We start from the raw sequence: 72,089 nt of genomic DNA on the forward strand, positions 1-72,089 counted from the left end.
TGTAATGTGCTGTAAGAAACGATGAGCAGGAAGAGTTCAGAGAAACCTGGAAGGACTTGCATGAACTGATGATGAGTGAGATGAGCAGAACCAGGAGAACATTGTACACATTATCATCAACATTATATGTTAATATGTGATAGACTAGATTCTTCTCACCAATCCAACGGTACAAGAAAGTTCCAAAGGACTCATGATGGAAAAGGCTCTCCAAATCCAGAAAAAAAAAAGGAACTGTGGAATATGGACTCTGATTGGATAATACTATTTCTTTTGTTTTTGGTGCTGTTGTTTTTCTTTTTTGAGGTTTTTCCTTTTTGCTCTGATTCTTCTTTTATAACATGACTAATACAGAAATATGCTTAATGTTATTATATATACATATCTATCTATCTATCTATCTATCTATCTATCTATCTATCTATCTAAAACCTATATCAGATTACCTGCTGTCTAGGGAAGGAGGGGAGGGAGGAGAGGGAGGGAGGAAAATTTGAAATTGGAAATCTTATCTAAACAAATGTTGAAAACTAAAATTAATTAATTAATTAAAAAATATATATGCCTAAGAGCCATTCTACAATGAAGTCAAACAATCTCAAAACAATTACAAGCTATTAATAACCATATGATAGGTTATTTCAAATTATAACAATAAGAAAAACAACTCTGAGATTTCACCTTATACCTAGAAAATTCACAAAGGTAACTAAAGATAGGAATAGTTAATGTTAGAGGAGCTGCAGAAAGATAGACATATCAACACACTATTGGTAGAGTTGAATTTGTCCAAACATTATGGAAAGCAATTTGGAATATATTAATAAACGTTTATACTTTGACCCAGTGAGGTCAAGACAGCAATAACATAAGTTTTAGGGGAAGCAAAGAATTGGAAACAAAGAAGATGCCTGTCAGTTGCAGAATGGTGAAACATACTGTGGCACATGAATGTAGTGGAATATTACTAATCCATAAGAAATGAAGAATATGAAAAATTCAGAGAAACATGAGAAGACTCTTATGAAATGAGGCAGAGTGAAGCAAGCAGAACCAGGAAAACAATAAATATGACTACAACAATGGAATTGGAAAAAACAACAACAAAAACCCAAACTGAAGATTGTGACCAAACTTGTCCCTGAAAAGAGAATAAGAAAATGTATTTGCCTCCCTTTCCAAAGGTGTAGGACTAATAGTGTGGAGCAATACATATACTATCAGACTTAGTTGATATGGTTAGTTTTCCTAAATTGCTTTGGCTTTTCCTTTCTTTGTTACAAGGGACGATTTTTTTGAATAGGGATGGAGGAAGGGATAGATTCAGAAATAAAGGTGATGTTAAAAAATATACCAGATATATATGTGTGTATATATATATGTATATGTATATGTATATAGATATATAGATATAACCTATATCAGATTACCTGCTGTCTAGGGGAGGGGGGAGGGAGGGGGAAAAATCTGAAATTGTAAAGCTAGTATAAACAAAAGTTGAGAACTATCTTTACATGTAATGGAAAAAATAAAATACCTTATATGTAAAAAAAATATATATATATACCAGTATAATTTTTAGAGAAATATACAATATAGCTGTGTGACCCTGGGAAAGTCACTTAATCCCCAAAACCCCCTCATAATATGGAAAATAACTAGGAGTATTCTATAAACACTGACTGTAATTATGCAAACATTTTATATATGTACACATATATAAACATATCCAATATAAGGATTTAAAATGATCATAGAGATGTTGATAATTTGCCAATAATTCCAGTATGTTTCATTTTTATTAAAGATTTATATTATATATATACAAAATATGGTTAAGAAGCAAATAAAATACAGTAGAACCCAGATAGCCTGATACAATGATACAATGTACTTTACTACACTGCCATTACTATTTTCTTTAAAACTAACAGAATGATGAGGGATCTGATTTAAAATTTTTCATAAAAGTTAACTTCAGGTCCTTTGGAGGAGAATTCCTCCAAATGTTATTTATATTTATTGGACACTTGTGTTACATAGCTTTCAAGGAATTGATGGTGATGTACTTCCCTGCCTTAGCAAGGCTGTAGTTAACCCTCCTTTCCCAGTCCCCCATGGATGTGATTCCAAGGTAGTAAACCCAAAAGGATTAGAAACATGGCTTAGAAGCATTTTCTGGGTGGGTTGTTGCAATATTAACATTAAAACATCTCTCCTATGTTTCTGGTGTGAAATATTTATGACAGTTCCTTTCTTTCACTTTTAATTTGCAAGAGCAAACAAAAATAGGAGAGAGAGTCTATGGGACCTTTTGTCCATCCAAGTGGTCTAAGAATGGAAATGTGGAGAACCACTATACTCTAACTATCCTTCCTCCCCCATTCTGGGTATAGAAGAAGTCCATTTCCCAGTCTTCCTTGGGAAAATAAGTCTTCACCATTCCCATTCCCCCATTCTCTTATACAAGTAAATCTAGTATCAAGCAGTTCATGTTTACTCTAATCCTAACTTTGATCCTATCCCTTTCAACCCTGTCTTTCCTAATATGCAATATTTCTGTTACTTTTCTAAAAGGAATCAATTTTTCATCAATCCTTCTAGTTGTTCATAAAAGATATATAGCAGTAAAATTTTCTGTGAGTTTATTTTACATACTGCTACTTCGTTCATTAATTTTTTGTTTTGGATCCCCTTTAATTTTTTGGCACATGATTATATTATCTGCAAAAAGTGGAATTTAATTTCTTCCTTTCCAATATTTCTTCCTTTAATTTCTTTTTCATGTTTTCTTTCAGTTGCTAAAATTTCTAAAACAGGTCAAATTCAAGTGGCAACAAATAGGCATCTTGGTTTTGGGACTGCTTTTTAAACTTTTGGTATTCTTCATTACAAATAATATTCAGCCTTGTTTTTCCTGACTGAAAAAAATAAACAAAAACCAAAACCTCTCAAACTCTTAATGTGGAAGCTTCCTTATCATCCAAGAACTCTCTTCCAGTCAGTTGAGGTAGCCAGAAGCAACTAACAAAAGGCCAACTGGCAAGAGAAGGTTCTTATATTTTCGACATCCAAGGAATGAGCCAAAAGGCCTCCTTTGTCTTTCTCTTGATGAAGTACAATGGTCCCCTCCAACTAAAAAACCAGAGAAGTCAGTGAGCTAATATAACTAAATTCTCCAACCCTGCTGAATCTGAAACTTGCTTCATTTTTTCATGTCTACAGGCTATATCTGCCTTTTAATTTTTTTAATTATCATTTTCAGGCAAAGAAGATAGCAAGAAAAATAGCAAGTAACTTTCCTGATAAGGATTTCTGCTTGCATAGGACCCTAGAGCTCTTTGCCAACTTCCTACTCATATCTGTTGCTTTGAGTAAAGTAAAGCAGAAGGCTACTTATACTACCCTTCAAGTTCAGTCCTAGGGGGGTTTTTCACCCTATAAATGATGTTATGAAGAGGAATCCCATCAAAGGGTTGGGCAGAAAAATAGCAGAGTAGCAGTTTACACTAGTGGAAAGTAATTTAATAAGTTTTAAGTGCTTACTATGCACCAGTCACTTTTCTAAGCAGTGGGGATACAAAGAAAGGGGGGGGGAAGCATACTTGTCCTCAAATAGGTTACATTCTAATAGGGGAAACAATATACAAATACAATATGTAACCTATTGTATGTAAATATGAAATATATACAACTTAAATGGAAATATATTTCAGAGGGTAGGTACTAGCCACTAGGGTGAGAGGGATATAGGGATATGCCCCTCTACTGAGAGGGAAAATGTGTCTCCCCCCTCCTCAGCCTAGTGATCTGATTTCAAGGTCTTAGAAGCCCCTCGAGCTTGAGCTTGAGCTCAAAAAGAACAGGAAGTTACTATCCCCCTGCTAAATATAGGCATATCAGCTTGAAAGTTGCTTCATAGGGTCTGCACAGAGACATTATGCAGACATGACAACATGACAAAATGTTTGCTGAAACAGGAAATTTTGCAAAATAACCTATGGCTGTACCCCTAAGGTCGGAGCACTCTGACCTAGGAGAAAGATTTATTGCTGAACATATAGTTTCAACCTAATTACTGTATTTTGCTTAAAATAGCTGTCTCTAAAGGGTATAAAAACTGCTTGGTTTTTTTTAATCTCTGTGTGTCACACCTCCTTGTTGCCCTAGTGAGTGTGGTGCACCTTTCTTTCTAAAGAAATAAAATCAGTGCTTTGATCTCCTTTCTCCCTGAGTCTCGATTGCACAGGTCGGTGGGTGTGTTTCCTATCCCACTCAAGGGCAACCAGGAAATAATTCCTGGAGAATATGGGTTTTTAGCTGAATCTTGAAAAAAGCTGGGGCAGCTAAGTGGTGGAGGACCTGAGTTCAAATTTGACCTCAGACACTTGACACTTACTAGCTGTGTGACCCTGGGCAAGTCACTTAACCTTCATTGTTCTGCCAAACAAAAAAAAAGCTAAAGAAATTAAGAGTTGGAGGTGGGGCCAGAGAGCATTCCAGGCATGGGGACCAGTCAGCACAAATGCCAGGAGTTGGGAGATGGAGTGATGTGTGTGAAGAGCAGCAAGTAATTGAAGTTTAATTGTAGAGTGTGTGGAGAGAAATCAAATATAAGACTGGAAAGGTAGGAATGGGATTAAATTGTTACAACTAAAATGCCAGAGGATTTTAATATTTTATCTTAGAGATAACAGGGAGCCAGCTAGTGAATAGAGGAAATGACAGTCAGACCTGCAGTGTTGGAAAATAACTTTGGCAGTTAAGTGGAGAATGGAATGAAGCAGAAAAACTTAAGCCTGGAAGACCAATTAGAAGGCTACTTCAAAAATATAGGAAAGAGGTGATAAAGGGCCTGTGCTAGGGTGGTTGGTGGCTGTAGAATGGAGAGACAGTGACATATACTAAAGACTTTACAGCAGTAGAATTTACAAGATTTGACAACAGACTGGATATATGAGGTGGGTGATCGAAAACCTAGGTGACTGGATGATGGTGTGGTCTCAACAACAAAATGGAAGTTCTGAAGAGAGAAGAGTATTGGTGGGGGAAATGAGTTCTGTTTTTGACACAGTGGATTTGTGATACCTATGGGACATCCAGTTCAAGATGACTGAAAAGCAGTGGAGGAGAGACTAGAACTCAGGAGAGAGATTAGAGCTGGATAGATAAATCTGGGAACCATCTGTATAGTGAAGATAGTTAATGCCATGAGAACTTCATCGGCTCACCAAGCAAGACAGTATAGAGAGAAAAGAGGGCCTAGGGCATAGGCTTGGGGGACACCCATAGTTAGTGGGTGCGACTAAGGATCCAGAAAAGGAGATGGAACAGCATTCAGATAGGTAGGAAGATAGTCAGGGGAGAGAGAAATATCAAGAAAACCTAGAGAACACTGTCTCAGAGGGTGACAGTCAAAGGCTACAGAGAAGTCAAGAAGTATGAGGATTGAGAAAAGGCCATTAAATGTAGCAATTATGAGATCACTGTGACTCTGAAGAGGGCAGTTTCAATTGAATAGAAACCCATCTTCCAGGTTATATGGGCAGTGAAATTGTGGATTGGACATTTTCTATGATACCCATGACCTCTCATCCCTCTCTAAAACAGAAATAATGAACCAAAGATAAAACAACTTCAGCTGTCTCCAGCTGTCCTGGACTATGGAGTCTAGGACTTCCAGAATCCAAAAGGTTAGAAACAAACAAACCCAGGAACTGATGCTTATTGACCTTAAGCTCACTAGCACCCCTTACACGGCTTCCCATGCTACCAGCATCAAGTCTGCCTAGTAAAACCCATCCCTCCAAACCCTTCTCTCCTGTCCCTCTTCCTCAGCTCCAGGTTATGGGAAGTTTGCTCAGGGCTCCACAACCATCTTGGTCACATTCCTTTCAGGAGCAAAAAAGCCTGTGGGGCTGCAACCTGGACGCACTAGCGTTGTTGAGTTCTGAACTACCTGGGCCTGGGTCAGAGAATTGAGGAACAGAGGGAGTGTGCCACCAGGGCACCGTGCAGAGCTCAGCACCCAGCTGGGGCTAGTTCTGACCGGCCAAAAGTCAGTTGGGGTAGACACCTAGGCTGGGGAACCCTGAATTGTCCAGTGTGGGAGGAGTCTGAGACGCTTTGAAATCTAGCCAATGAAAAAACATTACCCTGGGAGCCAAGAGAACTGAGTTTCAAACTAAGGTTGAGGCACTCACTGTGACCTCGGATAAATCATTTCATCTCTCGGGGGCCACCGTACCTTAGTTTCCTTTTCAAAATAAGGGAGTCTGATTTCGATCCTTCCGATCGATCGATCGATCGATCTAGATATAGCCGTAGATTTGGTGGCTGATTTCATTGCTATGGGCAGCACCCAGTGAGGAAGCCACCTCACCCCAAGTCTCAGGAATGCCTGGAGCAACTAGAGGTGAAGTGACTCGCCCAGGGTCACATAAGGGTCAGAGGAGGGACTTGAAGCCAGGCCTCCTGACTCGGAGGTCACCATGCTGCCTCTCCACTTTTTTTTTCCTTTCAATTTTTAAACTGCTCTGAAGAAGCTATGTAGCCCCCTCTCTAATGCCTCACAAACGGCCTAAGGGCGGCCGTCGCGTAGTCAGGCCATGAGAAATCTCAATGCAACCGGGGAGAGGCCAAGGCGTTCCTATCAACGGGCCTCTACCACCCGTCTGGTCACCTTTTCTAGAGTCTCCAGCTCCTGAACCTCACACTCTTCTTCCCCTTCATGGCTTCCTTCTTCTGGGATGTTCTCCATCCCCGGGGCCATCGCCGCCCCGCCGCCTCAGCCCTTTTCCCGTCTTCCCAGCCTCGGGGAAGAAGAGTTGGGAACAATTGATAGCGCAAATGGGATTGGCCGTGGTAGATGGTAGCATTATCCCGGGAATGAGATGGGGCGGAGGCAGGGAGGACGAGGGCTGACCCTTCCAGTCACAGTCCCTTCCTAGTCACCTGCCCCCAGGAGACCCAGCTTGGGACCAAGGCCAGAGGCGCCCCTCGCCCAAAGGCTCCGAGAAAGCGAGGCGCGGCCTTTTCCCCACATACTAGCTTCCCCATTGGCCTAGAGTCTATGGGGGGCGGGGTCACGTCGGGGGGGCGGGGGTCCCACGGATCGGCTGTCTCCCTGTCTGGCGGCGGGGCCAAGCGGAGCAAACGCAACGGCTTCTTCTGGACAGTTAAATTCATGGGCAGGGGAAGGAGAGGAGGACTTCCGGAAGAGACATCTCTCTCCCTCTCCCTCCATCTTTGCTTTTCCCCGCCCCTGCCCCCAGCCCCTCTGAATCTTTGAGGAAAAGGCTTCAGAGCCTGGAGGGAAATAGAGGTTATTTCCTTCCTAGCAGGGTTATCAAATGAAATAGACTCAAAAAAAACCCCCCACAAAACCAAACAACCAAACAAAAAACTAGTCCAAGATGTAAGGGACCCCAGAAGCCATGTACTCCAACTTCCCTCATTTTACAAATAAGGAAACTGAGGCCCAGGGAGGTTAAATGACATTCAGTGTTTTTTCTTTCATTGAACAGATTAGTTGGATTCAAATGTTGCTGGGTTGTTATCCTTATGTATCTGAGTTCATTAACATTTTTGAGAAAAGTCCTATAAAGATATTGGAACATCTGCATTGTACATATGGTGGAGGGCGAGGGGGGAGGATGAAATTATGTATTATTGAGGTTTGGGAAAACATCTGCACCCAAGACAAAATAATTTCTGAGACTAAGGAAACAAAATTGTGGGGGTATTTTTAAAGGCACCTCCACCTTTTAGAGATTTTCAACCAATAAAGGGAACACTAACTGATGTAGAAAATCACACGTAGCCTCTGACCTTCTCTGTCTCAAATAGACCCTGGCCTTGCTGTGTTCCAGCTACAACTGCAGGCCTGTAATCTCTGCCTTCTGACCTTGTCTGTCTCAGACAGTCTCTGGCCTTGAGGTACCCCAGCTGCAAGGACAGGCTTCCCTTAACCACTAATCTCATTCTTAGGTATTTCTGTAATGATGACTAAACCACTAGGCACCACTATGCATCCTTTATTCGGTGAATAACTGATCTCATCTTCGTTTGATAAACTTGCCACTATACCACAACTACTCTTTTTGTATATAACCAGGTGGGCTACAAGACTCAGAGCCCTCTCTTGGAAGCTTGAAACCCCCTCTTTGGGCCTGCATGTAATAAACTCTCTCTCTCTCCACCTCAAGTACCTGGCTGAGTATTTTCTGAGTCAATCGTGCCATAACATAACCAGAGAAATACATTTTTTCACAGGAACAAGCCTGACCTTTATTTAGGAGCTCCTGTGACACCCACCCCCCAAGACTTGCACACTTTCCCCTTTTCCATTCTGCTGGGTAAAGCACTGATTAGCTGTGTACTCTTAAGGCTTCAAAGAGAAACTAAGACGTTACATAAACCCAATCTATACCATAAAAAAGAAGCTGCTTCTAGACCAAGCAGTGCACTAACAAATTTATTTTCTTTTTATTCTTGCTACTCACTTCTTGAATGCCAAGTCTCAAAGGCCTCTATGTGGGGGAGATTCTCCCTTGGGCTTTCTGCCTAGGGAGGCAATATGGTGTTAGTAGTGGGATAATTGAAACTCCACAGAAAAGTGACTGAGTTCACTGCCACCCATGACAAGTAGAAAGTGTAAGATTTTAAAAACTCACCTCCTGTGGTGACTGGTTTACTGGTTTACTCACCCACTTCAAAGGGCAGGTAAAAATAATTTTCCCTTTAATTTTGTGTTTGAGAAGCCAGACTAAAACCAGTTTAACTTTTATTTGCATACTGCTTGGTCTCATATCTCTTTGACCCTGGGACAGGAAACTCTCAGCCTTAGAAACCATGGCCCAGGGCTGAATAAGCTACCTGGCCAGCTGGCCTACTACCCACTTCTTAATCTCAGGGATGGCAGACATCAAAGGCTAATCTCTCAGTGACTCTGACTGCTACCCAGTCTGGGATTAAAGCTTGCCCTGAACCTCAAGTCCTGGAGTCTTTCTTTTTCTTTTTGGACAAAATAAGCAGTATCTAATCAGACTTCTGTAGATTATGTGAATATGTTGATATGACTAGATGGTCAGTAAGCGGTGATTGAAAGTTGCAAGATTGGACTCAGAGATTAATTCTACTTTTGTTTCTTTTCTCAAGCTTGAAGGAAAAATGTGGAAAGACTTCACAGGGACTGAACTTCATTCTTAAGACAATTCACTATAGTTTGCCCTGGGGAATAGACCGAATCACTGGAAGCCAACTGAGGTCTAACCTGTTTTTAGAGACAAATAGGATAGCATAAGCAAAATTCCCAGAACTTCATTGGCAAAAATTATTTTAAAAAAATAATACTTTTCAAGCTGGCTAGGAAGATTTCCTGCAAGATTTTCCTTTAAAGCACTTGATTTTTTTTCTTTGAAGATTTCTTGAATTGAGGAAACTTCCACTACTGAAAAAAAGAGTTTAGAACCATGGTAAAAGATTTTTCTTCCCTTAGACCCTTAGAAGTCATCTACTTTACAGATGAAAAATTGAGACTATATATGTTAAATAAGTGGAAGAACCAGGATCTGAATCTGAGTCTTCTGATTCCAAATCTCTTCTACTATATCAAAGCATTTTTTTTTTTACACTGCAGCTCCCTTTTAGCCAAGAAGTTAGAGCACAGCTGAGAGGTATTCCTGCAGGATGGAATATAAATTACCAGTATATTCTTATCCAAGGATCTTTAGAGGCTGAGACTGACCTGGAAAAGACAATAACCTTCTCCCCTTGTCCTGAAGTAATAGGACATCTGAAATCTCAGGATAGGTAAGAAGGGGAAAGACACAAAAAGGGGTGGTCAAGGAGCCTAAAGTAAGTGTTCTTTCTGTTATTACCTCTGCCTGTGGCCTAACTTGGCAATAAGATGCTAGGAAAGAGAATTATATGGCAGAATTCTGTGGGTCACCCATAGGAGAAAGCCCCGATCGAGCTGTTCTTGTTTGCCTAGAAAGTCACTCTTCCTTTTCCCCTCTCAAAAGTTCATCTCTATTTAAAATCTGCTTTGTATTTCAGTCTACCTAGTCTTTAAAAGCAGCTGTTAAAATAAAACTAACTCAATACAGGTCTATAAGGAATTTATGTGCTTAAAAGCGGCAGAGTATGAGTATGAGGGGGAGAGAGAGAGCGAGAGAGAGAGAGAGAGAGAGAGAGAGAGAGAGAGAGAGAGAGAGCGAGAGAGAGAGAGAGAGAGAGCGAGAGAGAGAGAGAGAGAGAGAGAGAGAGAGAGAGAGAGAGAGAGAGAGAGAGATTGAGAGATTGAGAGATTGGTTCAGACTTTTTTGCATATATTGGTTAGTTTTGTGGAATTTTTTTCCCCATTTCTAAGGGATAGCCTTCTAAGACTGGGTGGAAGGAGAAATACAGTGGAAAATGTTGATATGCCAATTAAAATTTATGTTTAATAAAGCTATCTATATTTTATCTAAAACTAAGAAATTAAACTTTACTAATATTTAATATATGGATTGTTATTGGTGACCTTGTTCAGTCTATACAACATGTTCATATCGTATACAATATTCAAGGTATCCTGAGGAAACACAGAATGCCATAACATGGAGTTGATTCACACATTCACTTAACATTTGTCTTCAGCTCATTTCAGTGCATTATAGTTTATGTGTCCCCATTTAAGTGGATTACATTAATGGATTTTAACTTAACTAGCCCTTATAAAATATACAAATGGATTTTAAAAATTTCTGCAAAGATACCTTAGATTGACACTAAAACTAATAATGCAAGCTCAAATCAACACTAAAAAAATGGGAAATAGATCTTCAACCTAACATAAGCCACATTGTAGAGTAAAAAAAAGATAATCTAATCATATCTGATAATCTGATCAAAAATTCTAATTATTAAGGTTATTTTAAAAATGACCTTACATCCACTATCATTAATGATAAAGCGCACCCTAACTGCATTTTTGCCTTGAGATATTAGCTAATAATAGTATGAAACCATCACAATTAAAAAGACATTTAACAACTAAGTTTTTGTTAGCAACAAAATTGTGATGATGTCATCAGTAAAAACCTAGATATCTGCACACACACACAAAATTCGAAACAGAATTTTCTAACCTATTTAAATATCTTACAAATAAAGAATTTGAGTGGGTTTTGGACTCATTTGCCAAAAGCACAAAAATGAGACATCTGATTAGTTTGCAAGAACAAACTGATTAGATATCAGGGAAAGATAGAACCACATTTCAAACAAAAACTTTTGCATAATTGGTGGATGGGATTGAAAAGTATCATGATTTAGTACGCACAGTTAATGATATATTTCCTTCCCATTTGAATTTATGCTATCTTTGTGAGACTATTTTTTTACTATGACACGTTGTTAAAACAGTGTTGAAATACGCTGAACTTATAAATCAGGTCTTTGAATTTCCAATATTACAAAGTATTAAGTCAAGATTGTTTTAAAAACTGAAGCATATTCAATCACATTGCCCTCTCTAAATTATTGCTAATTCTAAAGATGGTGAAGTGTCAGTATGTGATGCAGGGTGTCTTCATTTGCATTGTTGACAACACACCCAAATTGTCTGTTACTGCATCATGTCCTTATTTATTTTCAGAAGATACTTGGGCTCAAGGGTATAGTCTAATGAGTTAGTTTAGATTATTATGAGAATTTATCAGAATTGCAGGAACTCTGTCCAATAGGCTTGGTCCTATCACAGAGAAAACTAAGGAACTCTCTCTTGCCATGATCAGCTTCTCCTCTTTCATATTGAACTAACAAATAAGTTTAGGTATGAATCACTGTAACTTCTTAGCAGTATTAAGCGACATAAAATACAGTTAATATTTAAGCAGTCCATGTGCTTTTCCACTTGTGTTTTGCTTTCTCCCTTAATTCTCTTCTCAGGTGCCCTAAACTTGGGTGAAATCCCTTCCTCAATGTCACTGGGACCTCCACATAAACAAAATTCTCTTGAATGCCTATGAACCCTCTAGTCTGAAGATTCTTATTCATTTCAAAAGGGATTTGTGATCCTAGGGAAATTATTAGTGTCTGTGTTACTAGTTGTAACACTAAACAAACTAACAGCATTGCTATTGGGCCCTGGGAGATACTTGTCCTCATCAAACAGACAACCTAATTCAGTCTTTGGGGGAACCAAACTCCAAAAGAGATAGTAAGGCTCTTCAACCTCCAACCCTGGAGCCCTGGGGAAAATTACTTAAAGCTTAAGTTGATTCATATCCAAGGTCTTCCCAAAATGAGGGAGTAGAAAGTGTGATGGAAAAAAAAAAGATTCCAAGAAAAACAGTTGCTTTAGTATATGAGTTTTAAAATTTGCAAAGCAAGGCAGAGCTGCAGAGAGAGTTGGTCTCTTGAGTACTAAGTCAATTAAATTTGAATAATAATTTGAAACTAATCTAATTTAAATCAAATCTAAAAGCAACAAAAACAAAGAAAATGCTTACTCTGTTTTTGATTTATTAAAATTTATACTACAATGTACAGTAAAATATGGGATTATAGAAAAACTCATGTAAGAAACATCTGTTTTAAAAAGATATAAATGAGGGGCAGTAGGTGGTGCAGTGGATAAAATACTGGCCCTGGATTCGGGAGGACCTGAGTTTCAAATCTGGCCTCAGACACTGACACTTACTAGCTGTGTGACCCTGGGCAAGTCACTTAACCCCTCATTGTCCTGCAAGGAAAAAAAAAGATATAAATGATATATGGTTAGTGCCAGTTAAGTATAGCTAATAAGACATCTGTACAAACAGGATATATATGTGGTACAGACAATTAACTGCAGCAAAGAAATATGTATTGGCACAGTTTTACATTGTAATGCTCAGCAAGCTATTGCTGTCCTGTAATTTCTTAACTTTGATTCATAGTTAATTCCCATTTCAAAAAGTATTCAATGTAAAATTAAATCAAGTATAGGACAACCATCTTCTCCACACAGATATGACATGAGACTAATAAAATTCACATTAAACAAAGACTTTGACAAGTAGCAGTAGCTTATAACTATTGTCATAATCAGAAAATTGAGACTTAAAACATCAAAACATGAAGGGTTTTATGAGATTTTTAATTGTCTTTTCCCCCTGTACTTCTCTCTCTATGTTGTCCAAATAATTCTCTCTAGGCCTATGTTCTTTAACACACCAGTCTGGGGCTTTCACTCATTTTCCTTTAGACGTTCATATTCTCTGAGAAGGATGTAGTTGCAGAACACTTTACTTGCTGCCCTGTTAGCTTTTACTGAGGAATCCAAGATCTCTGACCTCTCAAACTCATAAAGCTGCCTCATGGACATATCCATCTAGGATTGCTGTTCAGTCACATACTCAGGAAAGGAAGTGGGAACCAGGGCTCAGGACCAGGTTCACCTAGGCAGAACATGTGCCTACAGATGTGTGGTATCTGGGAAAAGGTACCCACCCCAAAGGAATCTTACATGCTGTACATTCTGAAGAGAAGAAAGACAAGAAAGAGGATCAAAACTGTCTTTCCTTTTTAAACTGATACTGGGCCCTGCCTCCTCAGCTTGCAGAAGGGGTAAGAGTAGGAGAGGAAAGACACAGATGTCATTCCTAAAGTCCAGTCCCTTCAACTTTGAGTTACATTGTCCCTGGAAGTTGTTAGGGTAGCTTTGAGCAATTCCATTGGCTGTCCCCATGCACTACAGGGGTTCTGCAAATTCTTTGTGACTCTAAATTCCTTTTTGTATTATTTCTTGCATTGTATTGTTCAAGTGTTTTGACTTGTGTTCTTCTGGAAGATTTATAATCATTAGATTGCTTCTATGCACCTTGTCTTGAAATCAAGATGTTTTATTTGGCTAGTGAATATATTTTCTTTTAAATTTTTGTTTTTTTGCTTCTTTTCTTCTAGGTTGTCCTTTATTTCTATATATTTGCATTTGATTGTTCTCTCTTTTATTTCTTTGGTGAGACTTGCCATTGCACATTCAAGTTTTTCTCTTTTATCAATTATTTTTGCTGTGCAGACCATGAATTCTGCTCTCATAATTCTTATTTCTGTTTTAAACCACTCTGGAACAGTGTATGTTCTCAAATTCTACAGGATACTCTGTCTCATCAAGTGCTGGATTGTTTGCCTTTATTTTGAGATGCCTTAACTCCCTTATTAGATCTGGAGGCCATATTTCCTTTTGCTCTTGATGTTGATTTGTCTGCTTACGTTCAAAGTCTTTGAGTTTTCTTCTCAGGATTAGATTTCAAAGTTCCTCAGCCTCGATGGTCTAAGTCTGTGCCCAAGGGACTTGGGGGGGGGGGGATAAAACTGGCCTCAACTAGATACTAGGCTCTTTCTCACAAGCTCAGTACAGTGGCACACTGCTGCCACCCCAGGTGTCCAAGAGCACCTGCTGGCATACACATTGTGTCCTGTTCTGTTCTCTCTGTTCCTCAGTTCTCTTGCCTGACAGTTTCCTGGTGCTACTGCAGTCAGGGGTGATTTTTGTTATTTGGATTTTGGGTCTCCAAATCTCTGAGAGAAGGCAGGAGCTGGGGTGTGGGATCGAGCTTTCTTTCAAGGTCAGACACATTTCCTGCCTCTTTCCCTCTGTTCCTCTAATCAGAAGAGATTTTTTTTGGTAGCACAGTGCTGAAGTTCTGGCCATCAAGCAAACTTTTACAGCCTGGAGTCAGCTCCATGGCAATGGCAAGAAGGAGGGGAATCTGAGGTATGGGTTTGGGCTTTGTTGTAAGTGCTGGAAGTCAGACAGGCTAGTGCAACCTTACAGCCAGTAACATGGTAGAGGATAGGTAAAGAACAGTATATGAGCTCAGAGCAGGCATCAGTTCATATAGTGGTATTGGTGTTGTTTTTAACCTTCTTTTGGGTTCTGAGTAGTACTGTGAGGACAGTTGAAGTTGCTTTATCTTTGGTGCACAATTTCTGTTCTGGAGAGGTTGGAGAGGTGTTGGGTATCAGAGAAAATATCTAGTCCTCCATAGTTTGTCATATGATCTATGCTTTCCCCCCAATTTCTTCTTAATTTTCCTGAGTCTCAGGAAAGGCTACATACTATTAATATTAGCAATTTTAGTAATATTAGCAATATAGTACCCCAAGGCTACACACCAACTATTTTTTCTAGGAACAGCAAAAAAGATTTTTTTGTAATTTTATTGACAACAAAATGAAAATTATTTAAATTATTATTTCATTTTATCACATCCTTTTTAAATTTCTACTTTTGTGTATGTTTTATATTATATAAAATAATTAAGTAGCACATGTGTATAATTTATAGGCATTTGGGGATGCATACTCAAAAAAATTTAGAAAGGGAAGCATAATCCCCAAATTTTGAATACCCTTGCTCTAGTGATCCTCACTCAGGGTAGCATTATACATTCAGATCACCATATAAGTGAAGCTCACTGGAATGTAGTAGAGGGGCATCTGAATTGTTTATGAGCTCTAGGATGAGTTGTTTGCATATTTATCACGTTAAAGGTTAATTTAAAAAATATATCCCTATATTTGATGTACTATCAACCTGGGTTTGTAACAGGGTAATAAGGGGATCTCTCAAATTGCTAGATTGAAGCATTTTTCCACAGAGCTGGATATGTACCATGGCCCCTTCCTAGGGGAGGACACATTAAGTTCCTTTCACTGGTCTCTAATGACTACACCTGTCTCTTGCCTGAGGCCCAGGAGAAGGGACTCTTGTCAAGAAACACCTGCCCATCTCCCTCCTTCATGACTTCCAATACTTTCTCTTCCTGGGACTTCCAACTAGCAGGGTTGGAGTGAAGGTGAGGAAGAGTGTGAAGTTGAAGGCATCTTTCCCACCTCATTCCATGGAAGCTATTGGAAAAACTGTCCAAAATGGAAAGAAAATTCATCATCCTGGGCCTCAGTCAGCCAATCATCAAGAAACAAATCTAGTCAATGGGGACCAATCAGAGAAGCTTCTAATGCCTTTCAAGCAAAGTTCCTATCCTCCAGCATCAGTCCAGCCTCATGTTGGAGTTGCCCCAGTCTAGGAAATCAGGGGTTCCTTGATCACCCATGCTTATCCTGAATGGGAACTGTGCACTGTTTTATGGAGGCGTAGAAATGTCCAGATCCCAGCTTGCCCATTTATGTAAAGCCAGGATAGAGGTAAAACTGCGAATTTTTATGTTCCAAGGTGAAGCCCTGGGTGGGTTCACAAACTATATGATTGTGAAACCTCCAAGATGGAACCAATCGGCTGGGAGCCCAGAATTTTTGACAGATATGTCATAGAGGAGATTGTGTTGTATGAGCTGCACCAAACTGTGGCTAATGGGACTCGCTTCAGTTGAGCCGTGGGGGAGGATCACCGAGATGAGGAGGCCTCCGGGTGTCCTAGAGGAGACAGACTAAGGTATTGTCCTTAGTGCTTTACTTCCGGAGTCGTGGTTGTCAGGGGTTTCAGAGGCTTGTGGTCTGTATCCTAGGGTCCCGCCCTCTCCAGTGCTGAATCTTCCCCAAACACCCCGGAAGCTCGCGGTGAGTGGGATGGGGTCCCTCTGGACCGTCCCAGGTCGGGGTGTGGAAGACACGCACCACCTTCCGTCCCTCCCTCTGCAGCCGGAAGCGCTGCTTTCTCGGAGAAGAGGCTGAGTGGGGCAAGGGCTTCGATGATGCCCGGGTGGGGCCGGGTGGGTGAGGGATCGTAAGCTCCTCTGGGGCTGAGGCGGACTATCTGTCCACGCCTCGCGTCCTTCGTGTAGCCTCGGTCCGGGCAGGTCCGGCTGCGGGCCCTGGGTCCCGGGTGGCTCCCCTTGATGTTGCGGAGCCTTGGAGGAAGCCTGTTGAAGGCGCTGGAGACCGGGGATTGCCAGTGACCCGCTGCTCCAAGCGCGCCCTGCGCTTTTCACTGGGGAAGCCCCTGCACTGTTTGGATGGGATGGAAACATTTTCTGCTTTTTGTACCTTTCGGTCTCATCGCCTGACTTTTCCCACCTCTTTACGGTGGGTTTAATTTGCATTGTAAACAGGGCTAATTTGAATCCAAGATTTTTCAAGCTAGTTTGAATGTAGTTTAATAAAGTCCTACCTCGGCTAAAGTTTTTATTGTGATGCCTCATTGTAGCTTGGAGGTGCCTGGGTCTGGGGAAAGGTAGGATGTGCCAGCAGAACACGAGCTCTTCAGGGTTCTTCCAGGATTTCCAGTGTGGGCAGGTAAAGTATTTGTGTATGAAGGACCAACCTAGCTAAGTGTGGAGAGGTTCCTGACCCAGAAGTTACAACGATAGAAACTCAAAAAGACCATTTCCTAAGATGGAGAGAGGTTTCCATCTCCATCAGTGGAAAAAAGACACACCAGTGACATCAAGTGTTCCAGAAGTATGAAGTAAGTATTCATAAAATCATAGAGTATAAGAGCTGGAAGGGAATTTAGACATTGTCTAGACTCTAGGCCAAATCCTTCATTTGACAGATGCAACAGGGCTAGAGAAGTGAAGTAAATGGTTTGCCCAAAGTGACAAAGTAAATTTATAGTACAAGTAAGAGTATAATCCTGGTCATTTCTCATTCGACTCCATCAAAGATTCTTTGTTTTATACATTTTTATCATAGTTTTTGTTTTATATTATATGCAGTTTCAAATATACTCCTCCCTGTTAGTAAACCTTTGCCTTGTAACAGCATTCAGCAAAACTAATACATCCAATCCATTTCAAAAGGTATTCATGCAGTGTAAAATGTAAATCAGGTATAGGATAATCATTTTCCTCCACATAAAATAGGTGTTTAACACAAGATATTTACAAATTTACCTTTAAAAAGCTAGTATATGCAATATTCCACACCCATAGTTCCCCCAACTCTAATAAAAGAAGGTAGATTTTTTTTTTCAACTCCTATCTGGTGCTAAGCTTGGTCACTATAATTATTTAGTGCTATGAAATACTTTCTTTTCCTCTGTTTTTCTATCCTGTAATAACTAATTAAGTTACCTCTGATCACAACCTGGTTTTCATAGCGAATGAAGTACTCCCTTTGCTACTATGCATGGATGCTTATTCTCCTTTCAGTCAGGTTAGAATTTAATAGTAAAGAAGATCCATAACCGAATGCATATTTGGCTCTGTTGTAGATCTACAAACCTACTCAAATGTTTGAATTTTTTCAATACCATATATATATATACATATATATGTACATATATATATATTCACCTACTAATGGATTAGGTGCTATAGGAGATAAAACAATAGATGATCATACTGGCTGGAGTTTATAGTCTAGTTGTGAGACAGTCACAGTAACTCACAATTGTGTGACATGTTAAAGTTTGGAAAGTGCTTTCTCCACAACAATCCTGTGAATAAGGTGGCAGATAAGGCATAAACACAGAAAAAACAAATGATAATACAGGTCTGAGATAAGGCATAAACACAGAAAAAAAATGATAATACAGGTCTGTATCTGAGTGATTATGAAATAGTAAGTTGTGGGAAATCAAATTAGGGCAATATCATTGTGGTCTGGAATAATTGGGGAAGTCTTCACCACCTCGTACCTGAAGATAAGCAAGATATGGTTGAGTAAAGGAGGGAAATAGAATGTTCAAAAGTGGAAAGATGCTTGAAAGTAGAAGAGGACCTTAGATATCATCTAGTCCTATCTTCTTATTTTACAGAGAAGGAAACTGAGACCCAGAAAGGTTAAGTAATTTGTCCAAGGTTACCAAGCCAGCTAAGGTAGCTAGTTAGTACAGTGGATATAGCACCCGCCCTGGAGGCCAGAGGACCTGAGTTCAAATCTGCCTCAGACATTTGATGCCTACTATTCTGTGTGACCCTGGGCAAGTCACTTAACCCCAGTTGCCTCAAGTTGTACTGTTGTATATGTTGTCACTGGATCCAGATGGCTGTGGAGGAGAGAGTGAGGCTGGTGACTTTGCATAGTCCTTCCTCATTTAAATCCAATTCATTGCAAATCATGATTTCACATCCTGGTATCATGTCCCTCTCGGAGAATGAAGGACAAACAACAAACTCAACCTGGGTTCAGGATTAGAGCCAGAGGCTGTTAAATTCTGTTTCAATGTTCTTTACACTGCCTTCTGCTGTTCAGGGCATATCAAGGACACCACCGTGCCTGGGCTGAGAATTCGAGTATGGAAGCAGGTGGAGAGCATCCCAGAAACAAAGATTGGTACCAGATTGTCAAGGACTTTGACTACCAAACTGTAGAGTTTTGATTTCATAATCATTAAACATTAAGAAGCTTTTGAAAGTTCTTGAGCTCAAATTTGAATTGATGAGAGTATTTTAGGTATCTGTTTTCTGTTATTTAGAGTACTCTGTTAGAGGTATGATGAATAGAAGGAGCTAAAATGTACATGTATTAAAATATATTTTCTTTTATAAAGAAATATTTATTGTGTATCTGGTGGTGTGAGGTACACCAGAGGCCAGGGATGTACATTTGCAATAGACCAAAAATAGTTGTGACTCAGGACTGCATATAGCTTTGGGACATACTGTGAGTTTGGAGGAAAAAAAATTAGAATGGTTTGAAAGTCTTAGATGACTGGTCTGCTAGAAAAGGTAATGCAAGAGAATCCAGTGGATATCTGGTCCAACTCACACCTGAAAGGAAAGGACTTTATAAGGGAAATCCACCACCTCTAAAGAGAACCCATTCTACCTCTGGACAGGTCAGATTGTTAGGAAGTTTTTTTTTTCCTTACATAAAGCCTAAATTTGCCTTTCTGCAACTTCTGCTGATTTATTCTGGTTCTGGCTACCAGGGCCAAACAGAAAAAGTTTAATCCTTCCTTCAAATGACAGCACTGTCATGTTCCTCCTGAGTCTTCTCTAAGCTAAGTAACTCCAGTTCTTTCAACCAAACTTTATATAACATGGCTCCAAGCCCCTTTCTCATCCTGCTTCCCTTCTTCTGGATAATTTTTAGCTTATTAATGCCTTTCTTAAACTGTGTTGTCTAGAACTGAATACAGTATGCCAGATGAAGTCTGACCAGGGCAGAATACAATAAGACTATTACTTTCTTATTCATGAAAGCAATGCCTCTTTATGCAACCCAAAGTCTCATTAGCTTTTTTGGTTCCCACCCCTGACTCAGTCCACAAGTATTTACTATGTGCCAGGCACTGTGCCAAGTGCTAGGGATAAAAAACAAATAGGGAGCTATTCATGCCCTTAGTGAACTTATATTCTAATGAGGAAGACAACATGAATACACACATATAATGAATATAAATTTTGTTTGTTTGTTTTTAATTTTTTTTAGTGAGGCAATTGGGGTTAAGTGACTTGCCCAGGGTCACACAGCTAGTTAAGTGTCTGAGGTCAGATTTGAACTCAGGTCCTCCTGAATCCAGGGCCGGTACTCTATCCACTGCGCCACCTAGCTGCCCCATGAATATAAAATTAATACAAAGTAGTTTTGGGAGGGGAGTGAACTAGTAACTGGTGGGAGGGTGGGTTAGGAAGGGCTTCATTATAGAAGGTAATGCTTAGGGACAGCGAGTACAAAGTTATGATGGTGGGAGACTGGAGTGTCACATGTACAGACCAGTATGGTTGGATCATAGAGTGTGAGGAGAGGAGCATTGTGTAAGAAGAGTGAAATATAGGAATGGGTCAGGTTGTGAAGAGCTTTAACTGTCAAACAGAGGAAGTTAAATTTGATTTTAGGAAAATTCTTTTGGATTGAAATGGAAAGAGGCTTGAGGAGATCTCAGATCTTTTCTAAACGAAATGGTGTCTAATCATGCCTCCTCCAACTAGTACTTTAGAAGTTAAATTTTTGTACCTATTTAACAGATTAGAGTTTGCCCAATATTTCAGCATATAAGATGTTTTTGCATCCAGACTCTTGTTATCCAGTATGCTAGCCACCCCTCCCAGGTTTGTTCATCTCCAGACTTGAGATGCATGGAAGTCATTGGTGAAAATGTTAAACAGCACAGGGGCCACAGGGATCCCTGAGGTACTCCACTAGAGACATCTTGCCATGTTGACATTTCACCATTAGAACAAGCTATTTCTCCTCTCTCAGCTTCAGATTCCTCATTTGTAAAATGGGGATAATAATAGTACCTACCATAGAGAGTTTGTGAGGATCAACTGGGATAATGTGGAAAGTGTTTTGCAAACTTTAAAGTCCTATATTAAAAAAAAAAGAAAACAAACAAAAACCCTGAAGATCTTGGCAATTGGTCCTATCATTTCCTAATAAAAGAGAGAGAGAAGAAATGGAAACAGTGTCAGATTTTGTATTCTTGAGCTCAAAGATCACTCCCGATAGCACCTGCAGCCATGAAATTAAAAGACTTTTCTCCTTGGAAGGAAGGTTATGGCAAATCTGGACACCATATTAAAAAGCAGAGACATCACTTTGTCAACAAAGGTCCATATATTCCAAGCTATGTTTTTTCCAGTATCAGTGTATGACTGTGAGAGTTGGATTATAAGGAAAGTTGAATTGTGGTGCTGGACAAGACTTTTGAGAGTTCCTTGGGCAGCGAGGTCAAGTCAGTCAATACTTAAAGAAATTCAGGCTATTCACTGGAAAGAAGGCCAAATACTGAAATTGAAGCTTAAATATTTTGGCTACATACTGAAAAGACAGGACTCATTGGAAAAGACTCTGATATTGGGAAAGATTAATGGCAAAAGGAAAAATTTACAGTAGAGGATGAGATGGGTAAATAGTATCATAGAAACAACAAACATGAACCTGTACAGACTTTGGGAGTGGATGATAGAAGGGCCTGGTCTGCTACGGTCAGTGGGGTCATGAAGGGTTGGACATGACTCAACAACAACAAATAAATGCTAGATGTTACTACTACTACTAATATGACTAGCACAACTACTAATTATAATAATAATATTCTAGCTAGCTATCTGCTTCTAAATTTGTAGAATTTTATTATCATCTAGTCCATATTTCTTCATCTTTTCTACAAAAAATGAGCTACTTTATCAAAATTTTTAAAAGGGAAAGAAAACAAATGAAAAGGGAACCTAGGATATTCTGATGGAGCTCCCAATCTTATATCAAGGAATCTGAATTCTCACTAAGTGAATCTGTATTGTCATTAAGTGAAAGACTGATAAGTTTCCTGTGCACATAATCCAAGGGATACCAGTTGAGTTGGCAGATCAGGTATCTGTGAGGGAAGTCCCTTTTCCTTGAAGCTAAAGAAAGGGAAGCTCACTTCTCTAGATAGTAAATAGATTAAAGCAAAGCTTCTTAAACTGTGGGTTGTGACCCCATGTAGGGTTGTATAACTGAATGGGGGGGGGGGTCTGCAAAAAAAATTGGCAGTAAATATTTCATTTGCATACTCATTATATACCCCCCTCTCTCTCTATATATATATACACACACCTCTCTCTCCATATATATATATATATATATATATATATATATATATATATATACACACATACCAGGGTCATGTAAAATTTTTCAGACAAAAAGGTGTCATGAGTGGAAAAAGTTTAAGAAAACTTGGGCTAAAGGGGGCCCTGGAGGTAGGATTAAGACAGCTTCCCCCAACAGATGTCAGGACTAGTTCCCTAGAAGAAGGGACTGTTGACCAGGAAAATAAGTAAACATATCATAAACAAAAGTGTCAGTTTAATACTATAAATCATAGGACCAACCTCTGTATTTTAAAGATAAAGAAACAAGCCTACTAGAGAGGTTACGTGATTTCTCCAGGGTCACACATGTAGTAAGCATGGAGTGGGATTTTAATCACACCCTGTAACTTTAGGTTAAGTACTTTTTCCACTGTTATGTTAGTTGAGTACCTCGAGACTGCATACTACTAACTTACTTCAAATGCATATAGTTTATACTCTCCAAATTCTCTTATACTATTAAAAATTGATTGTGGGGGCAGCTAGGTGGCGCAGTGGATAGAGCACCGGCCCTGGATTCAGGAGTACCTGAGTTCAAATTCGGCCTCAGACACTTAACACTTACTAGCTGTGTGACCCTGGGCAAGTCACTTAACCCCAATTACCTCACTAAAAAAAAAAAAAAAAAAGTAAAAAAAAAAAATTGATTGTGTACTGGACCTCTGAGCGTACTGTCCTGCAGTGATCATGGTGAAGATTGGTTATTCCCAAAGAAGAAAAATTGGGGCAAGATGTGGATTCTTTGGAGGAAAAATTCACCCCTTTCAGCTGGTGGAAGCATAAAAAATTCACCCTTTCAGCTGGTGGAAGCATAAAATTCACTGTCCTAGTTGTTATTTACCAATTCCCAGGATATTCACTCTCCTTTTTTCAGTAAGTTCAGCTCCTGGTTCATAGTTTCTTTCTCCATGCCAATTCCTTCTAGGGTATTTCAACATAAATATTAAATATTGATATTCTCTCAAATGCCTCAACTTTCTAATTCCTTAATGCACTTCATTCCCATGACCTACTTTTTCACTTCACTCCAGATTTCTACCCCAGTGTTGGTGAACCTTAGATCTTACCATCACACAGAAGTGTTTCTTTTTTATCAGTCAATAAATCCACAGATATTTTTTCTATGCCAAACACTGGGGATATGAGACAAAGAATTAAACTTTGTATTTCCAAGGAGCTTACATTATTACATGGTCTTGATCTCTGAAACGTATTATCTAGTCATAAAACTTTATGTAAATATGATGAACTGTTATCATGGATCATAATAATGGAGACATGAATACTTCTTATTAAAGCTTCTATTTTTCTCACAAAATTAATGTATCAAGTAAAACATTATAAAATACTTTGTAACCATTAAATGCTACATAAATATAAACTTGTTATACTTTTTTCAAGATAGCCTTAAAGGTTTTCTTATTTTATCATAGCCTCCTCTCTCTAATAATCAATGTAATGGAGAAGACAGCATTAAGATGTTCTTAATAGCAATAAATTATAATTAATAAGTCATTTTTATTGGCCTTTCTAGACTCTTTTGTATCCTTGAATGAATTTCCCTCCCCAGTAATAGCCAACATACTAAGAATGCTTTTGTCAAATGCAGTTTATTTATTGTCTCAGAGTTCTGTCCTGGGCCTACTTTTCCCTATATATTAGCTCATTTAACTGCACCACGAATGTCATGAGAATTTCATGAAGGGAAAAAGGACTTGCTGTAACCTGGAGTTATGATTATGTCCTGTGGTTACATGTTTTTTCCAGGAAAGAGTCCACTCTCCCTTGGAGAGATTGTGCCCCTGGTTTGGGGGATGTTACTCTAACTAGCCTTGCTATAGCTGCTTAGTCTTTTTAGAAGTTAATTAACTTTGATAATGAATGGAGAGTCTACCAACAGTTGCTCATGACAGTTCTAGAAACACTAGCACTATAGCTTTTTCCTTATAACTTTGAGGGGAGAAGTATTCAGCTGCCCTCTGAGGACCCAACCAGTCAATGCAGTAATAGTTCAGGAATTAGCCTTGGACCACCTCCTCCAAGACCTCCTGGACTACCTTAATCTCACCATGTCTCGGTAGAGCTTCTACCCGTGAATCTCACTGTCCTGATTATTGATTACTCCCAGAGTAGTGCTTCACTTTGCTCCCTCCTGGAACTATGAACCATGATCAAATCAATTACTATTTCCCCTGGAACAGGGTGCATCAGACTATTCTCTTCTAGTTGTACTCATCAGCCTTCTAATTTTGAGACCAAAACTCCTCTTTCTGGTCACCACTTCCCTATGTGTGTCTTTCTAAGCTCCAGACAATATGTGCTTTTAAAATTTTTACTCATTCATCTAGTTTCTCCGCGTCCTTCATATTTGTTATTCCCTATGCCACCATAATAATCTACTACAGTACTATTTGTTCATTCCCTAATGAATGAGCACCAACTTTGTTTGTACTTCTTTGCCAACTCAAAAAGTTGTGGCTACGAATATTTTTGTATATATGCTAACCTTTCTCTTCTGTCTTAGGGGCAGTTCATTTATCTTGTATTGACTTTATCATATAGAGTAACCATTAATCTTATGCTTGGGGATTTTTCCTGATATTGAGGTTTATTATTTTTAATTCATTATCCCAGAGTCTATTTTTTATTAGGTTCTTAATGTATTTATACTTTTTCTATGTTAACAATTTATTCTTTAGGTCCCTGGACTGCCCCCAAAGAAATGACCAAGGGAAAATAAAGAAAAAACACCACCTCCCCATCACCTACCCTGGGAAGTGATCCTCCTAAACTTTGCAACCCTAAAATGGCAGCAGCTTTGGCTCTCCCAGCTCCAGAGGAGCAGGAGGAATTTCTGACAGTGAAGGTGGAGGAGGAGAATCATATGTGGGGGCAGGAATCTGGACTACAGACAAATAACCCTTACACTAGAGAGATCTTCCGGAGGCGGTTCAGGCGGTTCTGTTACCAGGAGACCCCTGGGCCTCGTGAAGCTCTTCGAAGGCTTAGAGAACTTTGCCTTCAGTGGCTGAGGCCAGAAGTGCACACAAAGGAGCAGATTCTAGACTTGTTGGTGCTTGAGCAGTTTCTCAACATTCTTCCAGAGGAGCTCCAGACCTGGGTGTGGGAACACCGTCCAGTGAGTGGAGAGGAAGCAGTAACTGTGCTGGAGGATTTGGAGAGAGAACTTGATGAGCCAGGAGAACAGGTGGGAAATGGAAGTGTGAGTTGTTTTAGGAGAATGAGGGTTTGAACCAACTGGATGAAAAAAAAAGAGAAACAGGGATGCAAGGATAATTAGTAGGCATGGTTCAATCTGTTCTCAGTATTTTAACTTTTCTCTTGTTTTTTGTTTCTCCAGGCCCCAAAGTTAGACACTTGTTCAGTTCTTTATGCTCTAATTTCTGATATTTAAACTCTGATTCTTGGTAATTGCCTCACAAATCTGACTATATTTAATTGCCCCCAGGTTCCAACTCATGCTCATAAACAGGAGATGTTCTTGGAGGAAATAATGCCTATGGAAGTAACACAGGAGTCACCAAATGTTCAGTTCCAGCCCTTGGGAAAACAGATCCAATGTAAATCACAGGAGATGCATCCTGTTAAAGAAATTGGTGAGAAGCAAAATTTCATCTGGAAACCCACTACCCCCTATAATTTGACATTCTCTGAGTATTTTTGTAGAAGAGATTCTACAGAGAGTCTCTCTCTACAGAATAAACAGGATTTGATTTGCTAGACAAGTATTGTCTTTAACCTTGAAATAGGATACAGGTAAAATACCATTATAAAGACTGCCTTTATGATAACAGGGCTCTCCAAGACCTAGTGAATGTTCATAGACAAGAACTGTTAATCTGTTAACAATGAATGATCCCGTGGCATAATTGCCTTCTCCAATTTTTCTCTATAACAGTTAAAAAAAATTTTTTTTGTTTTAATCAGCCAAAATCTTCCTTCTTCCTCTCCCCTTCAAGTTTTCCCTCCCCACCCCCCAATTGGGAACACACTAAAAGCTAAACCAATTACAAACAGGTATAGTCAATCCAAACAACTTTCCACATTGGCCATGTCCAAAAAGAATATTTATCTCCTTCTACATTCCATGCATGTTTCATCAGCAGTGCTCTGGAATTGTGGTTGGTCATTACACTGATAAGACTTTAGCAAAATTGTATTTTATCACATTTATATACCATAACTTTCTTTTTTTCTTTCTTCCCCCCCATTTATTTAGAATTTTATTTTTCCCAAATTACATGTAAAAATAATTTTTAATGTTGATTTTTAAAACTTTGTATTCCAAATTCTCTTCCTCCCTCCCCACCCCCCTTAAGAATGCAAGCAATTCATTATAAGTTATGCATGTGTAGTCATGCAAAACATTTCCACATTAGTCAGGTTGTGAAAGAAAACAGAAAAAAAAAACAAGAAAAAGTAACTAAAAAAAATATGCTTCAGCCTGTATTCAGACACCATCAGTTCTTTCTCTGGAGATGGATTGAATTTTCCTAAGTCTTTCAGAGTTATCTTGGATCGTTGCATTGCTGAAAACAATCAAATCATTCACAGCAGATCATATTATCCCATATTATTGTTATTTTGTATACAGTACATTTCACTTTGCATCAGCTCAGTTATATCTTTCCAGGTTTTTCTGGTAGCATCCTGTTCATCATTTCTTATAGCACAATAGTGTTCCATCACAATCTCATCCCACAATTTGTTCAGCCATTCCCCAATTGATGGACATCTCCTCAATTTCGAATGCAACTTTTTGTTTTTTATCTCTTTTTGGATACTGACCTAGTAGTGGTATTACTAGGTCAAAGAGTATACATGGTTTTTATATCCCTTTGGCCATAGTTCCAACTTGCTCTACTGAATGTTTGAATCAGTTTACAACTTCACCAAGAGTGTATTAATGTCTCATTTTCCCCATATCCCCTACAAGATTTGTCATTTTTCTCTGCTGTCCTATTATCCAGTCCAATAGATATGAGGTAGTACCCCAGAATTGTTTTGACCTACATCTCTCCAATCAGTAGTGAGTTAGAGCATTTTTTTTTTCACATAGCTATAGGTAGCTTTGGTTATTTCATTTGAAAACTTCATATCTTTTGATCATCTATCAACTGGGGAATTGTTCTTATTTTAATAAATTTGACTCAGTTCTCTATATGTTTGAGAAATGAGGCCTGTCAGACAAACTTTATTTAAATTTTTTTTAACAGTTACTATTGCTAACTGTATTTCTCTCCATCCTAATCTCTCCCCACGATATTTACTGTTTTCTATCTTCTTTCACCCTGTCCCTCCTCAAAAGTGTTTTGCTTCTGAATGCCCCCTATTCCAATCTGCCCTTCCTTCTATCACCCCCCCCCCGCCCATCCCCTTCCCCTGCTACTTTCTTGCAGGGTAAGATAGATTATTATACCCAATTGAATGTGTATGTTATTCCCTCTTTTAGCCAATTCTGATAAGAGTAAGGTTCACTCATTCCCCAGTACCTCCCTCATCTTCCCCTCCATTGTAAAAGCTCTTTTGCACCTCTTTTATGTGAGATAATTTACACCATTCTACTTCTCCTTTTCCCTTCTCTCAATACATCCCTCTTTCCTCAACCCTTATTTATTTATTTTTTTTTAGTGAGGCAATTGGGGTTAAGTGACTTGCCCAGGGTCACACAGCTAGTAAGTGTTAGGTGTCTGAGGCTGGATTTGAACTCAGATACTCCTGACTCCAGGGCCAGTGCTCTATCCACTGCGCCACCTAGCTGCCCCAACCCTTATTTTTTTAATATCATCCCTTCATGTTCAACTCACACCTGTGCCCTCTGTCTAAATATACTCCATCCATCTGCCCTAATAATGAGAAAGTTCTTATGAGTTACAAGTATCAGCTTCTCATGTAGGAATGTAAACAGTTTAACCTTTTAATATCCCATATGATTTCTTTTTCCTATTTACATTTTTATGCTTCTCTAGGGTCTTGTATTTTATTTATTTTTTTTCATTAATGGCAATAATCAAGTAAACAAATTTATTGAATTCAACAGCAGGTAACCATCCAATAAAATACATTTAAGGGGAAACAGTGTAGACATGAAGTACAAAATGTGTGTAACAAGGTAACAAAACATATTAAAAAGGAGCCATTTGAAGAGTACAACAATGCAGAAAACACAAAAGGTAGCTTTTCAACAGTTTGTACAACCTTGAAGTAAAGGATACACTTATCAAAAAAACATTAAAAATACATAAAGGTGGGGCAGCTAGGTGGCGCAGTGGATAGAGCACTGGCCCTGGAGTCAGGAGTACCTGAGTTCAAATCTGGCCTCAGACACTTGACACTTACTAGCTGTGTGACCGTGGGCAAGTCACTTAACCCCCATTGCCTAAAAAAAAAAATACATAAAGGTGGAGGATTACAACATTAGTGATAAACTAATCTACCCAACCAATTAAGGCAAGTTGTTTGCAGGACTAATTTTAGGGTCTTGTATTTGAAAGTCAAATTTTCTATTCAGCTCAGATCTTTTCATCAAGAATGCCTGAAAATCCTCTCTTTCATTGATTCCCATTTACCCCCAGTTTTGCTTGGTAGGTGATTCTTGGTTGTAATCCCAGTTCCTTTGCTCTCCTGAATATCATATACCATGCCCCACGATCCTTTATTGTAGAAGCTGCTAGATCTTGTGCTATGGCTCCACTGTACTTGAATTGTTTCTTTCTGGCTGCTTGCAATATTTTTTCCTTGACCTTGGAGCTCTGGAATTTGGCTATAATATTCTTGGATGTTTTCATTTTGAGATCTCTTTCAGGAGGTGATCAGTGTTTCTTTCAATTTCTATTTTACCTTCTGCTTCTAGAATATCAGGGCAATTTTCCCTAACAATTTCTTGGAAGATGATGTCTAAGCTCTTTTTTTGATCATGTCTTTCAGGTAGACCAATAATTTTCAAATTATCTCTTCTGTATCTATTTTCCAAGTCAGTTGTTTTTCCAAGGAGATATTTCATATTACCTTCTATTTTTTCATTCTTTTTTTTTTGCTTTATTGTTTCTTGATTTCTCATAAAGTCATTAGCTTCCATTTGCTCAATCCCAATTTTTAAGGAATTATTTTCTTCAGAGAGTTTTTGTACCTTCTTTTCCATTTGGCCAATTCAGCTTTTCAAGGCATTGGCTTTTTGTACCTCTTTTACCATTTGGTCCAGTCTGTTTTTTAGGGTGTTATTTTTTTCAGTATTTTTTGTGGGTCTTTTACCAAGCTGTTGACTTTTTTTCATGATTTTCTTGTATCACTCTCATTTCTCTTTCCATTTTTTCCTCTACTTCTCTTACTTTATTTTCAAAGGCCTTTTTTTAGCACTTCTGTGGCCTGAGACCAATTCATATTTTTCTTGGAAACTTTGGATGTAGGAGCTTTGCCTTTATTATCTTCTGTGTGTGTATTTTGATCTTTCTTGTCACCATAGAAACTTTCTATGGTCAGTATTTTTTTCTGTTTTCTCATTTTTCCAGCCTACTTCTTGACTTTGGACTCTTTGTTAAAGTGGGGCACTGCTTCCAGGGTGGAGGGCACACTGTCCCAAGCTTCAAGAGGTTTGAGAAGCTGTTCTCTGAGATATTTCTAGGAATTTGTAAGTCCTTAGTTCTTCCAAGGTGTATGATTTAAGGAGAGATATGTTTACTACTCTCCTGGCCTATGCTCTGGTCTTCAAGCAACTACAAGCCTGCTTTCCTGCCCTGGAACTGTAAAAAGTGTTTCACTATGGTTGCAAGCTCTTGTGTGCTTATGCTCCTTCCCCAACCAGGGACCCCCACCCAAGACTGTGACCTGGATCCGAGTATGGGTAAAACAACTGATTCTAGCCTCACTAATAGCAAAGAGACCCCTGTAATCTCCTTATGGCCAGTTGTTTGACCCCCTTACTGTCTGTGGGCTGAGTTTTGCTGCTGATTCAGAGGTTCCTAATTCCTGCTGCTGGTTTTCTGGGCCTGGGTCTGCACTAGGGTTGGATCTGCACTAGTGTGGCCTGCATTGGGCTACACCCCACTCTCAACCTGGTACAACAGACCTTTCTTGCTGACCTTCTAAAGTGTCTTTGGCTGGAAAATTATTTCATCCTGTCCTTTTGTGGGTTCTGTCCCTCCTCCCCCCATAACTTTCTATTTGCCAATTACAGGTACCTACTTAGATTCCCATTTTTTGCCAACTTAGAGCAATAAATATTTTTTACATCCTTAGAGTAATCCTTCTCTTATTCTTTCCCTATAATTCCCCCTCTCCACTTCTTTTCCATCTTTGATGAATGAAATGTATTTTTTTTACTCACCTGTGTGTGGGTATATATGTATATATGTATATATATATATATATATGTGTATATATATGTATATATATGTGTATATATATGTGTGTGTGTGTGTATGTATATATATATATATATATGTGTGTGTGTGTATGTATATATATATATATATTCTTCCCTACTTTGACCATTTGACATGAGCGTGAGGTTCAGGTGTCAGCCATTCCATCCCCATCCTTTTTCCTTTGTATAGATGTCTACTTATGCACCCGGATTATGTGAGATAATTTTCCCTAACCATCCTTCCCTTTCCCCTCTCCAAGTGTATTCTTCTTCCTATCTCTTTCCATTCTTCTCTTCAGATCATCAAGAATAACCATTTCTAGGCTTCCCTTGATTAGATTCTGTCTATAATCCCTGGTGATGATGGGGTTCAGAGGGGATACTTTATCATCTCATATTTGAATGTAAGCAGTTTATCCTCATTTATTCCTTTATCATTGTTAATTCATGTTTACTTTTTTATGTTTCTGTTCACTCCTTTGTTTGAACTTTAAAATTTCTACATAGCTCTGGGCCTTTCATCAGGAATGTTTCAGAAGGCCTGTATTTCATTAAAGGTACATTTTTTCCTCTGTAGATTTATATTCAATATTCTTGGCTTCTAGATAGTTGTTAGAGGGTTAGAGTAACAGGAAGTTTAACTATAATAGTAGATGAATTCTATTAATAGCTATGAAGCTATTGTGGGTTAACCAACAAGCATTATTAAATGCTTACTGTGTGTCAGGTACTATGTTAACACTGGGGATAGAAAGAATATGTGTATTGTATGAACTTAAAAAGATGAAAAATTGGGGTAGCTGGGTGTTGCAGTGGATAAACCACCAGTCCTGGATTCAGGAGAATCTGAGTTCAAATCTGGCCTCAGACACTTGACACTTACTAGCTGTGTGACCCTGGGCAAGTCACTTAACCCTCATTGCCCTGCAAAAAATAAAATAAAATAAAAAATGAAGGATTGTTGTAGAGGAGTGGTTAGAAAATAGTAGTCTGTGAAGTAGTGCCAAGATAGTAGAGTAATAGGAAATAATGCAGTAAGTTCCTCTCCATAAATTATACCTAAAAGATCAAGAAAATGCACCAGACTGAATATTACTGGGGAAAGTCAGAAAAAGGTACAATGAGTCATTTGTCAGGCTAAACTTAGTATAGGGAGATGGACAGGGAAGTCACTGGACAATGGAGACACAGTTGGATCAAGAGCATGCTGCGTGGCATACTCTAGCACCATAGGAGAAGGTGTGCACCAGGCAAGAGTAAATCTCAGAAGGATATGAGTCACCCTGAGACTCACAAGGGCACTTCAATGGGGACAGGTATTAAATGGCAGCTTTACTTGTTATTATGCAGTTCCTGTTGAAAATCCAAGGTTGAATGAGAAGGGGACCTGCACATTGGTAGTGGAGTTTCCTGAAGAGAGGCCCTGGGCTATGAGAAAGGAAGAAGATCAGAAGCTGCTAGTAATAGCAGCAGCAAGGAGAAATAAATCTAGGTTAATTAAACAAAATATTTTAAAAACCTCACAAAATTTAGGAACTCTGATCAACCCAAAGACTCATAGTGAAACATATTGCCTACCTCCTGATAGAAGGGATGGACAGCGCAGATTGAGACATACCTCTTTTAGACATGGCTAGAGAGATTTTTGGTTTTGCACATGTTTGTAACAGGGGTTTTCTTTTTCTTTCGCAATGGTGGAGGAAGGGAATGGTGGTGCTGAGGGAAGTGAGAGGCAGAGAAGGCTGGTCTTTGTTTGAAAATAAAATAAAATTTAATTAAAATAAAGCAGTAGTAGGAAACAAGGAATATATCTACTTCTCTTCCTTGTCTTGTGGATGGAAGAGAATAGAAGTAGCCTCTAATGAATTTATTAAACTATTCAAAAGTAAACATCTTTTTGTACTGTGATTATCTGTCAGGTTTTAATTTTTGCTCGTTTTATCTGGCCTATTTATAGTACATATTACTATTCCTACTTTCCTATCTGATTCTATTTGAACTTCTGTTCTATGTTAGAAAACTTTTGTAGTCATAGTCAAATCATGTGCTCTCAGAGAATAAGTCCCAGCTAAAATACTGACTACCTCAACTCCTACCCTCAGAGACCTTTCTTCAGACCTAGAGAACAGTTGATATGTGTATAATCTATTTTTTATTTTAGATGGCAAGACCAGCATTGAAAATGGAGAGTTAGCTCCAAAGCAGGAGACTTCTACAGAAATGGATAGAATTGACAAACTGAATTTTGATATTCTCCGGGGTCCTGAATGTAGAGAAACATGTGAGCAAGAAAGCAAATCAGAAAGACAACGGGGGAACCCTGCAGTGGAAAGACCTTATGTATGTGGTGAATGTGGGAAAAATTTCACTCAGAATTCCATCCTCATTGAACATCAGAGAACCCACACTGGAGAGAAACCTTATGAATGTGATGAGTGTGGGAGAGCCTTCAGTCAGAGGTCTGGCCTTTTCCAACATCAGAGACTCCACACAGGAGAGAAACGATATCAATGTAACGTGTGTGGCAAAGCTTTCAGTCAGAATGCAGGGCTTTTTCATCATCTGAGAATCCACACTGGAGAAAAACCTTATCAGTGTAATCAATGTAATAAAAGTTTTAGCCGGCGATCAGTCCTTATCAAACATCAGCGAATTCACACTGGAGAAAGACCTTATGAATGTGATGAGTGTGGGAAGAACTTCATTTATCATTGCAACCTTATTCAGCATCGGAAAATTCACACAGTGGCTGAGTCAAGCTAGCTCCTTACAGTAGGGACTAGGAGAGGGGCTAGACCTTCTGTTTCTTTGGTATAGGGAACGCCTAAATAAGGAAACCCTCTTTACCAATGCAGTTTGGCACTTTATAGTCTTAGAGAGTTGACTGGGGACACTGAGAGGTAGGTTAAGTGTCTTGTGAAGGGTCACAAAACCAGTGTGTGTCAGAAGTGGGAGTTAAACCCAAGTCTTCCTCATTCTGAGGTGAGCTCTCTATCTACTGTGCTGTGCAATAAGTGGGACAAAATTTACAGATGACAGAATTGTAGGCAGTTTATCTGGGGAATCAGTTCTTAATTTTAATCCTTTTTTGAGAATGAGAGGGTGTTAGCTGGGTTTAACTTTTTAGTATAATCTTCCAGGCAAACGTAGTGGTGGTGCTTAAACCATTCTCTGAGATAGGTGCTTATTTTAAATAATGTAAATGAATATTTTAATAATGTAATGAACTCAATTCAGAAGGAGCCACATTCTTAAGAAAATTCAAAATGCTACACTGATAATAACAGCTTTGTCAGGGTACTGCTTCCATACAACTCAATCATAGTGTATTCCCTAGAATGAATATCAAATATGCTTATCTGCTTGGTGCTCAAAAGGTGCCCTTCAGCCATTAAGTTTCTTTTCTTTTCTCTCTCTTCCACTTAATAGTATTTTATTTTTTCCAATTACATGTAACAATAGTTTTCAACATTTATTTATTTATTTATTTTTTAGTAAGGCAATTGGGGTTAAGTGACTTGCCCAGGGTCACACAGCTAGTAAGTGTTATGTGTCTGAGGCCGGATTTGAACTCAGGTACTCCTGACTCCAGGGCCAGTGCTCTATCCACTGCGCCACCTAGCTGCCCCTCAACATTTATTTTTAAAAGATTTTGAGTTCCAAATTTTTCTGCACACCCCAAAACAAGCAATAGGTTATATGTGTACAATCATGTTAAATATATTTCCATATTAGTCACGTGAAAAAAAATCAGAACAAAAGGGAAGAACCATGAGATAGGAAAAACAAAAAAGGGAAAGTTGTATACTTCAATTTTCAGTCATTAAGTTTCTCAGTCCATTTTTAATACCTGTTAATCTGCTTTGTAAAAGAAAGTTGAAAAACCAAAATACTTAGTATTTTCAATAGCCTGATCCCATTCATGCCTCCTAGTATAGTGACATATTCTTAGAACTGCAGAAGGAAGAAAGCCATGACAGGCTATCCTTCATAGAATTAAATTAGTACTCTCAGAATTATGGAAAATATATACTTTAGTATCTCTCCAGATTCTTTAGATGGGACTATAGCTTACTTATAGTTTTGTCATCACAGATAATTATGATGATAGTTTTTCATAAGCCTGCATATCATCAGCACTCCTTTTTAAAACAATCACCAAGGTTCCCATATATCAATCTTATATTCGCCCAGAGGTAAACTTTTTTTCTTTTTTTGGACAACATTGATTGAATAACTACTGTGTACAAAGTCTTATACTAGATATGCTGAAGGGATAAAGCAATATAAGACATGATTACCACTTTTGTGGAGCTGATAAGCTCTGTTTTCAGAAAATGGCTTTAAATACTGTCAGAGTGGGCAGCTAGGTGGCGCAGTGGATAAAGCACTGGCCCTGGATTCAGGAGGACCTGAATTCAAATTTAGTCTCAGACACTTGACACTTCCTAGCTGTGTGACCCTGGGCAAGTCACTTAACCCTCATTGCCCCTGCCAAAAAAAAAAAAAGTGAAATGATTGAATTATAAATCAGGGAAATTAATATATAATTTCATTATATGGTAATCTCAGCTATGTTTCAATAAATCTGCACTTCCACTATTAATATTGTATGGCCCAATATATGCCCTTCAAATTTTTTCATTGCTGTATTTTAATTTGTTGACCTTTTATATTTTTGTTGAATCCCCTTTACGATCCACATTATCCTCTATGTATTTAAAAGCTATCAGCTTCCATAACATGTCAGGAAATAGAACTTGAGCAACAACTCCTATCCTACTTTAGAAGAACGGGGAGGAGTACTTAATAGAAGTTGGGTAACTTCAGTACACTGTGTTGTTTTGTTGTAGTGTCATTGTTTTTCTTTAGGTTTGTTGCTAATTGTGAGTAATTTAAGGAATTACTATTATCAGAAAAATACTAATTTTTATTTTATGTGACTATTTTTTAAATCTTGAATATAATTTTTATTATGTATTTACACCAAAAATTTTAATGGCAGAAATGAATAGAAAAATTCAATATAAAGAAATTTGATTTATGGACAATTTTCCAGGAATACATACTTTATAAAGTTGAAAAAAATGCAAGATATATAAAAAACAATTAACCTGGGACACAGGACAAAGTCATCTAAGATTCATTGGACTACCTCAAATTCATGCCCCACAAAAAAGGGTGTGGGGGGTTGAGTTGAATATGATATAAATTAAAACTTCCAGATCTCTTAGAACCAAAGGGCAAAGTGAAAACAGAGCCCATTGGTCACCTCCTGAAAGGAAAAATCCCAGGAATGTCATAGCCAAAATCCAGATCAAGGTCAAAGAAAAAAAAATACTGAAAGAAGCCAACCAAAGATTAAAGTACCAAGAAGCCACAGTAAGGACCACCCAATTCTTAGCAGTTGCCACTATCAAAGAAGAGCTTGAAATATATTTTAAAAGGCAAAAGATAAAGGCTTACAAACACGCAATGCAAAGTACAATGGTACAGGGGGAGAAATGTCCCTTTAATGAAATAAAGGATTTCTCAGTATTCCTTATGAAAAAACCATAGCTAAGTATACACATTGAATGTAGTTGTCAAGACAAACACAAAAAGGTGCATTTGCTCAATTGAAAGGGACTATGTGGGGATAGTTTATATGCTAATAGGGAAATAATAAAAAAAATGCCTTGTCAGAACTTTAATATCTTCAGATGTCATAGAGAAAGGCAAATAAGTGAGACAGATGGCCTGGGAGTGATTTTGTTCTGTTTTGATGGTATACGGAATATATGGAAATGGAAGGGATAAGCAAGAAAGGGGAAATAAGAAGAGGGAAATCACTGCCTCACATAATAGTAGTTTATAAGATAATCAATATTTAAACAGAGAGAAAGGAACAGGCATTCCATGAGTCTCACTTTCATCTGAATCAGACAAAGAAAGGTTGAACAAAGTTATATCTCTTGCATCTCCCCTCCCCAGATCCCCTACACACATGTAGAGAGAGGTTGAAGCAGCACCATAGAAATACATCACACTCAAATGGGAAAAAGGAGGGGATAGAGAGAAAGAAGTACAAGAGGAATAAGTAAGGGAATAGTCACAAACAAAAGAAACTATCTTGGAGAGTGGAATGTGAAAGGAGATTTAAAAAGAAAGGAAGAAAGTAAAAACGGGATCAGGAATGGATTAAAAGGAAGAGAAGAGGGGCAATGTAAGAAAGAACATTTCATTTGTAGATCATGTGTTAGGCAAATTCTCTTTTATTTGTAAAGTAAGGGGGAGAGTGACATGAAGGAAATGCATTTGAGAACAGGAGAGAGGGAAATATGCAATTAATAATCACAACCATAAAAAGGAGTGAGATGATCTTTCCCATAAAACAGGATAGGATAGCAGAATAGATTAAAAAACAGAATGCAACATGTTATTTTAAAAATGCATTTCGATCAATAAATATTTACTAGGTACCTACTATGTGCTAGGCACAGTACAATACGATTTATGTTACGTGCTGGGGATACAAAAAGAGGTGCTCTCAAGGTGTTTGTAATCTAATGGAGGGGACAACATGCATACAAATATATACAAAAACAAGCTATATACAGGATAAATAGGAAATAATTAACAGGGAAGGCACTGGAATTAAGAAGGGATTGAGAAAGTTTCCAGTAAAAGATGGGATTTTAATGAGACTTAAAGGAATCCAGTAAAGTCAGCAGGCAGGGCAGAAAACAAAAGAGCATTTAAGCATGAGGAACAGCCAGAGAAAAAGCCCAGAGCTGAGAGATGGAGTGTCTTGTAGTGGACCAACTAGGCAGCCAGTGTCTCTGGGTCAAAAAGTATCTGGTGGGGAGTAAGATGTAAGAAGACTGGAAAGGCATAAGGGGGCTAGGTTATAAAAGTCTTTGAATGCCAAACAGAAGATTTTGCATTTGATCCTAGAAGCAAGAGGAAGCCACTATAGTTTGAGTAGGGTGGATGGTATGATGAGATATGACTTGAAAATGGCTTGAAATATGACAGAATTACAGAGTTAAAATGAGGGACTGGAGTCATCTACCACACTTAAGTTTTAACTTTTTTTTGAGGGGCAATGAGGATTAAGTGACTTGCTCAACGTCACACAGCTAGTAAGTGTCAAGTGTCTGAGGCTGTATTTGAACTCAGGTCCTTCTGAATCCAGGGCTGGTGTTTTATCCACTGCACTACCTAGCTGCTTCTACTTCATTTGTAATTTTAAAAGATGCATGGGTAGCAATTGTGATTTCACAGAAGGTGACAGTAAACACACAATAAAAAAATACAAGCAAGAAGAATGCATTATGCATAATGGTACTATAAATAATCAATATTAACACTTCGTATATTTATACCAAATAGCATAGTATTTAAATACTTAGAAATGTTCATTCAATTGCAAGGAGAAAGAGACAGTAAAATTATAATAGTAGGGGACCTCAATCTACTCCCTTTCAGACTTAGATAACTATAATAAAAGATAAATAAGTTAAAAATAGAAATAGAAAATTAGAGATAATAGATCTTTGATGATTACTGAATGGGAAGAGAAAGGAATTTACATATATCTTAGTTGTATACGGCACCTTTACAAAAACTATGTATTTGGGTATAAAGACCACCAAAAAATGCAAAAAGCAAAAATACTAAACATATTATTTACTGATCACAATGCAATAAAATTACATTAAATGAAAAGACTTTGAAGAAAAAATTTAAAATTACAGACTAGATAACAATCCTAAAGGATCAATGGATCAAACTGGAGAAACAACAAAAAAATTCATCAAAGAGAAATGACAATAATGAGACAATATACCAAAACTTACAGGATGAAGTTATAGTAGCCCCTGGGGAAAATTTTTTTTCTTTAAATACTTTTATCAACAAAAGAAAGATCAAAACAATGAACTAGACATACAACTAAAACAAACTAGAAAAAAGAAATCTAAAAACCCCAACTAAAGATTAATGTAGAAATTCTGAGATTCAAAGAAGATAATTAAACAATTGAAAGCAAAAACTCTCCCATTGAATTGGTACATAAAATTAGGAGCTTTTAAAAAATGAGTAAAATAGGCAAACTGCCAATCAGTTTTTTTAAAAGCAGAGAGAAAAACCCAATTGTTCATATCAAAAACTTAAAAGGAAAATTCTCAACACCTGAAGAGGAAATAAAGGAAGTGAGCAGAAACTATTTTGCTTAATTATATTAACAAAAGATAACTTAGAGGAAATGGATTAATATTTATAAAAATATAAATTACCCAGATTAACAAAAGACAAAATAGATTATTTAAATTACCCAATAACAGAAAAGGAAATTGAACAAGTCATAAGTGAATCCTCAAAGAAAAAAACCTCTAGGATCAGATGCATTTACAATTGAATTCTTTCAAAAATTTAAAGAACAACCAATCCCAATATTACACATGCTGCTTTCAACAGCAGGAAAAGAAGGGACCTTTTGGTAAGAAAAAGCAGAGAAAGAAAATTATAGACCAATATCCCTAATGGACATTGATTCAGAAATTTTAAATAAAATATTAGCAACAGGCAACGACAATGTATTAGAAAAAGTACGTATTATAACCAGACTGGATTTCTATTAGGAATGCAGTGTTAGTTCAATGCAAGAAAGAATATAAATATAATAAATGATGTGACTGATGTAAATAAAAGCTTCATGATTATATCAATAGCTGCTAAAAAGGCTTTTGACAAAAATCTAACATCTGTTTGTTAAAAACACAAGAAGGCATGGTAATAAGTGTTCCTTTCCTTAGTTTTACAAATAATTAAATAAAATCAAAGATAAGCAAGAATGCCCATTATCCCCACACTTATTTTAACAATCCTAGAAATGCTAACTATAAGAAAAGAGATAAATTGATTGAATAAACAAAAGCAAAGAGGAAAAAATATTGTTTTTTACAGACAATTTGTTGTGAAAGTGCCAGTCAATGAAAAATTAATTGAACCAATAACCAATATGCTTCCACATAAACTATACCCATTCTTGTGTATTACCAACAAAACTCAACAGGAGGAAATAGAAAAAAGAAGTTCTATTCAAAATCTTTACAGAATATGTAAAATATTAAGGAGTCTTTCTACCAAGATGCTACCCACTAAATGTATAAATTGAACTGCAAAGTACTTTATTTGGCTGTTATTCCAATATAATAAAAAGGGTCAGTACTACTTAAATTAGTATACTTATTCAGCATATCAATCAAACTACAAAAGATTATTGTATAGAGCAAGTAAAAAATTATTACAAAATTTATATAACCAAGATAGAGTAGAAGGAAGTAGTACAGCAAGCTTCCTCTCTGTTTTTGCCCACAACTCCAAACAGATATAGAAAATTCACCAGACCAAATTCTTTTTTAAAAATTTATTTAGAATTTTATTTTCCCAAATTACATGTAAAAACAAATTTTAACATCGATTTTTAAAACTTTTGCGTTCCAAATTCTCCTCCTTCCCCCCCCCCAGAACTCAAGCAATTCAATATAAGTTATACATGTGTAGTCATGCAAAACATTTCCTCATTAGTCAGGTTATGAAAGAAAACAAGCAAAAAAACTTTAGAAAAGGGAACTAACAAAAAAGTTATGTTTCAATCTGTATTCAGATACCACCAGTTCCTTCTCTATGGAGATGGACTGCATCTCTCATAAGTCCTTCAGAGTTGTCTTGGATCACTGCATTGCTGAAAATAGTAACTAAGTCATTCACAGCAGATCATCCTACAATACTGCTGCCATTTTGTATACAGTACATTTCACTTTGCATCAGCTCATATAAGTCCAGGTTTTTCTGATAGCATCCTGCTCATCATTTTTTAAATACTAAACTACATTTATAAGTACTTTAAAGAGAGATTTTCTTACAATAAACCCATAACGTTGATTATTGCAACAATAATAGATAACATAATAGATAACATTTATATAGTACCTTATACCTGACAAAGAATTTTCTTCACAATAGCCCAGCAAAGTAAGTACCATAGGTTTTATCATTGTCATCATCCTCATCCTCATCACCCTCATCATCTTACATTGCTCCTGCCTCTGCTTCAATTTTTTTCACAGTACTGTCTTTCCCTCCATCCTATTCCCTCCCCATGATATTTACTCTATTTTCTATCTTCTTTCACTCTATCCCTCCTCAAAAGTGTTTTGCTTGTGACTGCCCCCTCCCCCAATCTGCCCTCCCTTCTTTCAAACCTTCCCCCATCCTCTTCCTCTCCTGCTTTCCTGCAGGGTAAGATAGATTACTATACCCAATTGAGTGTCTATGTTATTCCCTCCTTGAGCCAATTCTGATGAGAAAAAGGTTCACTAACTCCCCTGCATCTCCCCCATCTTTCCCTCCACTCCATAAACTTTTTCTTGCTTCTTTTATGTGAGACACTTTACCCCCATTCCACTTCTCCCTTTCTCTTTCTCCCAGTGCATTCCTTTTACCCCTTAATTTTATTTTTTAAAGATATCATCCCTTCATATCCAACTCACATCTGTGCTTTCTGTCTAAATATGCTCCATTCAGCTGCCCTAATAATGAGAAAGTTCTTATGAGTTATAAGTATCATCTTCTCATGTAGGAATGCAAACAGTTTATGCTTTTAATATCCCTTATACTTTCTTTTTCCTGTTTACCCTTTTATGCTTCTCTAGGGTCATATATTTGAAAGTCAAATTTTCTATTCAACTCAGGTCTTTTCATGACCAATGCCTGAAAGTTCTCTCTTTCATTGAATTCCCATTTTTTCTCCTGAAAGATTATATACAATTTTGCTGGGTAGATCATTCTTGGTTGTAATCTCAGTTCCTTTGCCCTCTGGAATATCATATTCCAAGTCTTCAGAACCTTTAATGTAGAAGCAGTTAGATCTTGTATTATCCCAATTGTGGCTCCACAGTACTTGAATTGTTTCTTTCTGGCTGCTTGCAATATTTTCTTCTTGATCTGGGAATTCTGGAATATGGCTATAATATTCCTGGATGTTTTAATTTGGGGGTCTCTTTCAGGAGGTGATCAGTGGATTCTTTCCATTTCTATTTTACCTTCTGTTTCTAGAATGTCAGGGCAATTTTCCCTGAAATTTCTTGGAAGATGATGTCTAGGCTCTTTTTTTGATCATGGCTTTCAGGTAGTCCAAAAATTTTCAAATTATCTCTCACGGATCTATTTTCCAGGTCAGCTGTTTTTCCAAGGAGATATTTTATATTGCCCTCTACATCTCCCTCTATTTTTTCATTCTTTTGGTTTTGCTTTATTGTGACCAGACCAAATTCTGATGGTGAAATCCAAGGAAAAAAATCACAAATCATTTTTCCAAACTAGCTCAGTACAAGGCAATAAAACATGAAGTTGTTGGACACTGGGGACAAAGCCTGGCCAGAAGTATGCCACTTTCAGAGGATCTAGGCATGCAGGGAGAGGCTATGCACCAGAGTAAGAGGAGATCCTAGACCCATATGGTGCACCATAATTGAAACAGGTGCCAACTAACAGCATTGTCAACTACTATCCAGGTCTGGGTCACAGATCCAGGGCAGACTGAAAAGGTAGCTTGTGTCCAGGAGTGGTATTCTTGTAGGGAATCGGATGAGACCCTGAACGATGTACTGGGGAATAGGTTTAGAGGCAAGGAGTTAGTTTACTGTGGGCTCAGACACTAGGAGCAAGGGTGGAGGTCTCAGTCCCAGCATTTAGCCCAGTCTGAAGCCAACAGAGGAATGAATACCTCCTAGATGAGAGTGAAGTATGAAGTTCTGTCTTTTTGCATGAACAGAGAAACTAGATGTCTACTGAGGCTGAGTTCAGCAGCAGTCTACTGCTGCTCAGATGAAAAAAAGAAACAAAACAAAACAGAACAGGTCAGGAATTTGTAGAGCCTAGATCAAAGGGGGTAGAAATCATACTTTGTCCTGGATCAGAACACTTTAGAAGTACTAAAAGCTTGCAGGATCCCAGCCGAAGATGTCCCTCAGATCCCAGAATAAGAAAACAATACCCCAAGAAAGCAGCAACAGGACCAGTCCAAAGCTTCCTTCCTGAAGTGGGCAGAGCTTGGCCCTAAGGTCTTAAGTGGAGAAGCAGGCTGAAAGAATAAGCAAACAACAAAAAAATCCTAGTATAAAAAGATATGGTGACAAGGATGCTCAAGATATAAACCCAGAAGAAGAGAACGGCTTCAAAATATCTAAAAGCAAAGTCTCAAATTAAAACACAGTTTGGGTCAAACTCAATTAGAATTCCTGAAAGAGATGAAACAAGAATTTAAAAAATAAGAACTAAAAATGTGGTTTTAAAAAAATCAACCAAATAAAAGTGCTAGAAGAAAAAAATTGGAAAATAAGCAAGAGATGTGGAAGAATTAGAAAGGGAATTAACATCTTGATACAAGTGGTCCAAATCCTTGCTCTAGCAACAAATTAGAAACCTGCAAATTAGAAACCAAATAGAAGCCAATAAATCTATGAGACAACAAGAAATATGAAAACAAAGTCAAGACTGGGGAGAAAATAGAAGGAAATTTAAGTTTCTCTTAGCAAAAACAAGTAACCTGGTAAACAGATCTCACCCACACCAAACTCCAAATTTAACCCCCAGCTTAGATATTTAAAACATGGCAATGGTTGATTCCTTTTACTTCTATCAGAGAAAATTATTCAAACTTCATAAAGCTACCAGTAGGTGTTCCAGACAATATGATAACTTGTCTAAATTATATGAATATTAATAACTTTAATAAATCAGATTTTAAAAAATCAACACTAACACCTTCAATTGACTATATATTAATAATTAAATATTCATTAGTGGGACAACTTTAATCGTATTAATAATTAAATATTAATTAGCACCCACACCTTTAATGAACTACATTAATCATTAGATATGAATTAGTATGAACATCTTTAATTATATTAATTAGTTGATTATGAACCAGCAGAATATCTTTAATTAATTACATGGATAATTAATGAAATCTTAATTAACACCAATACCTTTAATCATTATTAACATTAATTATGCCGATCATTAAATATTGATCGACACTGACAAGGTTAATTAATTATATAAAGCATTAATTGAAAATTAATGTTGACATTTTTAGTTAATTATATTAATACCTTATACACTAAAACCTTTGATGTGTCAACTATGGGATGGGGTGGGGGAGGACCAAATCCCCCCTCCCTTAGAGTTGCTATTTTTATTTTGTCTCTGAACAATCTGACTACAACAGGGAACCACAGAGTTCCAGATCCTCCAGAAAGCCTAGAACGCACCCGGAAATGGGACCGAGAAGGGAAGACTTTGCTTTTGTGTTTACCTCGTAGGAAATTGCCCACAATCCTTCGAAAGTAGACCCCACTTTGCCCCTCTCCTGTAGTGTGTTGGGTCACTATTCCGCACCCCATTTGAATTCCCACCAGTGGGTGGTGAGCCCGGTTAGGGTCCCCTTTCGCCCCCGCAGAACTGCCGTGCGGAGGATCGCCCAGTTGTGTGCCCGAGCCCCGGGTGCGGGGAGCGCGGGAGGCAGAGACGCGAGGAGCGGGAACGGGACTGGGGTTAGGGTGTCTGCTGGTTTGTCCTGGGCTGCTGCGGAGGAAGCGGGGCCCTTTCTCGGGGTCACTGAAAGACCCGCAGGAGAAGAGTCTCTGTGTATGTCTGTGTGTATCTGTGTGTGTGTGTGTTCATACTTTTCCTCAATACTCTGACTTATTCTGGCCCATCATTCGAGCCTTCACTAATGATGCATTCATCTGTGTAAACAAGGTGAGGATGCTTGGCATAACAGATAGAGAAGTGCCCTTGTAATCAAGAAGACCTGGGTTCCTGTCCTGCCCCCTATATACCGTATATCTGGGCAAGTCACTCCATATCTCCTCCTGTCTATCCAAAGACAACTGTCTTTAGATTACGAGCTGGAATGCACAGTTGCATTCCTGGAGGGAGTTTCTCACCCGGAGTTTCATATATTGCACAGGTCTGGTACTAGAAAGAGAGAGAGAGAGAAGGAAGGAAGGAAGGAAGGAAGGAAGGAAGGAAGGAAGGAAGGAAGGAAGGAAGGAAGGAAGGAAGGAAGGAAGGAAGGAAGGAAGGAAGGAAGGAAGGAAGGAAGGAAGGAAGGAAGGAAGGAAAACTTTTTTCTGAATAAGAAAATTTTGTGATCAAAATGTCCTTTTAATTATCTTTATGTCAGGGTAAATGTACTATAGATATTGATTTTTTAACTAACTAAATGTTTGCTTCTAAATCCTACTCTTTTGTCCCAACGTAGATCAGAGAACCTAAATTACTGAACTAAACTCTTTTTGTAGACTCTCCAATAAGCAACATGCAATATGTCTATGCATTTCCCTATTTTCACAGAATTCTGATACCATTCAGTAATTTGCCTTAGTCACTGTGTAGTTTACATTAGTGTAGTTATTATTTCATAACAATTAGTTTGTGGTTTCTCTGTCTTAAGAATGTTGTTTCTCAGGAATTTCTCTAAATAAGGGTTGTTGAAAGGGAATCTTCCTGAAGTTTAGATAGTAGATAGAAACTGATGAACCTTGGGCTTTTGTAGTTCAGAATGACAGAAGCTTCAGCTGCCCAGGCTCCAAAGGAACTGGAGAGACTTTTGATAGTGAAGGTAGAGGAGGAAGATCATGCCTGGGGACAGGAACTTGACCCTCCTAGAAATAAAGCCGATATCCTAGAGATCTCTCGAAAGCACTTTAGGCATTTCTGCTACCAGGAGACAGCCAGTCCAAGGGAAGCTCTTAACCGACTCCAGGAACTTTGTCATCAGTGGTTGAGGCCTGAGATACACACAAAGGAGCAGATCCTGGACCTTCTGGTGTTGGAGCAGTTCCTGACCATCCTTCCTGATTCGTTGCAAAACTGGGTTCGTGATCATCATCCAGAGAGTGGAGAAGAAGCTGTGATGTTGCTGGAGGCTTTAGAGAGAAACCTTCATGAACCAGGAAGACAGGTGAGAAGAGAAAAGTTTGATCTGTTGTGGGAGCTTTATGCTGTGAAATTAGCCATGGGAGAAGAACTGCCAGTCTTCAAGCTTCATTTGAACCATTAGAGCCACCAGTCTATTTATCAGTTTCCCATTCTTGCTCTCTACTGCCATTAAAGAAGCAAATGACTTTTTTGGGGGGGCCTATTTTGCCTTTCCTACACAAAGTTTATTGTAGTTACTTACCCGACATTTTAGTTCCAAGCCTCCATGATTGTTTCACAAGCCCAATTGTATATAATTGTTCCCAGGTCCAAGCCTGTTCACAGGGACATGAAGTGCTTTTGGAGAAGACAACATCTGTAGGAGTATCACAGTATTTACAGAATGCCCAATTCCAGTTAGTGGAGACCCAGACCCTACCTGAAAGAGGTAAGCATTTGAATTTCATCTTAGAAGGAATCACGTATCATTGTCAGTTATATCTCCTCCCAAAATATTACCCATTATGAGAGACTAAGTCTTCCAACTTCCAGCCCAGTATATATATATTTTGGTGGGGAAGTGACTTGCCCAGGGTCACACAGCTAGTAAGTGTCAAGTGTCTGAGGCCGGATTTGAACTCAGGTCCTCCTGAATACAGGGCTGGTGCTTTATCCACTGTGCCATCTAGCTGCCCCCTATATTTTCTGTTATATGCTGGTTTGGGTTGCCTTCCATGTAAAAATTTACTTCCTATGTATCTTAAGTTCTTTTCTAACTCTTGCCATCAAGTAAACTAATGTCCCATAATTTTTTCCTGCCCCATTATCTTCTGGATGGAATCACAGCCTTGTTTTCATCTCTGTAGTGTGTCAATTTCTTTGTCTTCAAGTGGTCACAGAAGCCACATTCCAGGTAATCACTATAATAACTTCCTTTGCAACTAACTAATCAGATCGCCTCTAAGTTCCCATCTAAAGCTCTAAATCTGATTCCTGATTCCCCCCCCCCCCCGACATTTTCTAGGTAAACAAACTGGGGTCTAAAGTGAAATGACTTGTCACACTGCCTGGAAGTGTCTGAGCCATAGTTAGATCTTCTGATGATTCCAAGCTCAGTGTTCTTTCCCCTGCACCACACTGCGTTTTCCTACACCTGACAAATTAGCTTTACACTGTGGTATGCCATCTATCACATTCATTTCTTTAATTCATTTAGACCCTCCTATGGTCTTGGTTGCCCTTTTATGTAAAATTTTACCACTTCTTCATTTTAAGTTCCTTTCTAAACCTTGTCACTCAAGACATTGATGTCCCATTGCTTTCTTCTGACACATTTTCTGCTTATCACATTTCCTGGCAGTTCCTTCCATTACTGCTCACCTTTCTCCTTCCTCTTACCACTTACATTTAAAATTTTACAAACTGACTTCCTATAGGGCACCAACTATTTTTAGAGAATTGGTTTATTTTGCTTTTGTACCTGTATGTGTTATTTAAATTCTTAGAATGCAAATGGCCCAAGTGCACATACCATTTCTTCTCAAAGAACAGATTGGAGAAGTTTTTGTTATTGGATTGCCCATTATCAATATTCAGAGTTCCAAAGGCCTTACCCATTTTCCATCTTACTGAAGGAGACGTATGTCAGCAGGTCTGAACTGGCCTCTAACCTGTGAATGGCTAGAGCTGAACAGAGCAGGCTAGAGACAGGGAGTCAGGAATTAAATAGAAGTTTTATTTTCAAAGTGAAAAAAATAGCTTGCAATCAGGGACACATGTGCTGGGGCCCTGCCTGAGGCAGTTTGGGGAGACTTTAGTATTTATACTAGTGGCTATGCAGTGAGCTGTAGCCCTGACAATAAGGGGTAACCTCAAGAATGTGACAAGTTTGAGTCATTTCAGGACATTCCGACTTTGTCCAGTTTTTGTCCAACTCAAAGAACACCTAGTGAATTATGAGAGTGAGCACAAAGGATTGTTGTCTTGCCAAGCTCAAGGCACAGCTTGCCCACTGGGCCTTAGCTCTGGAAAACGGGTTTTCCTAATATTTTGTTGGTAGATGGTGGCATTTGGAGCCACCAGACATTGCTTCTTAGTCCTCATATAATCTAGGTTGCTGGCAAGTATGTTTAAGATGTGAAATATGCAGAGAGCCTCTGTCTCAGTCTTAACTATAGAGTAGTTGTCTTTCCTTGAATTCCTTGGCTTTGAATAAAAGTCTTTGCTACACAGTTGTAACCACAAATCCTTTCCTACTAACCTTAGCCTTCTAAATAAAGCCATTCATAGTGATAACTTTTAAGTAGAGGTATTAAACATGCAACTCCAGGCTACATACAGCCCAACACTCCTGAGTACAACCTGACACAGATTAAAATGTAATGGGTAATATTTAACAAAATAAATAAAAACACAATAAAACACAGATAACATTACATTTTTAAATTAAGTAAACATATAGCCCACAGGGGACCACTAGTTTCTATTGAGCTTGACACTCCTGTTATTAATTACCCTCTGGTTCACATATTTTACTCTGTTGTCTCTTCTGACATCTTCCAAAAATTCCACCCTCACACTTCCAGTGCCCCCTTTCTCTGATTTTCCCATTAATTTCAGCCTTATTTCACCATTGAGAAACCTCATGTATCAAATAATCTCCCCAAATCTCATAGTTGGAAGGGAGCTCAGAGGGTGTTCAGTCTAATTTGTACCTGAACAAGAATCTCTTCTAAAATATATTTTATGGATAGTCATTATACATTTCCTTGGAAGTCCTTCAAAACAGGAGTGCCCACTGCAACTTTTGGTAGACCAACCACTTTAGGATTTCTAATTGTTAGGAAACTTACCTTACATCAAACCTAAATGTGCTGCCTTGCAATTTAGACCTGTTGCTCCTTATTCTGAAGGGCCAAATCTGATGCTTCTTCCATGTGACAGCCCTTCAAATATTTGAACACACAGATCCTATTGCCTCATAATTCTAGATTTGCTTCACCATCTTGGTTGCCTTTTTCTTGATTCTTTCTGGTTTATCAATGTCCTTCCTAAAATGTGATGCCCAAGACTAAACACAGTCTTCCATATATGATCTAACCATAACACAGCAGGACTTTTACTTGCCTATTTTCAGGATATTTTGTTTCTCTTAATGTACCCCTAAGATTTCATTAGTTCTTTTGACTTCCATACCATGTCAATTTCATAATGATCTTACAATCCATTAAAAGATTTAGGTAAACTAAAACAATTCTAACTCTGCCTCCCCCATTTCATACTTTTTAATCCAAGTGTAAGACTTTAAATTTATTTCTATTAAATTTAATCATATTTGCTCACATAATCTAGTGTCTATATGTGTTTTTATATATAAACTCACATATATAATTGTATGACAAGAAGTTTCTGCCCATTCCTAGACATTCTCTCCTCTGTTATCTACATATATATATATATGCACATTTCCTACTTAACCCTTTTGCAATATGAATTACAGTTTCCCCCTGTAACCCCTTCCCCAAAATACTTTCCCTCCTCTTGTGCCCCTCCCTTTGTGGTCCTTATTAAGCCACATCACTAACACATAGAAAACAATGGCTCAGAAAGTTGAGTCCATATTCTTTTCATCTTCTTCCTTATTCATGAAGTCTGTTTATAGTTTCAGATGGGAAGACCAGATGCAGTTCCATAAAGTTGTCTCCAAAGCAAGAACTTTTGAGAGAAATGGAACCAAATGAAGAGATAACTTATAAATTTAATGGAAAAATTCCACAGGCTCCTAAAGATGGAGAAGCATGTGAACATGACGACAAGTTAAAAAATCAATGGGGAAAGCCCACAGACAAGGAACAACATAAGCATGATGAATCAGAAACAAACTTTATCCAGAACTCAGTTCTTATTCAAAATCAAAGGCATCAAACAGAGGAAAAGGCCTCTGAACATGTTGAGCATGAGAGAACCTTAAACCAAAGTACAGCCCTAGTGGAACATCAGAAGAACATAGGAGAGCAATCCTCTAGATGTGAAGAATGTGGGAAAACTTTCAGTTCAAATAATGGCCTAATTCGACACATGAGAATCCATACTGGAGTGAGACCCTATAAATGTAATGAGTGTGGAAAAGCCTTTTGTCAGAGATCAGTCCTTAATCAACACCAAAGACTTCACAGTGGAGAGAAGCACTATCATTGCAATGAGTGTGGCAGGGCCTTCAGTCAGAATGCAGGGCTTTTTAATCATCTCAAAAAACACACTGGAGAAAAACGCTTTCACTGTAATCAGTGTAGTAAAAGCTTTACTCGACAGTCAATCCTTATTCAGCATCAGGGAGTTCACACTGGAGAGAAACCGTATGAGTGTAATGAGTGTGGGAAAGCCTTTGTTTATAACTCATCCCTTTTTTCACATCTGGAAATCCACCACAAAGAAAAACGTTTTAAATGTAATGAATGTGGGAAAGCTTTCTGCAGGAGAACAGGCCTTAATGAACACCAGAAAATCCATTATGTGGAGAAATCCTATGAAAATGATGAATATGGGAAATCCTTCAATCAGAATGGAAGCCTTACTGAACATCAGAATAATCACACAAGAGAGAAACATGTTGAACATGAAGAAGGTGAGAGCTCCTTTAGTCAGAGCACAGGACTCACTGAACATCAAAACCATTCAGCAGAGAAACACAATGACCATGAGGTAAATGAGAAAGGCCTCAGTCCAAGTACAGGCTTTGTTCAACAAAAAGTAGAGAAACATTCTGAGAAGACTGAGGATAAGAGAACCTTTAGTCAGAATACATGCCTTATAGAACATCAGACTATCCAGACTGGTAAGGAACAGTTTAAAGAAGATAAGAGTATAATAAGAAGCTTTGATCACAGCACACACATTGTTGAACATCAGAGATCCTACATCACAGACCATCTATACAAATGTGAAGAATGTGGAAAAACTTTCAGTGCAAAAGCTGGCCTTATTCGACATAAGAAAATTCATACTGGGGAAAGACCCTATAAATGTGAGGAGTGTGGGAAAGCTTTTTGCCAATTGTCAGCCCTTAATCAGCATCAGTCTGTCCACACCGGAGAGAAACGGTATAGATGTAATGAGTGTGGCAAAGCCTTCAGTCAAAACACAGGTCTTTTTTATCATCTCAGAGTCCATACTGGGGAAAAACCCTTTCAGTGTAATTTATGTAGTAAAAAGTTTAGTCGGCGCTCAATACTTATTAAACATCAGAAAATTCACCGGGACAGGGTTTTAGTGGCATGAGAAATAGAAAATTTGCCAACCTGCCTTTGCCTTCTTGACATGTTATTCAGCAATAGGAAATTAATGTGATGACCAAGAAAACCAGGTAGCATTTCTAATGGAGTAAATTGGCCTCCTTACTCCTTTCATGCCTAAACATGCTTTGGAAAAAAAGGTGCTTGAATTTACTTCAATGCATCTAATAATGTTCCCTAGATTTAGTGATTGGGAGATTTATTTATCCCATATACCACACCCAGTATTGAAATTGCACCATAACTGCTTATGCTAGAGTTGTATCTGGTATCTAATTCCAATTCTGTCAAACCACTTTTTTTCCTTGTGATTTTAAAGGTTGGTTGCTTTGCATTAAGCATGATTAAATTGTGTCTTAGAGCCAAAATTTTTCCATGTAAATCTTTTTTTAAAATTTTCTTTCTTCTTCTTTTTTATTTTTTAGTGAGGCAATTGGGGTTAAGTGACTTGCCCAGGGTCACACAGCTAGTAAGTGTTAAGTGTCTGAGGCCGGATTTAAACTCAGGTACTCCTGACTCCAGGGCCGGTGCTCTATCCACTGTGCCACCTAGCTGCCCCTTTCTTTTTTTTTTCCATGTAAATCTTAACTTTTGTAGTGAAAATGATCAGAAAATAGAGTTCAGCATACTAATATGTAACTTAGCAGTTTTTTAATGTAGTAGTATTCTTGGTAATAATGTTTAGTTTGGATTTTGAAGGATATAAGCACCTTCATGTTTCATACCCTAGTCTTAAACCTTGTAGATCCTGCCTTAGTCTTATCACCATGCCAAGGCTGATCAGTTTTGGGGGGACTGATTGACAATAACAATGCACAAGAAATTCATGCTAATTAATTTACAGTGGGAGACATGGGTTCCAAGAATTGGAACCAGTTGTTTACAGAAGGCATTTCTCCCAGTTGATTGATTTATACAGGAAACCAAATTACTTACTAGAAGTTTGTTTGGTAAATACAGAATTCAGAGATGGGGAAATTGAGTATTCTCAAATTGTATTTTTGTTAAGCTGAAATAGTTCAGTAGAATACCCATCGCTAGTCCAGGGTAGATGTGAAGGCTTAAGAAAAATAGTTTTTAGATACTCTCCTTGTTTCCCTCTAAAACTGAGGAGCAAAGCAAAATTTTCCTTTTTTTCTAGTCCATCACATCACTGTGTATATTAAATTCCATGATCAATCTAAGTTATTCATAAGTTACTTTCAAACTTTAAATTTTTTAAAAATGGCCTATATTTCCATTTCCCCCTAAATAACATACCTCATCCCACCCCCAGGGACTTTAAACTTTACATTTTTTTCCCCAAAGAAGTAGGTCTGAAATCAGGGTAGTTTCTCTATTTTATCTAATGCTGGTGAAATCGGCAAGTTCTTATTCTTTTTCTAGATCCAGAGACCTATGCTTTTTGATCTCCATGTTTCTACTTCCTTTCAAGACCTAGCAATTTTACACTGGTATCATATGTGTTCAGTGGGCCCCCAGAAGGGCTTCATGTAGCTGCTAATTCAATTTGTGTTGTGGATCCCTTTAAGTCCCACCAAGGTTTTCCTTTTTCTGACCTAACTTGTTTTTCCTTTTCCTTAAGTCTTTTTGTTAGCCCTTAAGTCTTAATGCTGTTCTTGAGAGCCATCTGTTTCTTCTTTTGAATTTTGTGGTAATGAAAACATTAATAAATTTCTCATGACAATCATAATCCTTTTGTTTTGATACCAGGATAAAAATATTTTACCTAAACTTAGCTAAAATGTATTAATAATCAATGAAAATTCTTTAGGAGTACACTTATGCTTTTTATATCCACAATCTTAACTTTTCCCATGTTGACAGAAGAGCATTGCTTAGTTGGCATTCAGAATTCTCTCTTTGCTTGTATTCTCATATTCTTAAGACTTTCTTCTTACCTATTTTGCCTCTAGAGAAGAGGCTTGTTGTTTTTGTACAACTGGGTGTCTGTGGTCAATTCCCTTATTCCCAAGGTAAAGTAATATTCTACCACATGAGATAAGTGGTAAGTTGTGCATCATTGTATCCCAGTTGAAAGAAGTTCAAAGTGTTTGATAATATATCAGTAGGCCTTTTGTTAATGGACCTATGATTTCACTGGCTTAGAGAACTCTCTGAGGAAAATTCTTCTAACCAATGCAAATTGACACCTCCTATGCAACTTATAGTTGTAGAGACTTGGGGCACTAGACTTGTCCTGGGGTCTCATAGCCAATATATTGCAGAGGTAGGTTGGTAGTATATTTTTATGGAATGATGAGGGTTAGACATGTTCACGCAGAGAAATGCATTTCCCTCCATTCGCTGCAAAAAATTAAGCTCTTATGGTCTAGGCATTATTTTAAGCTTTGAAGATTAATGAAAAATGACATAGTCCTTTCCTTAAGGGCACAGTGGTTGGATACTGGACTTAAGAGTCTGATTTTAAATCCTGGTTCAAGTGATTTCCACTATTATATTGTGAGTTTCTTGAGAGCAGGGACTGTTTTGCCTCTTTTTACGTCCCCTTTTCAACCTCAGTTTCCTTATCTGCAAAATAGGAATAATAATGGTATCCACCTACTAGGATTGTTGTGAGGATCAAGTCTATATAATTTCTAGTTATGAGAGATGAAGCATGTACACAGATCACCATAATAAAGTTGGAATATGATTAAATGCATAGGAGAGGTCAGACAGGCATTTGAGGAGATTAGGATCATTTCTAGCTGGAGGTATGAGAGGTAGGTTTTATGGAAGAAGTGGGACTTGAGTTAGGGAGGAGAGATGGCTGCATTAATAAGTGACATTCTACTTTGTTCCCAGCATTTCTTATTTGGACAACATGTTAGTGTAGCAGGAGGTGTGCAGGATCTGCTGCCAGAGATCCTGAGTTCAGATGCTGGCTCTCCTCTGCATCACTGCCCCTCTGGACTTCAGTTTCCCTCTCTGTTTAGTGAGGGGATCAGTCTGTCGATATTAACATTTATTAAGTGCCCCTATGTGTCAGGCACTGTGCTAAGCAATGGGGGATATAAAAAGAGGCAAAATAGTCCTTGCTCTCAAGAAACTCACAATATAATAGTGGAAATTAAGAAAATAAATTTGTATAAACAAGCCATATATAGGAAATAGGAAATAAGAAAGGGAAAGTTACTAGAATTAAGAGGGCTTGGGAAGAGCTTCCTGTAGATGACAGAATTTTAGTTGAGACTTAAAGGAAGACAAGGAAATCAGTAGGTAGAGATGAGGAGAAAGAACATTCCAGGCATGGAGGACAGCCAGAAAAAAATGCCTGGAACTGAGAGATGGAATGTCTTATTCACGAAATAGCCAGGAGCCAGCATCACTGAGTTGAAGAGTACCTGATGGGGAGGTAGGTGTAAGAAGACTGGAAAGATTAACCCCAATTGCCTCACAAAAAAACCCAACAAAACCCCCCCACAAAAACACAAAAACAAAAACAAACATAAAAAGAAGACTGGAAAGATGTGAGGGGACTTACTCAGGGCTTTGAAAGGCAGAGGGTTTTGCATTTGATCCTTGAGGCCATAGGGGGCCAACTGGAAGTTATTGAATAGGGAGATGAGTGGTCAAACCTGCACTTTAGGAAAATCATTTTAGTGTCTAAATGGATTGGAGTGGGGAGAGACTTTGAAGCAGGTAGATTCACCAGCAGGCTATTATAATAGTCCAGGTTGAGGTGATGAAGGCTTGCATCAGGGTGGTAGCAGTTTCAGAAGAGGGGAGGAAGGGGGCAGCTAGGTGGTGCAGTGGATAAAGCACCGGCCATAGATTCAGGAGGACCTGAGTTCAAATCCGGTCTCAGACACTTGACACTTACTAGCTGTGTGACCCTGGGCAAGTCACTTAACTCCCATTGCCCCACCCCACCCCCAAAAGAGGGGAGGAGACATATTGGAGAGATGTTGCAAAGGTGAAATTGACAGGCCTTGGCAACAGATTGGATATGGGGGGGTCAGGGTGGGGGGGGTGTATGAATGAGAAATCTAGGATGACTCCTAGGAAGAGCCTGAAGGCCTGAAAGGCTGGATTTCTCTCTATAGTAACAGGTCACTTGGAAGGGGGAGAGAATTTATGAAGAAACATAATGAGGTCAGTTACAGAGTTTAAGATGTCTACTGGACATCCAGTTTGAGATGTCTGAAAGGCAGTTGGTGATTGGATATTAGAGGTCAGCACAGAGGTTGGGGCAGGACAGATAGATTTGAGAATCATCAGCATAGAGATGGATATTAAATCCATGGAAGCTGATGAAATCACCAAATATAAAGGGAGAAGAGGACCAGGACAGAATCCTGTGGACACCTATGATCAAGGCCATGATCTGGATGAGGATCCGGAAAGGAGACGAGAGAAGCAGCAGTCTGTAGGTAGGAAGAGAACGAGGAGAGAGCGATGTCCTGAAACTGAATGAGATGAGAGTAACAAAGAGAAGAAAGTGATCAACAGTATCCAAGGCTGCAGAAAAGTTAAGGAGAATGAGGATTGAAAAAATTGAATTTAAACCATTGAATTTGACAACCAGGAGATCATTGGTAACTTTGAGAGAGCAGTTTTGGTGGAATGATAGGGCAAAAGGTGGTTGTAAGGTTTTGAAAGAGTGAGAGAAAAGAAAGTGGAGGCATCTGCTATAGATGCTTTGCCAGTGAATTTAGCTACAAAGGGCAGACAAGATATAGGACGATAATGGGATGGAAGGATCAAGTGAGGGTTTTTTGAGGATGGGGGGACAGATAAACATATTTCTAGACAGTCGGGAATGGGTCAGTAGATGGGAAGAGATTGAAAGTAAGTGATAGAATGGGGATAACAGAGGGGTTAAGATAGAATGGGATTGCTTAAGTAGGTAGAGGGGTTAGACTTGGTAAGGAGTAAGGACATCTCTTCATGTTAGATGGGTGAAAAAAGAGATAATCCAACAATGGTTGGACCTGATGACTTCTGAGGTCTCTTCCAGCTTAAAAAACTATGTATCAGGATCCTCTGATTTCTTGCTTTGTTCTAACAAAAGTTTCATGACTTTGGAATAATTTTGTCTCATTAAATTTAAGTTAATACTTTAGTCATGAGCTCACCTTGAGGATTCTGAGATCTATTCATTATTATCCAAGGCTGCATAATAAAATGGAGGAATGAGGCTTTCCTAAGGACTGCTTAAAGAATTCACCCAGTACCTTCTTTGGAAAGGTGAACATTATTCCAGGGAATATTCTTTGCCCATAATTGCCACAATTGAAAAGTTATTCCATGGAGATAGAAGACATAAGTATTATTCTTTCTTTCTTTAGAATAGATTTATTAATTTATTTAAAGTTTCGAGTTCCAAATTCTATCCCTCCTTCATTCCCTCTGTCCCTACCCTCTCCCATCCTCAAGGTTGCAAGCAACCAGTATAGGTTATACACGTGCAATTTTGTAAAACATTACCATATTAATCATTTTATATAAAAAGACAAGTTAAAAAAAGAGAAAGTGCAAAATCACATGCTTCAGTTGGTGTTCAATCAATCAATATCAGTTCTTTCTCTGGAGGTGGATAGTATGCTTCATCATTAATCCTTTGGAATTGTCTTGGATCATCGTATTGCCGAGAGTAGTTAAGTCATTCACAATTGCTCATAGAACAATAATGCTGTCACTGTGCACGATGTTCTCCTGGTTCTGCTCACTTCACTATATATCAGTTTATATGAGTCTTTCCAGGTTTTTCTGAAATCATCCTACTTGTCATTTCTTATAGCACAATAATATTCCATTACAATCATATACCACAGCCTGTTCAGTCATTCCCCAATTGATGGACATTCCATTGATTTCCAATTCTTAGCCACCACAGAACTGCTATAAATATTTTTTGTACAATTTTCCCCTTTTCTCTTTTTCAGTTACTATTGTCAACTTTCCCTCCATCTATTCCCTTCCCCATGATATTTACTCTATTATCTATCTTTCTTTCATCCTACCCTCCTCAAAAGGGATTTGCTTCTGAGTGCCCCTTCCCCTAATCTGTCCTCCCTTCTTTTACACCTCCCTCCTTATCCCCTTCCCCTCCTATTTTCCTGCAGGGTTAGATAGATGCCCAATTGGGCATATATGTTAATCCCTCCTTAAGCAAACGCTGAGGGGATTAAGGTCTTTGAGCCTATTCCAATGAATGTAAGGTTAATTTACTTCCCTACTCCTCCCACATCTCTTCTCCCATTCCATAAGCCCTTTCCTGTTTCTTTCATGTGGGATTTCACCCCATTCTACCTCTCCCTTGCCCCTCCCCCAGTACATTCCTCTCCACCTCTCAATTTTACCCTAAAGAGGGTCAGCTAGGTGACACAGTGGACAAAATACCCACCCTGGGACCCAGGAGAACCTGAAACCCAGATGTGGCCTCAGATACAAGACACTCACCCACTGCATGACCCCAGGCATGTCACCCGACTCCAACCAAACCCCACAAAAAAGATAAACAAAAATAAATACTTTATAGATATCATCCCTTCATTAATCAATTCCCACCTGTGCCCTCTGTCTAAAATTTAATTTCTGTCTTCTGCCCTAATACTGAGAAAGTTCTTATGAGTCACAAGTATCATCTTCCCATGTAGGAATGTAAAACAGTTTATCCTTTTAACATCCCTCTTAATTTCTTTTCCCTGTTTACCTTTTTATGCTTCTCTAGGGTCTTGTATTTGAAAGACAAATTTTCCATTCAATTCAGGTCTTTTCATCACAAATACCTGGAAGTCCTATTTTTTCCCCTGAAAGATTATGCTCAGTTTTGCTGGATAGGTGATTCTTGGTTGTAATCCCAATTCTTTTGCCCTCTGAAATATCATATTCCATGCCCTCCAATCCTTTAATGTAGAAGCTGCTAGATCTTGTGCTATCCTGACTGTGGCTCTGCAGTACCTGAATTGTTTCTTTTTGGAAACTTGCAATATTTTCTCCTTGACCTGGGAGCTATGGAATTTGGCTATGATATTCTGGGAGTTTTCCTTTTGGGATCTCTTTCAGGAGGTGATTGTTGGATTCTTTCAAATTCTATTTACATTCTGCTTCTAGAATATCAGGCAATTTTCCCTGACAATTTCCTGGAACAGTGATATCTAAGTTCTTTCCTTGATCATGGCTTTCAGGGTAGTCCAATATTTTCAAATTATTTCTCCTGGATCTATTTTCCAGGTCAGCTGTTTTTTACTTTTTTGTTGTTGATTTTTTTGTTTGCAGGGGTCACATGGCTAGTAATCAGCTGTTTTTCCAAGGAGATATTTCACATTGCCCTTTATTTTTTTATTCCATTGGATTTGTTTTATTGTATCTTGATCCTCATAGAGGTCATTAGCTTCTATTTGTTCAATCCTAATTTTTAAGCAATGATTTTCTTCAGAGAGCTTTTGTACCTCCTTTTCCATTTGGCCAATTTGGCTTTTCAAACTGTTGACTATTTTTTTCATGACCTTCCTGCATTATTCTCATTTCTCTTTCCATTTTTTCCTCTACCTCTCTTACTTTATCTTCACAGTTCTTTTTGAGTACTTCTATGGCCTGAGACCAATTCATATTTTTCTTGGAAGCTTTGGATATAGGAGCTCTGATGTTGCTATCCTCTTCTGAGGCTACACCTCGATCTTCCTTGTCACTAAAGAAACTTTCTATGGTTCTCACCTTTCTCTGTCTGCTCATCTTGCCTGTCTTTTACTTGACTATTAGTTCCTTAAAGTGGGGCACTGTTTCCAGGCTTCACTGTCCCAAGATTCAGGGGGTCCCAGGTGGTATGATTTAAGGAGGGGCAGGTTCTTCACTCACCTTGCCCATTCCCTGGTCCATAGAAAACCCCAAGCCAACTTGCTAATTAACCAGACAACAAAACTTTGTGTGCTGTGGTTGTTAGCTCTTATGAGCCTGCACCCCTCCCCCACCTGGGCCACTGCTACTCAAGTCTACTTCCTGGTTCCCAGCCGGGGTGAAAATCCAACTTCTGCCTCAGCACCAGCAGACACCCTTGTAATCTCCCCTCTGCCAACCACTCAGCCTTCTCACCAGACCGTGAGCATAGTTCCAGATGACACTGGTGCTGCAGCTGATTCAGAGGCTCTGGGGGCCTCTTTCCCTGGCTCAGCTTACCTGGGACTGGATCTGTGTCAGCATAACTGTGGGGTTGGGCTCCACTCCTGCCCTGGCACAGCAGCCTCCTCCTGCCAACCTTCTAAGCCATCTTTGGCTGGAAAATGATCTAAGCCTGTTCTTTTGTGGGTTCTGCTGTTCCATCTTGGCTCTGCCCTGCAAATCCCCCAAGGAGCTAAACAAACTTTTATTTTTGGTAGGGCAGTAAGGGTTAAGTGACTAGCCCAGGGTCACACAGCTAGTAAGCCTGAAATGTCTAAGGCTGTATTTGAACTCAGAACTCAGGTCCTCCTGAATCTAGGGCCCGTGCTTTATCCACTGTGCCACCTAGCTGCCCATAATCTTTTTTTTTTTTTAACAAGGCAATGAGGGTTAAGTGAATTGCTCGGGATCACACAGCTACTAAGTGTCAAGTGTCTGAGACTGGATTTGAACTCAGGTCCTTCTGAATCCAGGGCCAGTGCTTTATCCACTGTACCACCTAGCAGCCCCTGGTGTTTTTCTTTGACAGTGTTTCTGAATCCTTTCCTTGACTGTTCAACAATGAGTAATGACTTAAAAATGTCAAGAATTCCTGAATGTTGGACCTCTCTTCCAAAATGGTTATGTAGGCAGCTTTCAGGAGGATGACAGTTCCTTTGCAGAGACCATAATAATTGATGTTTACATTGCGCATTAATGTTTGCAAAAAGTTTTATATTTATTACCTTATTTAATCCTTATTATATCCCTGTGAAATAAGAACCACAATGCATCATTTCCATTTTATCAATCAGTCAGCAAGTATTAAGTGGCTCCTATATACATGATACTTCTCTCCACGTTAGGATTATTTACATAAAGAATCAAACATTTCTACTTACTTTAAATTTATTTCTAATGGGGGTGATGAGAAGCACATACAAAAGTATATGTGGGATAAAATATAAAGTGAATAAATATGAATGTATACAAAGTAGTTAAATACAAAGTAGTTTGGGAGGGAGGGTATTAGCTGTTGAAGGGGATCAGGAAAGGCTTCATGCAGAAGAGCTGAATATTAAATGAAGAGAGGGACTCTGTTAAGCAGGTGGCAAAGAGCAAGTGCATTCTAGCTATGGGGAACAGGCAGTACAAAGTTAGGAGAGGGAATGTCACATGTGAGGAACACAGAGCAAACCAGTTTAGCAAAATGGCAAAAGTGGTACAAGAGGAGTAATGGCCAATGAGATTGGGAATATAGGTTGTATGGTCCTTTAAAACTAAACAGAAAAAAAACTAAACAGAGGAGTTATATTTAACAATAGAAGCAATAAGAATCCAGTTGGAATTGGCTGAGTAAGGTGTAAAGAATTAAGTGTTATTGAGGTTTTTATGACCCCATCTTTGGCTATAGGATGGCCTGGGGCGCCACAAACCACACAGTGCTCCACCTACTGGTTGTAGCTGTTGCCATGGCACTGGGCACCTCATATCATCACCAAGTCGCAGGACGCCTACATGGACCTGGCAAAATTATAATGATTGGAAGCCTAGTGAGGGCAGTCATGTGACTGTGAGAGCGGCCAGTCAATTGGCTGGGGGCCTGAGTGGGATGTTCTGGGAAAGAAGGGAGTTTTTTCTGGTCATTCTAGCTGGAAGCTGGAAGGCGACAGAGCACTGCTGTGTATTCTCAGCGGATTCCTGGGTGTTTTTCAGGTTGTATAATTTCCCTTTCCCCATTTTATTTCCTTTCCCTTGATCCTACTGATCCTATTTGTGTTTTTTTTTTTTTTTAAGTTCGTTCTTGTTAAAATAAATCCTGCTCTGTTTTAAGGGAGGCTGCTGGTCTCCTTCCTTGCCCCAATATTGCGGCAAGCCACTTAGCTAACACTCCCCAATTAAAAATTGGTCCCCACATAGGGTAGTTACATGGTCAGATCTGTGCTTATGGAAAATTACTTTGGTAGGAATCTGTAAGATTGATTGCAGTGGTGAGAGAGAGTAGTACTGTAATAATCTAGGTGAGCAGCGTACTGTAATAATCTAGATGAGAAGGGATATAAGCCTAAACTTAGGTATCTGTATGAATGGAGAAGATGTTGTATTTGGAGAAGATGTTCTATGAGTGGTATCTATTGTATGATATGATTATGGATTTGAGTCAGATTAAACTCTGAGGATGGGGTCTGGAAGGTACCCAGCCCTGACCCAATATATTTAGTTTAGAAGTTTATTGCTTGTCAAATTCTCACTGTCTCCTTTAAGTTTAATTGCCAATTATTTCTTTGACTTCCCAACATAGCCGAAGATAAATTTTAACCCTGTCATCCTTATCTTTAGAGACAGGGGCCTGGAGAGGGGAGTCAGTGGGAACTGTGAGATTTGAAACATCTGACTCTCACTCCCCTGTTTCCTTTTCCTTTGGTTTGACCTTGTTCCCCCTCCCCTTTTCCCCCTTGCTCCTGGAACACGTATGCATGTCTCCATACATTGATCACGAGCTGAACACGCACCTTGGATGAGACAGGATTGGATGTTAGATTGTGAGCTCATCCACCCTAGGTGTATGTGGGGACAGTCCTTTTCAAGATTACTATAAAAACCTAGAGGATTGGGCATATCTTTGCAAGACTTCAATGTGTAATTGGGTTTTGCCCGTCCTCATGAGGATGTAATAAATCTGTCTCTGCTTGACTTGGTGGTCTCCTCGAGTTATTTGGGTAAACTGAGGCAGTTTGCTCCATACACTATGATTGGAGAAGATGTTGCATTTTACAGCTAGTAGATGTCAAAGGTGTGATCTAATCATGGATTTCACCTGGTCCCCAAGTCCAAGCTTCTTCAAAGTGCAAAGGCTCTTCACTCCACAGTCCGCCTAAGCAGAAAACATTTGACAATCAGGATAGTGCCAACTCCTAGTGGCAGTGATATTTCTTCATAGCAGCTAGTTAGTGGTAACTCTCTACTGATCTGCCTTTTGAATCTCATATCTGGCCCTGAAGCCCAAATATCTTGATGAAAGATTACTTTTTTCCTTTTATTTCTCCATTAAATCATACCCTTACAACAAGGAGAATGATATTTGTAGTGTCACAAAAACCTGATATAGAAAAATCCAAATACTAAATACATCATTTATTGATTACAATGCAGTAAAGAGCCTTCAAATTAAAAAATTTAATTTAAATGGAGACCAAATAATTTGATCTTAAATTCTGGTGGGTCAAAGACCAAATCATAAAAAAAATAGTTAATTTCATCAAAGAACATGGCAACAATGAGAAAACATATCAAGACTTTGGGGATGCAACTAAAGCAGTCATAAGATGAAAAATTTTATTACTAAATACCTCATCAAGAAAAGAGAAATAATAAACCATTGAATTGGGCACACTACTTTAAAAAAATAACAAAGCAAAAATTTTAGACCAACATTCCATGCAACATATATGTATGTATTTCATACATCACACAATGTGCATGTGCACACACATACACATATATACATACATGCATATATACACATATACATATATGCTGTGGAATGTTGGTCTATACCTAGTTTCTTTTAGATTACTCTCCAATTTTTCTTTTTTTTTTTTTTTAGTGAGGCAATTGGGGTTAAGTGACTTGCCCAGGGTCACACAGCTAGTAAGTGTTAAGTGTCTGAAGCCGGATTTGAACTCAGGTACTCCTGACTCCAGGGCCAGTGCTCTATCCACTTCGCCACCTAGCTGCCCCACTCTCCAATTTTTATAGTAATTTTTGTCATACAGTGAGTTCTTATACCAGGCCACTATATTTGTTGCTTCTTAATGTTTTATACTTAATCTGTTCCACTGATTCACCTTCCTATTTCTTAATTAGTACCAAATAATTTTAAAATAATAACTCTATAATATAATTTGAGATACTGCTATGTTCCCTTCCCTTTAATACTTCCCTTATTATAAATAATCTTGAGGAATTATTTCCCCTTAGATTCTTGACCTTGACATGGGAGCTGGATTGGGGGGAGGGGGGAGGGCATTGGCTCATCTAAAGAACAGGCAGGTCCACAGCAAATCTTGTAAAATAGAAAGATTTATTAGGAAAGAGGAATACATAGCTGGGAGAGTGTCATGATGGACACTCTGAATGGAAGGAGGGTTGACCTTTTATACAGTTTCAGACAAAGAAAGCATTGTGCCAAGATAATAAGATTGCAAAAACTACCAAGGACGGGGCATTGGAAGGGAGTGTTTGGGGGTCAAGTGATTTCTTGCTGATGTGCAAGTATGGAACTTGCATATCATCTATGTTCCTTGTAGATCTTGATATACTTATCAGTGTTTACATCATAAATAGAAATTTCTCTAGATATCCCTGGGTCTGTATGACCCTTGGTCTTGGCAACATTACATTCCTGAGGTGTGAAATAGGATATTTTTTCATTCCTGAAATCTTTGGTTTCAGTGTCTAAAGTTTAAAGATTGTTTTTCATTTCTGCTAAAGTTTAAGCTCTCTAAATTTCTTGGGGTTTCATATCTCACCACAACATTATGCTTCCCCAGATTAATTTCATTTTTTTCTAGCTCTAAAAAATAAAATTTTCTAGCTCTTTAACTACCCTTTGGTAATTTGATTGGTATGATCCTGAATAAATAAATTAATTTAGGTAGTATTGTTATTTTTATTAGGTTTTCTAAGCCTACCCATGAGCAATTCCTCCAGTAAGGTGGGTCTGTCTTTACTTATATAAAGTGTTTTATAGCTGTATTTATATAGTTCCCATGCATGTCTTGGCATGTAGACTCCTAAGGTTTTTATACATTCTTTTGTTCTTTTAAATGGAATTTCTCATTTTTTTCTCTTCCTTTGGATATTGGTCATTTACAGAAATACTGATGATTTTATGAATTTATTTTATATTCTGCAACTTTTCTGAAGTTATTACCTTAGTTATTTATTTAGTTAATTTTTTAGATTTCTGTAAGTATACCATCATATCATGTGCAAAAAGTTTTCCCCTATCTTACAATTAATTCTTTACATTACTATGCTTATACCTTCAATTTCTTTTTCTTGTCTTATATGCTATACTTAGAATTTTTAACATTATATCAAATGTTATAATAGACATTATTGCTTTACCCTGATCTCATTGGAAAGGTCTCTAGTTTATCTCTTGGTTTTAGGTAGATACTACTTATCATATTAAAGAAAGATCCATTTATTCCTATGTTTTCTACTTTTTAAAAAACAGTAATGGATGTTGTATCTTGTTGAAAGGTTTTTTTTTTTTGCATCTAATTATATAATTGTGATTTTTGTAGTTCTTGTTATTAATGTGATTATCATGTATTGGTAGTTTTCCTAATATTGAACCAACCCTATAATCCTAGTATAAATCATACTTGATCATGATGTACAGTCTTTGTGATCTAATTGCTAATTCTTTTTGCATCAATATTTTGTTAGAAATATTGGTTTACAGGTTCTTTTCTGTTTTGATCGATCATGGCATGGTTTAGGAATCAAGACCATATTTATATCACAAAAGGAATTTGGAAGACTCCTTCTTTTCTTATATTTTAAAAAATTCAATTTTATTTTCAGTTCTGAATTCTCTCTTTTTCTTCTCCCTTTCCCCTACCCATTGAAAAGTCAAGAAAAACAAAGCCCATTACACATATGTAAAACAGGGGGGCAGCCAGGTGGCACAGTGGATACAGCACTGGCTTTAGATTCAGGAGGACCTGAGTTCAAATTTGACCTCAGACACTTGACACTTACTAGCTGTGTGACCCTTAAGTCACTTAACCTCATTGCCCGCCCCCCCAAAAAAAGAACTGATGGTATCTTAATACAACTCAAGTGCATTCAAAAGGCACCAGTTGATCAGACCTGTTTCTATTTGGTTTGTCTATTTTTCTGGTGCTCTTCGGAGAGATCAGAGGTATAATCCTATAGAGGAGGGGCTCGTGTCCTCCCCATCTGAGGATGGCATAAATGGCCCAGGAATATAATATTTGCTCCCTCAGTTTTAGGTGAAGGAGATAAGAGATCAGGAAAACCAAGCTACCAGGAAGTTCAAGATAGAAGTGCATGTTGCAGTTTGTCCAGTTTTTGAGACTGAAGAGCAAATGAGCTGACTTTACCAGATCGAGCATAATGGTAATTGAGACAAGGTTCATCCAGTAATTTTCAATCCAGCATTTGGATGTAAACTTGAAGGGAATTAATGCTACACAGAAAATACATTAATTTGAGCTTACTTTCCCCTAGGACCAAGGAGCTATATGGTATGCCCCAAAAGTCTGTGTATAGGAGCAAAATGTTTATAGTTCTGTTCTTTATTATACCTTTGAAACAAATATCTTTTTTAAAAAGCGGTTGATATAAATTCATAACAAAATATGTCAGGTAACAGTGAAGGTCTTGAGCAATAACATTAGAGAAAAACACCTCTCAACCCCTTGGGGGGAACCTGCCAGTGTTGCTGAGAATGAGAGCTGAGTAATACCTCACGTTTTCACATTAAATATCTTATTCTAACTATCTCCAACATCTTATACTACCATCGAATTTAATGTTCTTTCCATATTTTGCTCCAATCAAAGAAAAAAGACCCAATTTAAACCAATCAGATAACGAAGACAGTGGACAGAGAATCCATAATGATGGATCCACAATGAGGAGCTCTTTTCAGGATTTTTGTCTCTTTTGAACTCCAGGGTGCCTCTACTGTTATTCTCCCAAATTGTAGCTGTGACAGTACTTTGCTTAGTACAATAGTACTGATTTTTCTCCCACTTCATTCCTTTTCTAAAAGGTGGTGGTGGTGAGTTTGATATTACTTTGTTAGATAACTTTATTTGAGATAAATTAAATGGCAGACATTTACCAATTTAATGCCTTTTTAAACTTTTGTTTTAGTATTGGGATTTGTTGGCAATTGCCACAAATTTATCATTAAAATCCATTTATTTATTTTAAAGAATCATAGGATCACCTCCAATTCCTAGAGAGAACCCGGAAATGCACGAGTAGAGGGGGGTTGTTGTACTCTTGTTTCCCCAACCCCGCGGAGACTCGCTGACCATACTTCCGGTCTTTGTGGTTACCCTGGCATTGGTGCGGGGGGCGTCTGACTGCTCTAGTGTCCCCCTCCACACCGCTGTTTAGAGGGTGAGCAGGGCTGCGCGACCCCAAAGTGCCCGGAGGGCGGACGCAGCAGCCTCCTCCCTCCCGGCTGGGGTAGTGAGTGGGGACCGGCTTTGGCCGTCTCCCTCCTGAGGCCAAGCCAAACCCGCTCTGCGCCCGGGCATCTGGGGACCTCTGGTCAAGGGGCTCTCGGAACACTGCGGAGCCCAGGAGAAACCTGGGTCACCGGAAGGCTCCAAAGTCCCAGGCTGGGCCAGTGACCTGTGTATCCAGGGGGCTTGAAACAAGTGGCGACTTTCCCCGCTACGCTCCAAAGATTGAAATTTAATAAAGCTGAAAAGGGATTGTAAGGGGATAATCCCGATGCAAATACTCTTATTTACAGATGAGGAAACAGGCCGGAGGTCGTCAAATCTCCATTAAGGGAATTCCCCCGCCCCTTATGTAATTTCACTCCCACCTCTCCTTTAATAGTCTCTAATCTTTTTTATTCTTTTTCTTTTTATTCTCTAAACAGGATTCTTTTCCTCTTAAAAATCTTTTCTTCATGATAATGTCACATTTTAGTTTCCTCACTGATTGATGTTCATTCGTTGAGTTTTAATTTCTTGGTAGTATTTGTCTCACTACTCATAAATGAATGAATCAGCAGAAACACTGTTAACTGACTAGCCTAAGATCAGTGCTCTTCAGGTCTAGGATGGCAACCCCCGGGGACAACTGACACTCCACAAGACCAGGAGAGAATTTTGAAGGTGAAAATTGAGGAGGAGGGTTACAATTTCAGGCAAGATTCCACCCTGCCAAAGAAGCATCTCAATACCAGAGAGTGTTTCCGGCAATGCTTCCGGCAGTTTTGCTACCAAGAGGGGGCGGGGGGGGGGCACCTCTGGGCCTCGAGAGGCTCTGGCAGACTCCGGGATCTCTGCCACCAGTGGCTAAGACCAGAGATTACACACGAAGGAACAGATCTTGGAGCTTCTGGTGCTGGAGCAATTTCTCACCATCCTGCCAGAGGAGCTTCAGACCTGGGTGCGTGGAACATCATCCACAGAGTGGAGAGGAGGCATTGACAGAAACTGGAGGATTTGGAGAGAGAGCTTGATGAGCCAGAAACAGCAGGTGGGAAGTGGGCAGATGTGTGGGGAGGTTGTTTGTTTTTGTTTGTTTTTTGGTGGGCCAACTGGGGTGTGTATATCCACAGTACAAAAGTAACACCCATCAGAAAAGGTATTCATTTTCATATTCATATTCAAAGTATGCACTTTGGTGCATCCAAAATATATAGTAAGTATAAGTATATTGTGGCAAATTGCTGACCTGACCTGATCTTTCCCTGTCCATGATTTTCTTTCTAAACAGTAGCACTATTTGCTGCCTCTGCCTTTCAGTTTAGAAGTAGACACGGTTATCATGAAGAAAAGATGTGAAAGTGGCAGGGATGGCTTGTGTGTTGCTTTTAATGTAGAAGTTCAGAGTGTGCTTTTGTCTTTTCTAGCAAAGGCCATGAAAGGTCACGGTCCTATTTTTGAACTGTCCCTGAAGCTCTTGACTGATGGTATTCAAAACAGGAAAACCAGTTACCATTGAAGAAATGAGACAGGGAAGCAGTAGTGAGAAGGGGGTGGGGCGAGATGAGTTTCTTGCTTATCAAATACTTTTCTCAGGACCATTCCAAACAATTCCTTTGCTCTAACCCTGTCTCACATGATTAGTGACAGTGATCCAGAAATATTATTTCTCATAGTACCAGAACAATAGTTCTATAAAGTTCTAGAGCTAGAAGAGGCCTTAGAAATAGACCTCCTTACAGGTATAGCTCTTTAGTTGCTGAGCCTGGTGTGGAAGCCAGGCCTTTCCACTCCTCATCTAGTGCTATCCCTGCCTCACTGTAGCTGTTTTCTTGTTTTTTCTTTCCTCTCCCAGGGTATTGATGGATGATGGCATTTCTTTTTGATCTTTATCTCCTCTCTTTCACTTCATTCATTCATTGTTGAATGCTTGCTCTTTGCTTAGCAACACAGAAGGTACAAGTATTAAGCATGCCCAGAGGGCAGCTTTTTTCCTTTATATCTCTCGTGCACGGTATCAATGACTATCTTAATATTTAATGGAAAATGAATTGAGGGATTTTACAATCTAATCTGAAAGATGAAACATCACACATAAAAATGAAAGGGGGGGTTTGCTAGATGGCACAGTGGTTTAAGAGCACCCTGCCCAGGATTCAAGAGTACCTGAGTTCATATTCGGCCTCAGACACTTGGAGACACTTACATAGCTTTGGTACCCTGGGCATGTCACTTAAACCCTCATTGACCTGCAAATAAAGAAAAAAAAATGAACAGGCCAAAGCAACAGATCAAAAGCCATTAGTATAGACAATTTGTGCCACAGAAATTCAGAAGAACAATGTCAGGGGCTGTAGTAGAGGAGAAGAAACTTTCTTAAGGCCTTGAAGTTAGATTTAGCTAGAGGGATTATTTTAACCCGGGGTACAGTGTAATCAGAGAGTAATACATAGAAGGATTTGTTTTGAACTCTGTGTTGTGGTAGGACATATGGGTAGATGGATGACTTCAGACCAGATTGTGGAGGGATTTGAATTTGAACTTCATCTGATGGGTCAATGACTCCACAAGCCTCTGAAGCCAGCTCTTTATCCACTATGACATACTGTCTCTCGTTTCTAAAAATAGAAGGATTTTACCTATTTTTTAAAAATATATTTAGGATGCAGGTGCTTAATTTTGGGGCAAGAAGGGCCTCCCATTTGCCTTTCAAATCACATAGTATAGGGGAACCCTTTACCCCACGGCAAACTTTGGTATATTCATGCTCTGTATAGGGGGAATCTAAATCAGTGGTGGGAGGGGGATGACACTTGCCTAAAAGACCCAACCAGTTTTATCTGTCCTTGGCTTGGGAATGGGTTAAGAAGTTTTGGGTGATAAGGAAGGAAAGAAGGGAATGCATCTCAAGATGCCAGTGTCTCTGGTCCAAATTCCCCACCAGCTTCCCTGTTTGGACCTGGTCTAAGGGAAAGCAAAACTTTTTTCCTATCCTTTCCTTCCCTACCCATTGTGTGGGCACCAATATTATCTGACAGCATTTAATTACCTATAATAATCATGATATGCAGTGAGTGTAAGGGTCTTCAGGCTTCTTCATGAATTTCAATTCAACAAACAATTTAGTGCTTATTACATCTAAGGTGTTGCTTGAGCACTGAAGAGATACAAAGATGACTAAGATGTGGCCCTGTCTTTAAGCAGGTTATAATGGAATTGGCCTACTCTTGCTTCAATTTGATGGTACTCATCACTATCTAGAGAAAAGGGTGGTGAAAAGGGGTAGAAAGAGTGTCAGTTGGTCTCCAGAGTTCCATTTCCAATTTGTATATGGCCTAGAAAAGGCTGTGGACATAATCCCAGCTCTTTCCTGAGTTTGTCCAGAGGTAGCTTCATCCTTCATGACCTTTTTATACATCTTCAGTGACTCTAATTTGGGTTGCAATCTGAGGTTGGGAACCAAGGCTATATAGTAGTGGGGGAGCCATTGTGTTTTGTTTTTGTTTTTTTAGCAGTGGAATGACATTAAAATATTACCCAGTAGAATTCACAGCAAACCTTGCAGCCAATTTTCATGGAGTTAGTATGCCTCATTTCTTTAATAATTAGAAGCAAGCCAGGTGGTACATTAAATAGGTTACTGAACTTGGAGTCAGAAAGACCTGCGTCCAAAATCCTGACTCAGAAACTTAATGGTTGTAGCCTTAGTCTCTGGACAGAATCCTCAGTTTTCCTTATCCATAAATGTCACCTACTTTTTATAAGGTTGTTGTGAGGATTAAATGAGATAATATTATAAATTTCTTTGCAAACATTAAAATACTAATGAGTTAACTATATTATACAAATATAAGGACTGAGATGAAATCTGCTCAAGAAATGAATGGATGATGGAATCAGTTAGCAGAAGTTAAGTAGTGAAAGGAAGTGGAAAATATGAGGGAAGGAGCAGGGTCAAATATTTTTCCCTAAGATAAGATATATTTAAAGTCATGAAATAGAGTGCGAGGGAGGATATATTATTAAGGGTTCAAGGTCACAGAAGGGGCAAAAGAGAATGAAATTAAGAAGAAGGCTATGTCTTCCTCAGAGCTTAGAGGAAAGTAAATTTGAGTATACAGAGCAAAATACTTTTGAAGTAGAGAGAAGGGAAGATGTGAGACCTTGTAGTTAATGCCTTTAATCTCAGTTAGATCTAGATTGGATCATGGACCTATGGCTAGAAGGTATCTCAAGCATTATTTAATCCTACTCCCTTCAGTTTACAGATGGTGAAAACTGAGGACCCAGGTTAGATGACTTGCCAAGGTCACATTGTAGTAAATATCAGAGATAGGATTTGAACTGTGATCTTCTGGACTCCAGAACAAGTGATATCCTTCAAGATAAAAGGCACCGACATCTTCTAGGAATCACAGGGTGGGTGTAAATTTTGGGAATTTAAGTTGTAGAAAAAGTTTGGAATAACTGTTGTGTGGAGTGTGCTAGAGAAATTCTCTCCTATTAATTCTCTTCCTTCTTTCCCCCTATTTTTTCTCATTTCTCCACATTCCCCCCTTCTTTTTCTCTTCTCTTTTCTCAGCTCTTCCTATCCTTTCATTATTCTCTCCCTCTTTCCATTTTCTGTTACATTTTTCCCCTCATATTTTCTGTTTCTCCATCCCTCTTTATCATTTTTCTCCCTCTCGTATTTTTTCCCTTCTTCTGTTTCTCTTTTGGAAATATATTAAAACACGTATTTTTCAAAGGATTGCCATTCCCTCCTCTCCATCTTAAACATGCTCCTACAAATTTTCTGAAGGAGGAATAGAATTTCACTGAGGTGCCATAAATTATGAAACATGTTTAAAAACCACTAAGATTCAGGGACAAAAGGAAAATTCTGTTTCAGGTTGCATTGACCTGGTGAGATCCTGAAGTCTTTTACCCTTTGACTTTTGGGATTGAAGAAGATATTTAATATTCGAGAATTACAGGATTTCAGATTTGAAAGGACAAACTCAAGAGCAAATGGGTTCAACCTGTTCCTAAAAAAGAGCGACTCATTGATTCAATATACTCCAAAAGATCATCATCCAATCTTTTGCTGCAAGACCTTAAATGAGGAAAAACCCACACATTTGGCTAAGGTGCTAGGTGCTAATTGCTAGAGAGTAAATCAGACTCTTTACCACTTCCTCTTGTCTTGGGGCCCAAAGTACCCCAGAAGTTCTCTGGGGCACATCAAGGAATCTTCTCCTTGAGGAACTAAAACAGAAGACAGATAGACCTAGAGAGATAAGCGGAACCAGATGAGACTGAGCTAGCTGGGACCTCCAGGCTCATTCTGGTCTCCCTTACCCTGGGGAGATAAGATTAGGTGTGGCTGCTTCTTTTGTGTGTTCTGAGGAGATGGCTTGAGAGATCGCAGCCATCCCTCACCCAACTCCTCCAGCACCACCAGTGGGGGATGGTCCACCCTCACTAAAGGAACTTTCCACCGTGAGATGGTCACCCCCATCAATCCCCTATAAAAGGTACCTGCCAGCCTCCTGCTCGAGGGGATTGGTACCTCAGAGGCACGTGCTTGTTCTATACCTCTCTCCCTATGAGAAGTCAAGGATTTCTTTCATGGTTTCCATTCCCCCCCCCCTTCCCTTGCCCCTAAATAAACTACCATCTTAAAAATTCACGGCTT

The 72,089-nt window shown here is 38.6% G+C and overlaps 2 protein-coding genes and 1 pseudogene across 6 annotated transcripts; all 3 read left to right on the plus strand.

The window, feature by feature from the left end:
* The first annotated feature begins 16,365 nt into the window (after positions 1-16,365).
* Positions 16,366-34,335, plus strand: LOC122752973 (zinc finger and SCAN domain-containing protein 23-like). 5 transcript variants are annotated; one of them, XM_044000010.1, is made up of 5 exons: positions 16,466-16,551; positions 17,138-17,398; positions 25,157-25,665; positions 25,927-26,074; positions 33,002-34,335. In XM_044000010.1, the coding sequence occupies exons 3-5, from the start codon at positions 25,264-25,266 to the stop codon at positions 33,601-33,603; spliced, it is 1,152 nt and encodes a 383-aa protein (XP_043855945.1). In that variant the 5' UTR covers positions 16,466-16,551; positions 17,138-17,398; positions 25,157-25,263; the 3' UTR covers positions 33,604-34,335. The 5 variants fall into 5 exon arrangements, with proteins under 5 accessions (XP_043855947.1, XP_043855946.1, XP_043855945.1 ...); XM_044000008.1 differs by lacking the exon at positions 16,466-16,551 and adding an exon at positions 16,905-17,016; XM_044000012.1 differs by lacking the exons at positions 16,466-16,551; positions 17,138-17,398 and adding an exon at positions 16,366-16,426.
* Positions 34,336-45,022: 10,687 nt separating this feature from the next.
* On the plus strand, positions 45,023-51,598 carry LOC122752964 (zinc finger and SCAN domain-containing protein 23-like). Its single transcript, XM_043999993.1, has 3 exons — positions 45,023-45,862; positions 46,147-46,267; positions 49,481-51,598. The coding sequence occupies exons 1-3, from the start codon at positions 45,461-45,463 to the stop codon at positions 51,094-51,096; spliced, it is 2,139 nt and encodes a 712-aa protein (XP_043855928.1). The 5' UTR covers positions 45,023-45,460; the 3' UTR covers positions 51,097-51,598.
* Positions 51,599-66,923: 15,325 nt separating this feature from the next.
* The window catches only part of LOC122754918, a 10,115-nt pseudogene continuing 4,949 nt past the window's right edge, over positions 66,924-72,089 (plus strand).

This window comes from Dromiciops gliroides, chromosome 4 (genome assembly GCF_019393635.1).
Source record: "Dromiciops gliroides isolate mDroGli1 chromosome 4, mDroGli1.pri, whole genome shotgun sequence".
In the NCBI taxonomy this organism is placed as follows: domain Eukaryota; kingdom Metazoa; phylum Chordata; class Mammalia; order Microbiotheria; family Microbiotheriidae; genus Dromiciops; species Dromiciops gliroides.

Coding starts and splice junctions, on each gene's coding strand:
- LOC122752973 (XM_044000012.1), top strand. CDS start 25,264: ATGGCAGCAGCTTTGGCTCTCCCAGCTCCAGAGGAGCAGGAGGAATTT. Junction 25,666..25,926: donor TTGATGAGCCAGGAGAACAG/GTGGGAAATGGA, acceptor AATTGCCCCCAG/GTTCCAACTCATGCTCATAA. Junction 26,075..33,001: donor GCATCCTGTTAAAGAAATTG/GTGAGAAGCAAA, acceptor TTTTTATTTTAG/ATGGCAAGACCAGCATTGAA.
- LOC122752964 (XM_043999993.1), top strand. CDS start 45,461: ATGACAGAAGCTTCAGCTGCCCAGGCTCCAAAGGAACTGGAGAGACTT. Junction 45,863..46,146: donor TTCATGAACCAGGAAGACAG/GTGAGAAGAGAA, acceptor AATTGTTCCCAG/GTCCAAGCCTGTTCACAGGG. Junction 46,268..49,480: donor CCAGACCCTACCTGAAAGAG/GTAAGCATTTGA, acceptor GTCTGTTTATAG/TTTCAGATGGGAAGACCAGA.